Genomic DNA, 71,015 nt, shown 5'->3' on the forward strand with positions numbered 1-71,015 from the left:
AATGACAGTTTTAATATGTTCTGGCTGTAACGAAAATATGTGAATTATGAATTAATAATAGTAAACGTGCCGATATGATACGGACGATACTGTATTGAGACTTGCTTTGCTTTTATAGTCTTTATTATATTTTAATATGTGCATGTTATTATGGTTTACATCATTTGTTGTTTCATATTTTAGTAGTTCCTATACATGATTTACCTACAATAATAATAATTTTTTGGCTGGACGCTTTAGATATTCAGATGTTTTGTTTTTTATGTTTTAAATTAATACTAATATATGAAATATTTACATGAAAAAGTTGAGAGTATTGAGGCTGGTTAATGCACGATTCCTTAGAACTAAGGACCAATAACTACGAACTAAGAACTAAACCCAAGAATTCAGTAGCGTTTATGAACCCTTTTGTTAGTTCTTAGTGAAGGAAAGCGCACGTGCTCGAACTACTTTCTATTTGTTTTAAACATTGATGTTTGACATTGATATTGATTCTTAGTAACTTTCTAGTCATAGTAATTAGTGTTAATTCTTAGTCCTTAGGTAAAATACATAAACGCCTTCATTGATTGGTTAGCGTTCAATTCTTATTTCTTAGTTTTTTAGTCCTTAGTTCTTAGGAATGGTGCATAAACCAACCATATTACTTAATTCATACTATGTTTGAGTGTATAAATTTTGTATAATTTTCATTTTCGATATTAGTCTTTAATTTATGGAGGTTATGGTTACGCGAACAACATGAAAAAAAAAAGATTATTCTTTGTAGTCGGGTTGCAAAGCGACTGAGAATTTTTGAAGTAAATAATAATGATATGATTTTTACTGTGAAGCTACAGGGTATGAACATATAGTCACAGAGGCGTTAGCCTGAACGTGGTTGTCAAATAAACAGAAAACTAAAAAATACTCACCAGCACACGTTCTTCGTGTTTCTTTTCCAAATCTTCGATCTGGTATTCCAACGAAGAAATTTTTGAATTCAAACTTATATTTATCATTCTGGCTTTCTCATATTCCTCCTTATTATCAATAGAAGTTTGTTTGAGCACATTGATTTGTTGTTCAAGAGCATCGACCTGAAATCGAAAGGAAAATAATCTATGAAGGTGGCAATATTCAACTGTAAAATAATTTGATCATCTCATAGAATGGGGCTGTTTTTCATTAGTCAGAGGAATTAAGTAACAAATAAAAATGAATGTTTCTTTGGTCTTTGGTCATCACAGCACTTGAAGATCACAATATTTCTGCTCCCAATATGTACTGTGGGTAATTGCGTAATGAGGGAAGGGGTCTCCCTCCCCAAGATTTTCAAAATATAAAATTTTAGAAATCTCGTGAAAGTGAAGATCGAAAATTTCTCCATAAAATGAACCAATAATAATCATTTTACTTTCCTTTGAAATCAACACGTAGTAAAAAATCGGACCCCTTAACGATTTATGAGTTTATTATCGCCTTCAAGATGAGTACTTTTATTGTATTAGTAGCATAGACTTATGATAATTCAAAAAGAAATTCTGTTAATTGTTTCTTCTTGAGATTGAAATTGATAGCCAGTAAGGTTTTAAGGAAGTTAGGTGCGCTCAAACAGCTGCTTTTCCATTTGAGAGTTAATTTAAATAAAAAAAAAAATGAAGAGAAAATAGGAAGTATTATTTTAATAGAACTTAAATGACAGTGATTCTACTTCTACTTTGAATTATTATAGATAATCAATTGATAATATATTACAATTGTTTTGCTACATAATAGCTTCTAGATACTTCACATTTTTTGAATAACTCATTCAAAATATTCAACTTAATTTTGGCAATGAACTCACAAAGTTTCTTGCCAAGCCAGCACCACAATGCGCGACTCCTGTCAACAGCCTTTATTCACTTTCTTCTTCTAGAGACTGATCAAAGCTGGCCCTACTGGAAAGTGATGAAAGGCTTGTTTGTAGATCCTCGTTAGATTCTTCCAAGAGGAAATTCTTCTCCTTCAAACAACATAATTCTAAATATGCTCGTTGGATTTCTTCGTCATTTTGTATTTTTAAGATTTCTATTTCTGTCTGCATTTGTTCGATCATTTGTGTTTTCTCTTCATTTTTTTTAGAAACTCTGAAACATTACATCGAATTATACTAAATTATTCTTCATCGTGCTCGAAACATATTAACATTCTTATAATTCTGATGGTTAATGAAATTATTTCTGGTATTGTTTCGAGTAAAAACATTAAATGTTTCTATGAAATTTTTACTCGAAACAAAACAATTCAACCTTGCCTTAGCTCTGCTCCCTTCTGTCACGTCTTTTTTTGTCTTACTATCATAATATTTCGACCATATGTTAAAAAAACGTATAGGTAAATATTAAATAAATGAAAATAACATTTTTCTATTTATTCTTATTTATAAAAAAAAAACATTCGAAAAAACATTCTTCAATAGATGAGTTATAGGAGTTTCTATATTGAAATATTTTTCAGCAATGAAATGAATTAGAACCTTCTCTAGAAAAACTGTCACAAACAAGACCACATAATTATTTGGAGTCTACTGTTATGAAAAAAATCAACGGATTTTTGAACAATGTTGAAGTAGCGCGCTTGATGCAGTATAGACCAGTATCTCAAGAACCCGCTTAAACAATCGATATAAAAATAAAGATAAGAAATCACCATTCTCAATTTTTTTCAATAAAGCATGATAACAATTATGTTTACCTTTCAAGCTGTTCCTCATTTTTTCGGGCGTTAGTACATGTAGAGTACAACATAATGTTGAGTTCTTGCACTTCTTTTAATATTTTTTCTCGATCTTCTTTCATCTTTTCGATGATCATTTTCTGCATGCTAAGTTCCTTTTGATGCTCGGCATTCTTTTGTTTATAGTAGAATATCCTTCTATCAGCATCCGTCAATAACGATTGCTGTTCACACTTGAGTTTCTCAATTATTTCCTTGGTTTTAATATGTTCTGGCTGTAACGAAAATATGTGAATTATGAATTAATAATAGTAAACGTGCCGATATGATACGGACGATACTGTATTGAGACTTGCTTTGCTTTTATAGTCTTTATTATATTTTAATATGTGCATGTTATTATGGTTTACATCATTTGTTGTTTCATATTTTAGTAGTTCCTATACATGATTTACCTACAATAATAATAATTTTTTGGCTGGACGCTTTAGATATTCAGATGTTTTGTTTTTTATGTTTTAAATTAATACTAATATATGAAATATTTACATGAAAAAGTTGAGAGTATTGAGGCTGGTTAATGCACCATTCCTTAGAACTAAGGACTAATAACTACGAACTAAGAACTAAACCCAAGAATTCAGTAGCGTTTATAATCCCTTTTTTTAGTTCTTAGTGAAGGAAGAAAGCGCACGTGCTCGAACTACTTTCTATTTGTTTTAAACATTGATGTTTGACATTGATATTGATTCTTAGTAACTTTCTAGTCATAGTAATTAGTGTTAATTCTTAGTCCTTAGGTAAAATACATAAACGCCTTCATTGATTGGTTAGCGTTCAATTCTTATTTCTTAGTTTTTTAGTCCTTAGTTCTTAGGAATGGTGCATAAACCAACCATATTACTTAATTCATACTATGTTTGAGTGTATAAATTTTGTATAATTTTCATTTTCGATATTAGTCTTCAATTTATGGAGGTTGTGGTTACGCGAATAACATGAAAAAAAAAAAGATTATTCTTTGTAGTCGGGTTGCAAAGCGACTGAGAATTTTTGAAGTAAATAATAATGATATGATTTTTACTGTGAAGCTACAGGGTATGAACATATAGTCACAGAGGCGTTAGCCTGAACGTGGTTGTCAAATAAACAGAAAACTAAAAAATACTCACCAGCACACGTTCTTCGTGTTTCTTTTCCAAATCTTCGATCTGTTATTCCAACGAAGAAATTTTTGAATTCAAACTTATATTTATCATTCTGGCTTTCTCATATTCCTCCTTATTATCAATAGAAGTTTGTTTGAGCACATTGATTTGTTGTTCAAGAGCATCGACCTGAAATCGAAAGGAAAATAATCTATGAAGGTGGCAATATTCAACTGTAAAATAATTTGATCATCTCATAGAATGGGGCTGTTTTTCATTAGTCAGAGGAATTAAGTAACAAATAAAAATGAATGTTTCTTTGGCCTTTGGTCATCACAGCATTTGAAGATCACAATATTTTTGCTCCCAATATGTACTGTGGGTAATTGCGTTAAGAGGGAAGGGGTCTCCCTCCCCAAGATTTTCAAAATATAAAATTTTAGAAATCTCGTGAAAGTGAAGATCGAAAATTTCTCCATAAAATGAACCAATAATAATCATTTTACTTTCCTTTGAAATCAACACGTAGTAAAAAATCGGACCCCTTAACGATTTATGAGTTTATTATCGCCTTCAAGATGAGTACTTTTATTGTATTAGTAGCATAGACTTATGATAATTCAAAAAGAAATCCTTAAATTGTTTCTTCTTGAGATTGAAATTGATAGCCAGTAAGGTTTTAAGGAAGTTAGGTGCGCTCAAACAGCTGCTTTTCCATTTGAGAGTTAATTTAAATAAAAAAAAAAATGAAGAGAAAATAGGAAGTATTATTTTAATAGAACTTAAATGACAGTGATTCTACTTCTACTTTGAATTATTATAGATAATCAATTGATAATATATTACAATTGTTTTGCTACATAATAGCTTCTAGATACTTCACATTTTTTGAATAACTCATTCAAAATATTCAACTTAATTTTGGCAATGAACTCACAAAGTTTCTTGCCAAGCCAGCACCACAATGCGCGACTCCTGTCAACAGCCTTTATTCACTTTCTTCTTCTAGAGACTGATCAAAGCTGGCCCTACTGGAAAGTGATGAAAGGCTTGTTTGTAGATCCTCGTTAGATTCTTCCAAGAGGAAATTCTTCTCCTTCAAACAACATAATTCTAAATATGCTCGTTGGATTTCTTCGTCATTTTGTATTTTTAAGATTTCTATTTCTGTCTGCATTTGTTCGATCATTTGTGTTTTCTCTTCATTTTTTTTAGAAACTCTGAAACATTACATCGAATTATACTAAATTATTCTTCATCGTGCTCGAAACATATTAACATTCTTATAATTCTGATGGTTAATGAAATTATTTCTGGTATTGTTTCGAGTAAAAACATTAAATGTTTCTATGAAATTTTTACTCGAAACAAAACAATTCAACCTTGCCTTAGCTCTGCTCCCTTCTGTCACGTCTTTTTTTGTCTTACTATCATAATATTTCGACCATATGTTAAAAAAACGTATAGGTAAATATTAAATAAATGAAAATAACATTTTTCTATTTATTCTTATTTATAAAAAAAAAAACATTCGAAAAAACATTCTTCAATAGATGAGTTATAGGAGTTTCTATATGGAAATATTTTTCAGCAATGAAATGAATTAGAACCTTCTCTAGAAAAACTGTCACAAACAAGACCACATAATTATTTGGAGTCTACTGTTATGAAAAAAATCAACGGATTTTTGAACAATGTTGAAGTAGCGCGCTTGATGCAGTATAGATCAGTATCTCAAGAACCCGCATAAACAATCGATATAAAAATAAAGATAAGAAATCACCATTCTCAATTCTTTTCAATAAAGCATGATAACAATGATGTTTACCTTTCAAGCTGTTCCTCATTTTTTCGGGCGTTAGTACATGTAGAGTACAACATAATGTTGAGTTCTTGCACTTCTTTTAATATTTTTTCTCGATCTTCTTTCATCTTTTCGATGATCATTTTCTGCATGCTAAGTTCCTTTTGATGCTCGGCATTCTTTTGTTTATAGTAGAATATCCTTCTATCAGCATCCGTCAATAACGATTGCTGTTCACACTTGAGTTTCTCAATTATTTCCTTGGTTTTAATATGTTCTTGCTGTAACGAAAATATGTTTATGAATTAATAATAGTAAACGTGCCGATATGATACGGACGATACTGTATTGAGACTTGCTTTGCTTTTATAGTCTTTATTATATTTTAATATGTGCATGTTATTATGGTTTACATCATTTGTTGTTTCATATTTTAGTAGTTCCTATACATGATTTACCTACAATAATAATAATTTTTTGGCTGGACGCTTTAGATATTCAGATGTTTTGTTTTTTATGTTTTAAATTAATACTAATATATGAAATATTTACATGAAAAAGTTGAGAGTATTGAGGCTGGTTAATGCACCATTCCTTAGAACTAAGGACTAATAACTACGAACTAAGAACTAAACCCAAGAATTCAGTAGCGTTTATAATCCCTTTTTTTAGTTCTTAGTGAAGGAAAGCGCACGTGCTCGAACTACTTTCTATTTGTTTTAAACATTGATGTTTGACATTGATATTGATTCTTAGTAACTTTCTAGTCATAGTAATTAGTGTTTATTCTTAGTCCTTAGGTAAAATACATAAACGCCTTCATTGATTGGTTAGCGTTCAATTCTTATTTCTTAGTTTTTTAGTCCTTAGTTCTTAGGAATGGTGCATAAACCAACCATATTACTTAATTCATACTATGTTTGAGTGTATAAATTTTGTATAATTTTCATTTTCGATATTAGTCTTTAATTTATGGAGGTTATGGTTACGCGAACAACATGAAAAAAAAAAGATTATTCTTTGTAGTCGGGTTGCAAAGCGACTGAGAATTTTTGAAGTAAATAATAATGATATGATTTTTACTGTGATGCTACAGGGTATGAACATATAGTCACAGAGGCGTTAGCCTGAACGTGGTTGTCAAATAAACAGAAAACTAAAAAATACTCACCAGCACACGTTCTTCGTGTTTCTTTTCCAAATCTTCGATCTGGTATTCCAACGAAGAAATTTTTGAATTCAAACTTATATTTATCATTCTGGCTTTCTCATATCCCTCCTTATTATCAATAGAAGTTTGTTTGAGCACATTGATTTGTTGTTCAAGAGCATCGATCTGAAATCGAAAGGAAAATAATCTATGAAGGTGGCAATATTCAGCTGTAAAATAATTTGATCATCTTATAGAATGGGGCTGTTTTTCATTAGTCAGAGGAATTAAGTAACAAATAAAAATGAATGTTTCTTTGGCCTTTGGTCATCACAGCATTTGAAGATCACAATATTTTTGCTCCCAATATGTACTGTGGGTAATTGCGTAATGAGGGAAGGGGTCTCCCCCCCCCAAGATTTTCAAAATATAAAATTTTAGAAATCTCGTGAAAGCGAAGAACGAAAATTTCTCCATAAAATGAACCAATAATAATCATTTTACTTTCCTTTGAAATCAACACGTAGTAAAAAATCGGACCCCTTAACGATTTATGAATTTATTATCGCCTTCAAGATGAGTAGGTACTTTTATTGTATTAGTAGCATAGACTTATTATAATTCAAAATGATAATTCAAAAAAAAATTCTGTTAATTGATTCTTCTTGAGATTGAAATTGATAGCCAGTAAGGTTTTAAGGAAGTTAGGTGCGCTCAAACAGCTGCTTTTCCATTTGAGAGTTAATTTAAATAAAAAAAAAGAATGAAGAGAAAATAGGAAGTATTATTTTAATGGAACTTAAATGACAGTGATTCTACTTCTACTTTGAATTATTATAGATAATCAATTAATAATATATGTTCACGCCAAGTGAACGTTCTTTTTTTTGCAATTTAATTTTCTCAAAACTTTTCAATTTTCAAATTCAAGTTATTAAATTTCGAATGAATTTTAAAAGCGGTATTTATCGCAATTTATAAACAGCTGTGATCTCTGCCGCTTAGCGCACATGTTGAGATTCCCATATCAGTCAGTATCCTTCTTTACGTATCATACGAAAGATTGATTGTTTCAATTCTGCTTCCTAATATTAATGATTATTGTTCTAATTTACGTACACAAATTTCGGAAAATATCGCATTTTCAACGCATTGTTCGCTGACAATCGAAGTTGTGTACATCAGAAATACAGTGTTTCTGTTCCATAAACATTAAATCAAAAGACTCCGTTTGAGAAATAAAGTTGTCACCAGTGGCGTACTCTGTGACATTCCTAAGGATAAGTGGGGTCGAATTAATAATTTTCCAGCTTGTCAATCATAAAGGATCTACCACTTCTGGTTCAGTTTGTTGAGCTCAATCAATCTGCTTCTGGAAGCTGAGGACTGCTGCAAGATCCATAACTTAAGTTCACCCACTTCTAGGTAAGAATATTATTTTATTATTACTTTGGTTTCACTTGTCCTTTTCGTTTTTGTACTGTGTTGGGATAAGATTCAACTCTAAATACAGTCCACTAAAATTTTCTTTATAAATCCCCAACAATATATTACAATTGTTTTGCTACATAGTAGCTTCTAGATACTTTACATTTTTTGAATAACTTATTCAAAATATTCAACTTAATTTTGGCAATGAACTCACAAAGTTTCTTGACAAGCCAGCACCACAATGCGCGACTCCTGTCAACAGCCTTTATTCACTTTCTTCTTCTAGTGACTGATCAAAGCTGGCCCTACTGGAAAGTGATGAAAGGCTTGTTTGTAGATCCTCGTTAGATTCTTCCAAGAGGAAATTCTTCTCTTTCAAACAACATAATTCTAAATATGCTCGTTGGATTTCTTCGTCATTTTGTATTTTTAAGATTTCTATTTCTGTCTGCATTTGTTCGATCATTTGTGTTTTCTCTTCATTTTCTTTAGAAACTCTGAAACATTACATCGAATTATACTAAATTATTCTTCATCGTGCTCGAAACATATTAACATTCTTATAATTCTGATGGTTAATGAAATTATTTCTGGTATTGTTTCGAGTAAAAACATTAAATGTTTTTATGAAATTTTTACTCGAAACAAAACAATGCAACTTTGCCTTAGCTCTGCTCCCTTCTGTCACGTCTTTTTTCGTCCCACTATCATAATATTTCGACCATATGTTAAAAAAACGTATAGGTAAATATTAAATAAATGAAAATAACATTTTTCTATTTATTCTTATTTATAAAAAAAAACATTCGAAAAAACATTCTTCAATAGATGAGTTATAGGAGTTTCTATATGGAAATATTTTTCAGCAATGAAATGAATTAGAACCTTCTCTAGAAAAACTGTCACAAACAAGACCACATAATTATTTGGAGTCTACTGTTATGAAAAAAATCAACGGATTTTTGAACAATGTTGAAGTAGCGCGCTTGATGCAGTATAGACCAATATCTCAAGAACCCGCATAAACAATCGATATAAAAATAAAGATAAGAAATCACCATTCTCAATTTTTTTCAATAAAGCATGATAACAATGATGTTTACCTTTCAAGCTGTTCCTCATTTTTTCGGGCGTTAGTACATGTAGAGTACAACATAATGTTGAGTTCTTGCACTTCTTTTAATATTTTTTCTCGATCTTCTTTCATCTTTTCGATGATCATTTTCTGCATGCTAAGTTCCTTTTGATGCTCGGCATTCTTTTGTTTATAGTAGAATATCCTTCTATCAGCATCCGTCAATAACGATTGCTGTTCACACTTGAGTTTCTCAATTATTTCCTTGGTTTTAATATGTTCTTGCTGTAACGAAAATATGTTTATGAATTAATAATAGTAAACGTGCCGATATGATACGGACGATACTGTATTGAGACTTGCTTTGCTTTTATAGTCTTTATTATATTTTAATATGTGCATGTTATTATGGTTTACATCATTTGTTGTTTCATATTTTAATAGTTCCTATACATGATTTACCTACAATAATAATAATTTTTTGGCTGGACGCTTTAGATATTCAGATGTTTTGTTTTTTATGTTTTAAATTAATACTAATATATGAAGTATTTACATGAAAAAGTTGAGAGTATTGAGGCTGGTTAATGCACCATTCCTTAGAACTAAGGATAAATAACTACGAACTAAGAACTAAACCCAAGAATTCAGTAGCGTTTATGAACCCTTTTGTTAGTTCTTAGTGAAGGAAGAAAGCGCACGTGCTCGAACTACTTTCTATTTGTTTTAAACATTGATGTTTGACATTGATATTGATTCTTAGTAACTTTCTAGTCATAGTAATTAGTGTTAATTCTTAGTCCTTAGGTAAAATACATAAACGCCTTCATTGATTGGTTAGCGTTCAATTCTTATTTCTTAGTTTTTTAGTCCTTAGTTCTTAGGAATGGTACATAAACCAACCATATTACTTAATTCATACTATGTTTGAGTGTATAAATTTTGTATAATTTTCATTTTCGATATTAGTCTTTAATTTATGGAGGTTATGGTTACGCGAACAACATGAAAAAAAAAAAGATTATTCTTTGTAGTCGGGTTGCAAAGCGACCGAGAATTTTTGAAGTAAATAATAATGATATGATTTTTACTGTGAAGCTACAGGGTATGAACATATAGTCACAGAGGCGTTAGCCTGAACGTGGTTGTCAAATGAACAGAAAACTAAAAAATACTCACCAGCACACGTTCTTCGTGTTTCTTTTCCAAATCTTCGATCTGGTATTCCAACGAAGAAATTTTTGAATTCAAACTTATATTTATCATTCTGGCTTTCTCATATTCCTCCTTATTATCAATAGAAGTTTGTTTGAGCACATTGATTTGTTGTTCAAGAGCATCGACCTGAAATCGAAAAGAAAATAATCTATGAAGGTGGCAATATTCAACTGTAAAATAATTTTATCATCTCATAGAATGGGGCTGTTTTTCATTATTCAGAGGAATTAAGTAACAAATAAAAATGAATGTTTCTGTTTCAAAGATATGCTTTTCAATATTGATTATTATTACCAACTTGTATTATTGTAATTGTAATGACTAAAAAAATCATGACTTACTTGCTCCAAAATTGTCTTGAAGGAGGTGACAATTTCGACAAATTCTACACATTTCGACATCAAGTTAGTAATTCTTGTAGGGATGAAATAACGTGCTGCTCTAGCCGAACCATATATCATTTTTGGCACAAAAAACTTCACGATACTTACTGAGCTGCGTACCAGCCCAGAAGATACCCATAGAGCTGTTTCCATCTTGAAACTTCATCTAACACTGTCTTCTTCAAGCTACAGAATGAACACGAAACTGTCGGTTATTTCTAAGTATAGTGATCGTTTAATACGTTTCTGTTTAGTTATGTATAGACATCTCCTAACAATCATATAAGTATTCACGTACCGCCACTAATTTAAGAAATCAACATTCTTAAATTTTCGTCAGACGTTAATAAAACATAATAATAATAGATCGAATGTTGCTTACTTTTCAAGCAGTTCCTCATATTTTCGGGCTTTAGTAGATGTAGAAAATAATTCATTGTTGAGTTCTTGCACTTCTTTTAATAGTTTATCACGGTCTTCCTTAATTTTTTCGATGATCATTTTCTGCATGCAAAGTTCCTTTTTATGCTGTGCATTCTTTTGTTCACAGGAGAATATCCTGCTATCAGCTTCTTTCAATAACGTTTGCTGTTCATATTCAAGTTTCTCAACTATTTCCTTGGTTTTAATCTGTTCTTGCTGTAAAGGCAATACGTTTATGAATTAATAAGGATAGTAAATGTACCGATATGATACTATATTATATTACTCAATTCATACTATGAGTGTCTTCATCAAAGTTATATTGATATTTTCACAATTCATCTTTATTTATCTATTTATTAATACTCACTAGGATTCTTTCGTCGTTCTTTTCTTCCAACTCTTTGAGCTGGTGTTCCAATGTTGAAATTTTGGAACACAAATCATTATTGATTAGTTTCGCTTTCGCATATTCCTCCTCATTATCAATGGACGACTGTTTGAGTACCTTTATTTGATGGTCAAGAGCTTCAACCTGAAATCGAAAGGAGAATTATCATTGAAGGTGGCTATATTTTTCTGTAAAACAATTCAATCATCTCATAGAAAGGTCTGTTTTTTATTAGACAGAGGAATTAAATAACAAATAAAAATGAATGTTTCTCTTTCAAAGATATGCTTTTCAATATTGATTATTATTACCAACTTGTATTATTGTAATTGTAATGACTAAAAAAATCATGACTTACTTGCTCCAAAATTGTCTTGAAGGAGGTGACAATTTCGACAAATTCTACACATTTCGACATCAAGTTAGTAATTCTTGTAGGGATGAAATAACGTGCTGCTCTAGCCGAACCATATATCATTTTTGGCACAAAAAACTTCACGATACTTACTGAGCTGCGTACCAGCCCAGAAGATACCCATAGAGCTGTTTCCATCTTGAAACTTCATCTAACACTGTCTTCATCAAGCTACAGAATGAACACGAAACTGTCGGTTATTTCTAAGTATAGTGATCGTTCAATACGTTTCTGTTTAGTTATGTATAGACATCTCCTAACAATCATATAAGTATTCACGTACCGCCACTAATTTAAGAAATCAACATTCTTAAATTTTCGTCAGACGTTAATAAAACATAATAATAATAGATCGAATGTTGCTTACTTTTCAAGCTGTTCCTCATATTTTCGGGCTTTAGTAGATGTAGAAAATAATTCATTGTTGAGTTCTTGCACTTCTTTTAATAGTTTATCACGGTCTTCCTTAATTTTTTCGATGATCATTTTCTGCATGCAAAGTTCCTTTTTATGCTGTGCATTCTTTTGTTCACAGGAGAATATCCTGCTATCAGCTTCTTTCAATAACGTTTGCTGTTCATATTCAAGTTTCTCAACTATTTCCTTGGTTTTAATCTGTTCTTGCTGTAAAGGCAATACGTTTATGAATTAATAAGGATAGTAAATGTACCGATATGATACTATATTATATTACTCAATTCATACTATGAGTGTCTTCATCAAAGTTATATTGATGTTTTCACAATTCATCTTTATTTATCTATTTATTAATACTCACTAGGATTCTTTCGTCGTTCTTTTCTTCCAACTCTTTGAGCTGGTGTTCCAATGTTGAAATTTTGGAACACAAATCATTATTGATTAGTTTCGCTTTCGCATATTCCTCCTCATTATCAATGGACGACTGTTTGAGTACCTTTATTTGATGGTCAAGAGCTTCAACCTGAAATCGAAAGGAGAATTATCATTGAAGGTGGCTATATTTTTCTGTAAAACAATTCAATCATCTCATAGAAAGGTCTGTTTTTTATTAGACAGAGGAATTAAATAACAAATAAAAATGAATGTTTCTCTTTCAAAGATATGCTTTTCAATATTGATTATTATTACCAACTTGTATTATTGTAATTGTAATGACTAAAAAAATCATGACTTACTTGCTCCAAAATTGTCTTGAAGGAGGTGACAATTTCGACAAATTCTACACATTTCGACATCAAGTTAGTAATTCTTGTAGGGATGAAATAACGTGCTGCTCTAGCCGAACCATATATCATTTTTGGCACAAAAAACTTCACGATACTTACTGAGCTGCGTACCAGCCCAGAAGATACCCATAGAGCTGTTTCCATCTTGAAACTTCATCTAACACTGTCTTCATCAAGCTACAGAATGAACACGAAACTGTCGGTTATTTCTAAGTATAGTGATCGTTTAATACGTTTCTGTTTAATTATGTATAGACATCTCCTTACAATCATATAAGTATTCACGTACCGCCACTAATTTAAGAAATCAACATTCTTAAATTTTCGTCAGACGTTAATAAAACATAATAATAATAGATCGAATGTTGCTTACTTTTCAAGCTGTTCCTCATATTTTCGGGCTTTAGTAGATGTAGAAAATAATTCATTGTTGAGTTCTTGCACTTCTTTTAATAGTTTATCACGGTCTTCCTTAATTTTTTCGATGATCATTTTCTGCATGCAAAGTTCCTTTTTATGCTGTGCATTCTTTTGTTCACAGGAGAATATCCTGCTATCAGCTTCTTTCAATAACGTTTGCTGTTCATATTCAAGTTTCTCAACTATCTCCTTGGTTTTAATCTGTTCTTGCTGTAAAGGCAATACGTTTATGAATTAATAAGGATAGTAAATGTACCGATATGATACTATATTATATTACTCAATTCATACTATGAGTGTCTTCATCAAAGTTATATTGATATTTTCACAATTCATCTTTATTTATCTATTTATTAATACTCACTAGGATTCTTTCGTCGTTCTTTTCTTCCAACTCTTTGAGCTGGTGTTCCAATGTTGAAATTTTGGAACACAAATCATTATTGATTAGTTTCGCTTTCGCATATTCCTCCTCATTATCAATGGACGACTGTTTGAGTACCTTTATTTGATGGTCAAGAGCTTCAACCTGAAATCGAAAGGAGAATTATCATTGAAGGTGGCTATATTTTTCTGTAAAACAATTCAATCATCTCATAGAAAGGTCTGTTTTTTATTAGACAGAGGAATTAAATAACAAATAAAAATGAATGTTTCTGTTTCAAAGATATGCTTTTCAATATTGATTATTATTACCAACTTGTATTATTGTAATTGTAATGACTAAAAAAATCATGACTTACTTGCTCCAAAATTGTCTTGAAGGAGGTGACAATTTCGACAAATTCTACACATTTCGACATCAAGTTAGTAATTCTTGTAGGGATGAAATAACGTGCTGCTCTAGCCGAACCATATATCATTTTTGGCACAAAAAACTTCACGATACTTACTGAGCTGCGTACCAGCCCAGAAGATACCCATAGAGCTGTTTCCATCTTGAAACTTCATCTAACACTGTCTTCTTCAAGCTACAGAATGAACACGAAACTGTCGGTTATTTCTAAGTATAGTGATCGTTTAATACGTTTCTGTTTAGTTATGTATAGACATCTCCTAACAATCATATAAGTATTCACGTACCGCCACTAATTTAAGAAATCAACATTCTTAAATTTTCGTCAGACGTTAATAAAACATAATAATAATAGATCGAATGTTGCTTACTTTTCAAGCTGTTCCTCATATTTTCGGGCTTTAGTAGATGTAGAAAATAATTCATTGTTGAGTTCTTGCACTTCTTTTAATAGTTTATCACGGTCTTCCTTAATTTTTTCGATGATCATTTTCTGCATGCAAAGTTCCTTTTTATGCTGTGCATTCTTTTGTTCACAGGAGAATATCCTGCTATCAGCTTCTTTCAATAACGTTTGCTGTTCATATTCAAGTTTCTCAACTATTTCCTTGGTTTTAATCTGTTCTTGCTGTAAAGGCAATACGTTTATGAATTAATAAGGATAGTAAATGTACCGATATGATACTATATTATATTACTCAATTCATACTATGAGTGTCTTCATCAAAGTTATATTGATATTTTCACAATTCATCTTTATTTATCTATTTATTAATACTCACTAGGATTCTTTCGTCGTTCTTTTCTTCCAACTCTTTGAGCTGGTGTTCCAATGTTGAAATTTTGGAACACAAATCATTATTGATTAGTTTCGCTTTCGCATATTCCTCCTCATTATCAATGGACGACTGTTTGAGTACCTTTATTTGATGGTCAAGAGCTTCAACCTGAAATCGAAAGGAGAATTATCATTGAAGGTGGCTATATTTTTCTGTAAAACAATTCAATCATCTCATAGAAAGGTCTGTTTTTTATTAGACAGAGGAATTAAATAACAAATAAAAATGAATGTTTCTGTTTCAAAGATATGCTTTTCAATATTGATTATTATTACCAACTTGTATTATTGTAATTGTAATGACTAAAAAAATCATGACTTACTTGCTCCAAAATTGTCTTGAAGGAGGTGACAATTTCGACAAATTCTACACATTTCGACATCAAGTTAGTAATTCTTGTAGGGATGAAATAACGTGCTGCTCTAGCCGAACCATATATCATTTTTGGCACAAAAAACTTCACGATACTTACTGAGCTGCGTACCAGCCCAGAAGATACCCATAGAGCTGTTTCCATCTTGAAACTTCATCTAACACTGTCTTCTTCAAGCTACAGAATGAACACGAAACTGTCGGTTATTTCTAAGTATAGTGATCGTTTAATACGTTTCTGTTTAGTTATGTATAGACATCTCCTAACAATCATATAAGTATTCACGTACCGCCACTAATTTAAGAAATCAACATTCTTAAATTTTCGTCAGACGTTAATAAAACATAATAATAATAGATCGAATGTTGCTTACTTTTCAAGCAGTTCCTCATATTTTCGGGCTTTAGTAGATGTAGAAAATAATTCATTGTTGAGTTCTTGCACTTCTTTTAATAGTTTATCACGGTCTTCCTTAATTTTTTCGATGATCATTTTCTGCATGCAAAGTTCCTTTTTATGCTGTGCATTCTTTTGTTCACAGGAGAATATCCTGCTATCAGCTTCTTTCAATAACGTTTGCTGTTCATATTCAAGTTTCTCAACTATTTCCTTGGTTTTAATCTGTTCTTGCTGTAAAGGCAATACGTTTATGAATTAATAAGGATAGTAAATGTACCGATATGATACTATATTATATTACTCAATTCATACTATGAGTGTCTTCATCAAAGTTATATTGATATTTTCACAATTCATCTTTATTTATCTATTTATTAATACTCACTAGGATTCTTTCGTCGTTCTTTTCTTCCAACTCTTTGAGCTGGTGTTCCAATGTTGAAATTTTGGAACACAAATCATTATTGATTAGTTTCGCTTTCGCATATTCCTCCTCATTATCAATGGACGACTGTTTGAGTACCTTTATTTGATGGTCAAGAGCTTCAACCTGAAATCGAAAGGAGAATTATCATTGAAGGTGGCTATATTTTTCTGTAAAACAATTCAATCATCTCATAGAAAGGTCTGTTTTTTATTAGACAGAGGAATTAAATAACAAATAAAAATGAATGTTTCTGTTTCAAAGATATGCTTTTCAATATTGATTATTATTACCAACTTGTATTATTGTAATTGTAATGACTAAAAAAATCATGACTTACTTGCTCCAAAATTGTCTTGAAGGAGGTGACAATTTCGACAAATTCTACACATTTCGACATCAAGTTAGTAATTCTTGTAGGGATGAAATAACGTGCTGCTCTAGCCGAACCATATATCATTTTTGGCACAAAAAACTTCACGATACTTACTGAGCTGCGTACCAGCCCAGAAGATACCCATAGAGCTGTTTCCATCTTGAAACTTCATCTAACACTGTCTTCATCAAGCTACAGAATGAACACGAAACTGTCGGTTATTTCTAAGTATAGTGATCGTTCAATACGTTTCTGTTTAGTTATGTATAGACATCTCCTAACAATCATATAAGTATTCACGTACCGCCACTAATTTAAGAAATCAACATTCTTAAATTTTCGTCAGACGTTAATAAAACATAATAATAATAGATCGAATGTTGCTTACTTTTCAAGCTGTTCCTCATATTTTCGGGCTTTAGTAGATGTAGAAAATAATTCATTGTTGAGTTCTTGCACTTCTTTTAATAGTTTATCACGGTCTTCCTTAATTTTTTCGATGATCATTTTCTGCATGCAAAGTTCCTTTTTATGCTGTGCATTCTTTTGTTCACAGGAGAATATCCTGCTATCAGCTTCTTTCAATAACGTTTGCTGTTCATATTCAAGTTTCTCAACTATTTCCTTGGTTTTAATCTGTTCTTGCTGTAAAGGCAATACGTTTATGAATTAATAAGGATAGTAAATGTACCGATATGATACTATATTATATTACTCAATTCATACTATGAGTGTCTTCATCAAAGTTATATTGATGTTTTCACAATTCATCTTTATTTATCTATTTATTAATACTCACTAGGATTCTTTCGTCGTTCTTTTCTTCCAACTCTTTGAGCTGGTGTTCCAATGTTGAAATTTTGGAACACAAATCATTATTGATTAGTTTCGCTTTCGCATATTCCTCCTCATTATCAATGGACGACTGTTTGAGTACCTTTATTTGATGGTCAAGAGCTTCAACCTGAAATCGAAAGGAGAATTATCATTGAAGGTGGCTATATTTTTCTGTAAAACAATTCAATCATCTCATAGAAAGGTCTGTTTTTTATTAGACAGAGGAATTAAATAACAAATAAAAATGAATGTTTCTCTTTCAAAGATATGCTTTTCAATATTGATTATTATTACCAACTTGTATTATTGTAATTGTAATGACTAAAAAAATCATGACTTACTTGCTCCAAAATTGTCTTGAAGGAGGTGACAATTTCGACAAATTCTACACATTTCGACATCAAGTTAGTAATTCTTGTAGGGATGAAATAACGTGCTGCTCTAGCCGAACCATATATCATTTTTGGCACAAAAAACTTCACGATACTTACTGAGCTGCGTACCAGCCCAGAAGATACCCATAGAGCTGTTTCCATCTTGAAACTTCATCTAACACTGTCTTCATCAAGCTACAGAATGAACACGAAACTGTCGGTTATTTCTAAGTATAGTGATCGTTTAATACGTTTCTGTTTAATTATGTATAGACATCTCCTAACAATCATATAAGTATTCACGTACCGCCACTAATTTAAGAAATCAACATTCTTAAATTTTCGTCAGACGTTAATAAAACATAATAATAATAGATCGAATGTTGCTTACTTTTCAAGCTGTTCCTCATATTTTCGGGCTTTAGTAGATGTAGAAAATAATTCATTGTTGAGTTCTTGCACTTCTTTTAATAGTTTATCACGGTCTTCCTTAATTTTTTCGATGATCATTTTCTGCATGCAAAGTTCCTTTTTATGCTGTGCATTCTTTTGTTCACAGGAGAATATCCTGCTATCAGCTTCTTTCAATAACGTTTGCTGTTCATATTCAAGTTTCTCAACTATCTCCTTGGTTTTAATCTGTTCTTGCTGTAAAGGCAATACGTTTATGAATTAATAAGGATAGTAAATGTACCGATATGATACTATATTATATTACTCAATTCATACTATGAGTGTCTTCATCAAAGTTATATTGATATTTTCACAATTCATCTTTATTTATCTATTTATTAATACTCACTAGGATTCTTTCGTCGTTCTTTTCTTCCAACTCTTTGAGCTGGTGTTCCAATGTTGAAATTTTGGAACACAAATCATTATTGATTAGTTTCGCTTTCGCATATTCCTCCTCATTATCAATGGACGACTGTTTGAGTACCTTTATTTGATGGTCAAGAGCTTCAACCTGAAATCGAAAGGAGAATTATCATTGAAGGTGGCTATATTTTTCTGTAAAACAATTCAATCATCTCATAGAAAGGTCTGTTTTTTATTAGACAGAGGAATTAAATAACAAATAAAAATGAATGTTTCTGTTTCAAAGATATGCTTTTCAATATTGATTATTATTACCAACTTGTATTATTGTAATTGTAATGACTAAAAAAATCATGACTTACTTGCTCCAAAATTGTCTTGAAGGAGGTGACAATTTCGACAAATTCTACACATTTCGACATCAAGTTAGTAATTCTTGTAGGGATGAAATAACGTGCTGCTCTAGCCGAACCATATATCATTTTTGGCACAAAAAACTTCACGATACTTACTGAGCTGCGTACCAGCCCAGAAGATACCCATAGAGCTGTTTCCATCTTGAAACTTCATCTAACACTGTCTTCTTCAAGCTACAGAATGAACACGAAACTGTCGGTTATTTCTAAGTATAGTGATCGTTTAATACGTTTCTGTTTAGTTATGTATAGACATCTCCTAACAATCATATAAGTATTCACGTACCGCCACTAATTTAAGAAATCAACATTCTTAAATTTTCGTCAGACGTTAATAAAACATAATAATAATAGATCGAATGTTGCTTACTTTTCAAGCTGTTCCTCATATTTTCGGGCTTTAGTAGATGTAGAAAATAATTCATTGTTGAGTTCTTGCACTTCTTTTAATAGTTTATCACGGTCTTCCTTAATTTTTTCGATGATCATTTTCTGCATGCAAAGTTCCTTTTTATGCTGTGCATTCTTTTGTTCACAGGAGAATATCCTGCTATCAGCTTCTTTCAATAACGTTTGCTGTTCATATTCAAGTTTCTCAACTATTTCCTTGGTTTTAATCTGTTCTTGCTGTAAAGGCAATACGTTTATGAATTAATAAGGATAGTAAATGTACCGATATGATACTATATTATATTACTCAATTCATACTATGAGTGTCTTCATCAAAGTTATATTGATATTTTCACAATTCATCTTTATTTATCTATTTATTAATACTCACTAGGATTCTTTCGTCGTTCTTTTCTTCCAACTCTTTGAGCTGGTGTTCCAATGTTGAAATTTTGGAACACAAATCATTATTGATTAGTTTCGCTTTCGCATATTCCTCCTCATTATCAATGGACGACTGTTTGAGTACCTTTATTTGATGGTCAAGAGCTTCAACCTGAAATCGAAAGGAGAATTATCATTGAAGGTGGCTATATTTTTCTGTAAAACAATTCAATCATCTCATAGAAAGGTCTGTTTTTTATTAGACAGAGGAATTAAATAACAAATAAAAATGAATGTTTCTGTTTCAAGGATATGCTTTTCAATATTGATTATTACCAACTTAAATTATTGGAGGTTGAATAACTAAAAAATCATGACTTACTTGCTCCAAAATTGTCATAAAAGATGTGACAATTTCGACAATTTCTACACACTTGGACGTTTAGTTAACGATTCTTCTGGGTATAAAATAACAAGCTACTCTGGCCGAACCATATATCATTTTAGGCACAAAAAACTTCACGATACTTATTGCTGAGCTTCGTACCAGCCCAGAAGATACCCATAGAGCTGTTTCCATCTTGATACTCTATCCAACACGATCTTCTTCAAGCTACAGAATGAACTGTCGGTTATTTCTAGCAAATTATTTCAGACAAAATTTATGGAAAGAGGGGTGCTAATATTTTGTAATCCTTATAATAGAGGTCATACCCAAAATTTCCAACCGTCACCGTCAGGGATTAGTTGCTTGAGAACTGTCATAAAGTTAACCGACTTTCAGGTATTTCTCATGAACATAAAATTATTACAAAAATATGAAAACATCACTGGTTCCAAAAATTAAATTCTTTTGGGAACAAAATCGTGATGCAGACTGAGGAAATACGCTCTATTAGTGTGACGTCACACACCGCCATTTTTGGTTCTCCTGTCAGTATTCGGAACCCAAACAAATAAATTGTCATTCAAATTAGTACGGTGTCGTTGAAGGAATTGGCTTATTTTCATAAATAAGAATATTCGAGGAACGATTTCAGTATTAATTGATAGACTGAAGGAACGAGGTTGATACCAGTAAGTTTGAATCCTGTATCATTCCCCAGATTTTGTAAAAAGCCGTGTTTATTAGTTGAACTTCAAGTTAGCACTTACTTTCATTAATCTCGTGCCTTCTGTCTATCAATTAATAGTAAAATCGTTCCTTAAATAATCTCATTTATCAAAATAAGCCAATTTCTTCAACGACAACGTACTAATTTGAATGACAATTTGTTTGTTTGAATTCCGAACACTGACAAAAGAACTAAAATGGCGGTGTGTGACGTCATGACTAATAGAGCGTATAGCTGAAAATGGGGCCATAATATTTTCATTTTATTTTACTTATAATACGTTTCCCTTGATAAAACGGATAAATCATATATATATATATATATATATATATATATATATATATATGCCAAATGTTTTCAGTGGAACTCATGTTTGTAATCCTAATTACTTTTCGAAGCAATATTGAACCTTTGCATGCTCTACCGCCCTTCGTATCTTGTGGTATGATGGGTCATCATTCTTCTATTGTACGCAGTGTCATGTGTAAGTTGGATTTTTATGTTTACAATATACTATATGTATTTCGATATTTTTGACTTATGTTTATGTATTTGTTCTATTTTGACGTTGTATTTGATACAAAAATCTTGGAAAAAATTGGTGTAATATTATACATATATTGAAACATTTAAATTTTCTTCATTCACTAGAATTTAAGTGCACACGATTCCTAGATTCTTTATAGAACGAAGAAAGTTCGAATCTGTATTATCAACAGCAGGTGCTTTTTTTTTGCGTGTGGTTATGAGGGAGGTAATGTTGTTGTTGTTGATGCTTTTTCAGCAGTAGCGTCGCAAAATTCTTTGCTTCAGGCGCCAAAATCACTCACGCTGACCGCAGGAACAACTTAAATAAAAAACCGAAATATGTTACCGCATTCTCAGCATGAATATGTCATTGCCTGCGCTTCCCTATTTTCATAAACTTTTTACTATTTTTCCCAACTTGCCGGCATTCTATTTAAAGTCACCAGATGATGGGTTTATTGTCGGCTTCTTCAATGTAGATGTGAACTTTTTCAAGCGGCTTTTCTGATTTAACTAATAAAGAATGTTAAGCGTTACTTAATGAGCACACACAAAACTATTGTATTTTTGTCCATCCTGTACCAATTGGAATCGACATGTGATACCTTTTTGGAATCAGCTCAACTAGAGTAATCGGAAAATTGAGACAAAATGGGGGTGTTCCATTTAAAAAAAATGACGGTGACGTCATTACTCGAAAGTAATTCGTATTAGCTTTTGAGCGTCCATTCATTTTCAAGTGTGAATTGAACACTTGGAGAACACATGAATGTATACATATTATAAGTCTATATAGTCTCCAAGGGTGCAATTTGGCATGAATGAACGAGCGCTTAAAAATTTAAGACTCAAGTCAGTGCTCTCTTTTTTTGCAATATTCTGTTAAAATTTTCTATAGTTCTGATAATGCTATTTGCATCAAATTTTGCACGAAGCGCAAAATTGTTATTCTACACCAGCAAAATAGGGGGAACTTATAAAATCTCATCGAAGATTGTTTTTTTCTTCTCTTGAACCCTTGGCTAATTTTACCATTTTGATTATAGTTCAACCTCTTGGAACATAACTGATCCAATGCCATCCTCAGATATCTTGTTTTTTTATTATAAACAGGGGTCAACAAAAAAAAAATGAGAAGTAATCATTCAGAACAACCTGTGTAGTGAATCGTGAACAGACGAAAAAATTTTCGAACACTTAGATGCTGCCTCATTTTTTTAGAACATAGCTTTTCTTTAGAAATGGTGATATCTTAATTTTGGGAGAAATTACACTTTGAAAGGTATCAGTACACTGATAAAAATTTGGTCATTGAAAAAAAATGTTAGTGAATTTTTGAATCGACTGATGGCAAATCAGAAAAGCAGAAGAATCCTTGCCACGGGCGGCAAATTTAGGTGTCGACAAATTCAAGCTTGGCGCGCGTACAAATACAATAGGTACTTAGGCCCAGTTTCACCAAACAGCACTTGATCCCAGATTGATTAAACTCCGCTTGTTACTAAAGCAGGCTTAACAGTGTTTTCTGTTCCACCATGCATCAACCCGTCCGAAGATGATCGCGATTAACCAAATCGCGATTAAATAGTCAAACCATTTGGCAACGTTGTGAACAAAAAGTTATAGAGTGTTCTGTATCGTATTAGCAGTGATGACCACCATTGGCGCTAGGTGTCAGGTGTCATTCATTCATAACTCATAACATTTCAAAACATTTGTCATCTTGTAAACAAAAAACAAAGTTAATTTTTGCCGAAAATGTCGAGTGATGTGCTTCGAAATGTCGGAAACTTGCAGAAGTTAAAAAGAAATTATCCCATTTCACAAAACCACATATTCTGGAAAAAAAACTATATAAGTAATTTTATTAACTTATTTATTTTCATTAACAAGTTTAACTGCTTCTCAAATAATATTTCAATCAAACATATCAATAAATTATTCTTTGCAATAAATTTCATAAAACACAAAAACAAAGTTTACGTGTATTTTAAATGGGAAATATTGAGCCTATACATATAGTCATATTTTGATAAAATTGACCCAAAACTTAGAAATTTCCGGAAAAATAATTACATAGACAAGAGTTCCATACTGATAAATAATTATTAATCTCAACTTGAAAGGTTGTAATCCTCCAAAAATGGCCGATTAGTGCTAAATCGCGATTGGTCGATTAAATGGCGCTTTGGAATGTGGTGAAACGCTACATTACATTAATCGTGATCTAAGGCCTCACTTAAGAGCCAAGTCAAGATCAAAGCATTTGGTGAAACTGGGCCTTAGTAGGTTTAGGGTACTCAACTAGGATTATAAACACTTAGCACTTAAAGCATCTAAATATGAATATAAGATAAAACGCCTGTCATAAAACCTTCCCGCAATAGCCTAACGCCTTAGTACGGTATTTCAAGAATTTCTGAACTCCAACCAATTGGGGTTATTCCGAACGCATTCCTTTATGACCCTTATGTTATAACGGGTGTTTTTTTTCGAGGTATATAACTTTAAGTTGGCATTACTGTTCAAGATGGCGACCGATTTAACAGCTGTCAAGTGATTTATTCTCAGTTTGGTTTTGTAATTCATCATGAATAGACTCACGCCTGAACAACGCTTGCAAATAGTACAATTTTATTTCGAAAATAATGGTTCTGTGCGGAATACGTATTGCGCTCTACGTCCATTTTATTTTGTTTAGCGATCATGTGCACTTCTGGTTGAATGGCTACGTCAACAAACAAAACTGCCGCATTTGGAGTGAAGCTTATCCTCAAGTGTATGTCGAAACCCGTTACATCCAGAAAAACTAACTGTTTGGTGCGCTTTATGGGCTGGTGGAATCATTGGTCCGTACTTCTTCAAAAACGAACGTTACATTCAATGGTGATTACTAACTTTTCATTCCTGAATTGAACAACCATGATGTCCAGGAGCTGTGGTTCCAACAAGACTCCGCAACATGTCACACAGCTCGTGCCACAATCGATTTATTGAAAGACACGTTTGGTGACCGCCTAATTTCACGTTTTGGACCTGTGAATTGGCCTCCAAGATCTTGTGATTCAACACCGCTAGACTACTTTCTGTGGGGCTATGTAAAGTCATTGGTCTATGCGGATAAGCCACAAACCCTTGACCATTTGGAAGACAACATTCGCCGTGTTTTTGCCGATATACGGCCACAAATGTTGGCAAAAGTCATCGAAAATTGGACGTCCAGATTGGACTACATCGGAGCCAGCCGTGGCGGTCATATGCCAGAAATCATATTTAAAATGTAATGTCACAAGATTATCTTGCGGATAAATGAAATTCATGTCAATCGAATAATCCATCGTTGTTTCATTGCAATTTAAAGTTCTACAGCTCTAAAAAAAACACCCTTTAGAATTAGTGGTATGTACCAATGTACCTGATTTCAACACAATCATGCATCACTTTTGAGGAACAATTTTCTTCGACAAAGAAAAACCATTGACGCGAGTACTGTCCCCTTGGAGGCCGCTAATTGGTCTCCAAGAGCGCAATTGGCACCTGAATGAACGAGCGCTGAAAGCTCCCTGACTTCAAGTTAGTTCTTCCCTATTCTTTTATTATTAGCTTTTGAGCGTCCGTTCATTTTCAAGTGTGAATTGAACCCTTGGAGACCACATAAATGTATACATATAAGTATATGTGGTATCCAAGGGCGCAAGTGGGCATGAATGAACGAGCGCTTGAAAATTTAAGACTCGAGTCAGTGCTTTCTTTTTTTGCAATATTCTGCTGAAATTTTCTATAGTTTTGATGAACGTATAAAATCTGAAGAAGATTTTTTTTATTTTCTCTTGAACCCTTTGGCTAATTTTACCATTTTAATTATAGTTCAACTTATTGGAACATAACCGATCCAATACCATCTTCAGATATATTGTTTTTTATTATAGAAAGGGTCAACAAAAAAAATGAGAAGTAAGCTTTCATTCAGAATAACATGTGTAGTGAATCGTGGACAGACGAGAAAATTTATGAACACTTTTGGATGTTGCCTCATCTTTTTGAATATAGCTTTTCTCTAGTAATGGTGATATCTTAATTTTGAGAGAAATTACACTTCGAAAGGTACTATCAGTACACTGACGAAAATTTGGTCATTGAGAATTTTTAAATCGACTGATGGCAAATCAGAAAAGCAGAAGAATCCTTGCCTCGGGCGGCAAATTTAGGTGTCGACAAATTCAAGCTTGGCGCGCGTACAAATACACTAAGTACTCAGTAGGTTTATGGTACTCAACTAGGATTATAAACACTTAGCACTTAAAGCATTCAAATATGAATATAAAGTAAAACGCCTGTCATAAAACTGTCCCACAATAACCTTAGTACGGTATTCCAAGAATTTCTAAACTTCAACAAATCGGGGTTATTCCGAACGCATTCGTTTATGACCCTTATGTTATATAAGCATCAGATCAGTAAAAGTGAATTGAAAATTGGAAGCAACTCTGAAAATTTACGAATATGCAGTACAGAATTTTGAAATAACCCAATATGTGTATTTTTCGATATTATTGGGATTTCAAAGTAGGGTTGTTTCGGATCACTTTTGGGACATAAATAGACATAGATTCTGTTTTGGCGTTTGGCTTAATCTGACTATGAAACATTGAGAATTAGATTGGACACCGGAGATAATCGATGCTTTGTTCATCAAGAATAATTTGCTCCTTTTGAAGTCGCTGGGTACAAATAATGTTTAAAATTTAATAAAATTCATTTTATTTTTCGTAAATTCTACATTATTTCGAACAATAAATCTAAATTACCTATAAGATATCTTACAATCCCAAATCCCTAAATGTGTAGAATACAAACCAAACAGATCAAGAACTTCCACCAAAAGTGAATAGTTAGGAAAAACAATAACAATAAACAAAACTTTATTCTCAGAAGTCAGAATCATTGATTAACAAGTAAATGAGGATGCGTCAAACAAAACATAGGGAAAAAACTTATTAGAATTACAATCTGTAAATTTAAAAAGAACAATTTAAGAATTCTGAAATAGAATAAGGTTCGATTTTTATAATTAACTCAGTAAGTTTTCGTTTGAATTGTTTGAAATTTATTATTTTTAGGATAGATTTAGGAAGTTCATTATAAATTTTTAAACACATATACTGTGTATTTTTCTCTGTTAATGTACAATGTATAAGGTAGAATGGATCTTCTTGCGTGTCCTGTTTGTATTTCAAAAAAAGTATTACGGATTTTGTCTGAACTTGCCTCTATAGGACTCCCGATAGGACTTCAGAGTGCAGACACAGCATAGTCCTCAAAGCGGATTTTTGGAGTATCAGAACAACTCCCCCAAATGACAATCGCATATCTCATGAGAGATTCGTCTAGTGTGTACTTCACAATGATACAAATTTTCAGCGAAAAACATTTTCAATATCATTTTTCACAATAAAATAATACAAGTATATGTACCTACATTATAAAATATGGCAAAACAAATTTACAAATAAATACATCAATATCCTGATGCAAATAAAAAATCTACCAATGGGTTATTTTCTCCTATTCTGGAGAATATTCGTAATCCACTGATTTTGGGGTAAATAGAAACTCTCCGGAATCGTACCAGTGTAGTTTCAGAGTTACTGGAATAGCGACTAGATCATTAGAACGTGTTTACGAACCTTTAAGTAAAAGTAATGTTTTATATTCATAGACGACTATTGAAAAATTCGTAGCTTCAAAACTATTGGAGGATTGGACCTAAAACTTTGATGTGAAAACAATCATAGCAACAAGCGTACTAACAGGATTTCTCAGAAAGGCTGCCCATAAACTACGTCTCTGTCTTTAGCCAATGCCTCTAGGCGGGTGACCCTACTGGAAAGTGATAAAAGGCTCATTTGTAGACCCTCCTTAGATTCTTCCGAGGATTCTTCCAAGAGGAAATTCTTCTCTTTCAATCTACATAATTCTGAATATGCTTGTTGGATTTCTTGCTCATTTTGTATTTTCAATTTATCTAGCTCTGTCCCTATATTTTCGATCATTTGTGTTTTCTCCTCACATTCTTCAGAAACCCTAGAACATCAATATAATATTATTTTTCTTCACCTATTTATTTCAATTTCATGTGATGGTTATTAGCTATATTTAATTTCCAGACACAAAAAAATTTCCAAAATGACCAGAAGGTTACAGTATACATAAGAAGACAAAAAAAATGCCGTGTCCGCCGGAAAAAATAAATCATCATCAATTTTCAATAGAAAAAGCATTCATGAAGAGAATATCTGGAGAAGAAAATATCTCCTTTCCTTTCAAGAATGCTTTGTTCTGACTTTCTTCAGAAATACAAACAACTACCAGAAATAACCGAAAACAAAAGAAAAAATTGAATGCAACTGCATTCAATGTTAATGTACCTATATCACACAAAAAAAGAAACTGTGCAGAAAAAAAGAGACTGTGCAGAAAAAAAGAGACTGTGCAGAAAAAAAAAGAAGACAAAAACTAAAAATACACAGAAATCTAGAAATGAGGAAGAGATTGAGAAAGAAAATCAGTCTTTTTCGGAAACTGACCAATAAGATATAGTATGACTAAGTATAGTGATCGTTTAATACGTTTCTGTTTAGTTATGTATAGACATCTCCTAACAATCATATAAGTATTCACGTACCGCCACTAATTTAAGAAATCAAAATTCTTAAATTTTCGTCCGACGTTAATAAAACATAATAATAATAGATCGAATGTTGCTTACTTTTCAAGCTGTTCCTCATATTTTCGGGCTTTAGTAGATGTAGAAAATAATTCATTGTTGAGTTCTTGCACTTCTTTTAATAGTTTATCACGGTCTTCCTTAATTTTTTCGATGATCATTTTCTGTATGCAAAGTTCCTTTTTATGCTGTTCATTCTTTTGTTCACAGGAGAATATCCTGCTATCAGCTTCTTTCGATAACGTTTGCTGTTCATATTCAAGTTTCTCAACTATTTCCTTGGTTTTAATCTGTTCTTGCTGTAAAGGCAATACGTTTATGAATTAATAAGGATAGTAAATGTACCGATATGATTCTATATTATATTACTCAATTCATAACATGAGTGTCTTCATCAAAGTTATATTGATATTTTCACAATTCATCTTTATTTATCTATTTATTAATACTCACTAGGATTCTTTCGTCGTTCTTTTCTTCCAACTCTTTGAGCTGGTGTTCCAATGTTGAAATTTTGGAACACAAATCATTATTGATTAGTTTCGCTTTCGCATATTCCTCCTCATTATCAATGGACGACTGTTTGAGTACCTTTATTTGATGGTCAAGAGCTTCAACCTGAAATCGAAAGGAGAATTATCATTGAAGGTGGCTATATTTTTCTCTAAAACAATTCAATCATCTCATAGAAGGGTCTGTTTTTTATTAGACAGAGGAATTAAATAACAAATAAAAATGAATGTTTCTGTTTCAAGGATATGCTTTTCAATATTGATTATTACCAACTTAAATTATTGGAGGTTGAATAACTAAAAAATCATGACTTAATTGCTCCAAAATTGTCATAAAAGATGTGACAATTTCTACACACTTGGACGTTAAATGCAACTGCATTCAATGTTAATGTACCTATATCACACAAAAAAAGAGACTGTGCAGAAAAAAAAAGAACACAAAAACTAAAAATACACAGAAATCTAGAAATGAGGAAGAGATTGAGAAAGAAAATCAGTCTTTTTCGGAAACTGACCAATAAGATATAGTATGACTAAGTATAGTGATCGTTTAATACGTTTCTGTTTAGTTATGTATAGACATCTCCTAACAATCATATAAGTATTCACGTACCGCCACTAATTTAAGGAATCAAAATTCTTAAATTTTCGTCAGACGTTAATAAAACATAATAATAATAGATCGAATGTTGCTTACTTTTCAAGCTGTTCCTCATATTTTCGGGCTTTAGTAGATGTAGAAAATAATTCATTGTTGAGTTCTTGCACTTCTTTTAATAGTTTATCACGGTCTTCCTTAATTTTTTCGATGATCATTTTCTGCATGCAAAGTTCCTTTTTAATGCTGTTCATTCTTTTGTTCACAGGAGAATATCCTGCTATCAGCTTCTTTCAATAACGTTTGCTGTTCATATTCAAGTTTCTCAACTATTTCCTTGGTTTTAATCTGTTCTTGCTGTAAAGGCAATACGTTTATGAATTAATAAGGATAGTAAATGTACCGATATGATACTATATTATATTACTCAATTCATACTATGAGTGTCTTCATCAAAGTTATATTGATATTTTCACAATTCATCTTTATTTATCTATTTATTAATACTCACTAGGATTCTTTCGTCGTTCTTTTCTTCCAACTCTTTGAGCTGGTGTTCCAATGTTGAAATTTTGGAACACAAATCATTATTGATTAGTTTCGCTTTCGCATATTCCTCCTCATTATCAATGGACGACTGTTTGAGTACCTTTATTTGATGGTCAAGAGCTTCAACCTGAAATCGAAAGGAGAATTATCATTGAAGGTGGCTATATTTTTCTGTAAAACAATTCAATCATCTCATAGAAAGGTCTGTTTTTTATTAGACAGAGGAATTAAATAACAAATAAAAATGAATGTTTCTGTTTCAAAGATATGCTTTTCAATATTGATTATTATTACCAACTTGTATTATTGTAATTGTAATGACTAAAAAAATCATGACTTACTTGCTCCAAAATTGTCATAAAAGATGTGACAATTTCGACAATTTCTACACACTTGGACGTTAAATGCAACTGCATTCAATGTTAATGTACCTATATCACACAAAAAAATAGACTGTGCAGAAAAAAAGAGACTGTGCAGAAAAAAAAGAAGACAAAAACTAAAAATACACAGAAATCTAGAAATGAGGAAGAGATTGAGAAAGAAAATCAGTCTTTTTCGGAAACTGACCTATAAGATATAGTATGACTAAGTATAGTGATCGTTTAATACGTTTCTGTTTAGTTATGTATAGACATCTCCTAACAATCATATAAGTATTCACGTACCGCCACCAATTTAAGGAATCAAAATTCTTAAATTTTCGTCAGACGTTAATAAAACATAATAATAATAGATCGAATGTTGCTTACTTTTCAAGCTGTTCCTCATATTTTCGGGCTTTAGTAGATGTAGAAAATAATTCATTGTTGAGTTCTTGCACTTCTTATAATAGTTTATCACGGTCTTCCTTAATTTTTTCGATGATCATTTTCTGCATGCAAAGTTCGTTTTTATGCTGTTCATTCTTTTGTTCACAGGAGAATATCCTGCTATCAGCTTCTTTCAATAACGTTTGCTGTTCATATTCAAGTTTCTCAACTATTTCCTTGGTTTTAATCAATATTGATTATTACCAACTTAAATTATTGGAGGTTGAATAACTAAAAAATCATGACTTACTTGCTCCAAAATTGTCATAAAAGATGTGACAATTTCGACAATTTCTACACACTTGGACGTTAAGTTAACGATTCTTCTGGGTATAAAATAACGAGCTACTCTGGCCGAACCATATATCATTTTTAGGCACAAAAAACTTCACGATACTTATTGCTGAGCTTCGTACCAGCCCAGAAGATACCCATAGAGCTGTTTCCATCTTGATACTCTATCCAACACTATCTTCTTCAAGCTACAGAATGAACTGTCGGTTATTTCTGCCAAATCATTCCAGACAAAATTTATGGAAATTGGGGTGCAAGTATTTTGTAATCCTTATAATAGAAGTCAAACCCAAAACTTCTAACTGTTATCACTGACACCTTCGGGGATTATCTGCCTGAGAACTGTCATAAAGTTAACTGACTTTCAGGTATTTCTTGTAAACACAAAATAAGTCCAGGAATACAAAAAACACTGGTTCTATTAAAGTGAAATTGTACGAAAAACTTGACGATACTTGGTCAGCTTCGTACCAATCCAGAAGATACCCATAGAGCAGTTTTCATCTTGAAACTTAATTCAACATTGTCTTCTTCAAACTTCAGAATGAATTCGCAACTGTCGGTTATTTCTGTCCAACGTGCAAATAATTTTTAATCCTTATAATAGAAGTCTTTCCCAAAATTCACAACCATTAACACCTTCTGGCATTACTTGCCTGAGAACTGTCAAGAAGTTAACCGACTTTCAGATCTCTCCCATAGACACAAAATAATTCCTGAAATACAAAAACACCCCTGGTTCTTGAGGTGAAACCGTTTTGAAAAAATTTCTTAAAATATTTTCTTTATTATTAACGAGGCGATCATATACATGAAAACCAAGTTGTGATTTTTCGTATTATTTCACCTGGCGCTTCAAGATTTATTTCTCTTGATATTTTTGGACGCCCCTGTGGACCTTGCGCCCGTGACAAGTGCCACCTTTGCCCTAGATACGGCTCTGCCCCTAAATCTTTAATATGATCAACATCTCTGAGATCTTCGTAATCAATAACTTATTCGCGCCTGTTCAAACTTCTATTCACAAATTTTGCATGAAACTTACATTTATTTAATTCAGTCTTCTGAATTCAAAGTTGAAGTCAAAATATTAGAATATAAATTATTAAATCAACCTGCCAGATCACATTTCATTAGAGATTCACAGCTTGACTTTATATTTAAGCTACTTGACTGGACTTGAAATCAAGTCAAGTAGTAGCTTTTCAATGTCAAGTCAAGTTGTCAAGTATTTATTTATCAATCATAGACTAACTAAACGGAAATTAGATGAGACACTAGTAGAACAAGCTTCAACGCCATCTGTTTTTGTACAACATTACTAGTTCGTGAACAAAGCTCAATTGAAAAAGGAATCTGTATCGTAAAGCTGCCTCAAAAAGAATTCTGTAGTGCACCTTTTGAATAGGTAGGTACACCCATATACAAGAGGCAAAAAGTTTTTTGAAATTCAAATTCCAAAAGGAAATCAGAAATGGATTCGTGCAAGTTATCGATGAGTGAGGAAATTTATTTTCATGAAAATAATACCTGCAACGAACTTTCATCTGATTTTTTTTTGGAATCGAGAAATGAGGATCAATAATCAAATTCTGGATAGAATAAAAATTTATTAACTGAAATATCACCAATTGAAAATACAGATTTATTTCATAAATATCTAATCAATAAACTAATAATTGCATTGAAAACATTCTCAAAAACTAAAAATAATGAATTCAATAATACAAAATATGAGTATTTATACCTACTAAACTTATTCAATACATGAAAAATCCTAAATTCTTATAGGTAACAGAACTAATTAACTCATAATAGGGAAATAATTAATAATATAAACTATCTAGATTCTAGAATATAATATAAAATTTATGAACCAAAAATAATCAATTCATTTCTTCTTCCTATTGCCGATGATAGTGATCGCATATCTACGAAAATAAAATAAATATATTCTTTTTATAGGTACTGCAAATCTTGTGTTGACGTTAAAAAGTTTTCAATTGGGTTTTGAATTCATATTTTATAATTACCTTTTTGCATCTCGATTTTCACATCCAATAACATAGCACGTCTTCACTCTTGCAGGCATATCGAAATTTATTATATTTCAAAAAGAACGTGTCAAACCACTCCTTGTGTCAGTTGACATTTCAAAGGTTTTTTGATAATACATTATACTTACTATTTTCATACATCTCCCCACACAAGCTGCATATAAACCTGGAGACTTTCTTCCCAATAGACCGTAACGTGTATGGGAGCCATTATTCACGAGTGATCTCCATGAATGCAACGACATCTAACTATCAAATTGAAAATAATTTTTTCGTGTATTAGTATCCTCCTCCGACAGATGGCGCGGAATATACGAGTGGCCATAGACTTATTATCCTGATACGTCTATGATTACGAGCATGTCTTTGTCCGAGGTTTATTATTTTCCTTTATCTATCCGCTTTTTCAGCACCGCCGCTTATTTGCCATCTGTGATTTTTGCATTCGTCATCCGTATACACTTACCCGTTGTTTTCAGTTTTTTGTACCATTTTCGTCACAAAATTTCACTATATAGTAATACACATCGCAAAATTGTCTGTGCTGTTTTGTACAATTCATTGTGTTTCTTTCAAATTGCAATTATTTGTGCAGACATCAGTTTTGAATTGACTTTATCTACAGGATGTTCCTAAATTGGAGGTAAAAATGAAAATGACTGATTTCTCGGACCATTTTAAGAGAAAAAGTTCTATAACAAACGGCTTTGTTTTTGAGATACAGGTTTTAAATTTCAAGTTTTTCTTTTATAGCACCTTCCCTTCACAAGATATTCAACTTGAATTGGCATACATATTCCAATTTAAAGTTTTCATCATGAGATATCCTAATTTCGAATGAAAATCTACAACGTGCATTTTTTTCGGGAAGGGTGTCCGCTTCTTTTCCCCAGAATTATTTTTTGAGAACCTCTGGTAGTTCAGAAGAATTTGAAAAATAACTCTGGTTCTGTACTACACTTTTTGGTTTGTTGTAGTTTTGTCGTATCTGCAATAGATTTCGAGAAAAATATTTGAACAACTCTATAGTAATTCTTAGAAAAATCCAAATTATTATAAGGATCCAGTTAGGCAGCTGTGATAAATAAATTAATTATTAGTTCTGGTACTTATTTATCAACTCTGTAGGGAAGATTAATCAAGATTCGATAAACATCACAAAAAAGTGGGACTACCAGAAACACCCTGTATCTCGAAAACAAAGCGTTTGCGGGGGCTCATGTTTAGGGGTCATTTTATTTTTAAAATTACCCGAAGAATCTCTCATTTTCCTTCGTAACTCCAATTCAGGAACACCCAGTATAAGATAAGAATTATCGAATTGGTAATAAAACAAATTATTTTGAGTGATTTGGTTCAAAGTTCATCCTCAAACCTCTTTTTCTCACATTATTAATATGAGTAAACAATGTCATCAAACATTTTTTTTTCGATTTTATTCTTGAAATATCAAATTTAGTTATCGAAACATCGAATTTAAGTACCTTTCTGTGTTTTCCGGAAGACCCAGACTACGGCATACAGTTAGAAATTTCGGTTTTTCCTCATTTAAAGTTCTTTCTCGATAACTCTTAGAGTATTAGATATTTTTTTAGGTATAGGGTTTGCTTAAGTAATCCCCACTCTTTTTATACGCTAAATCGACTGAAATAATTGAGAATATAGGTTCTAATTTGAAAATCTTGAGTGTTGATGAATTTGGATTGTCCAAGTTACACACATCATAATATGACTGGCATTCTCTCTTTCTCTCCCTCTTCCGCCTAAAATTTCAATAATTGATGATTATTCATAAATTACAATCAATCAATCTTATTCCTATTATTTGGAGTTCCTTCTGAATAAGGGGGAACTTAAAAAAAAACACTTTTCATTGCTCAATATTTTTTTCTGAATGAATTTTACAATCACTAAATAGTTGCTGTACACCATGATCTTCCCTACACACGAAAACGCATATTGTAGAGTTCGCAGACTATGCTTGACTCGACAGACTCCCGATTCACTTGTGAATGAATGGAGAATGCGAAGAAAAAGAAAAAGGTTAGTTACCACTTCTACGCAGGTCGCAGACTCTATATTGATTTTCTGTGCGGGGCAGGTTAGGTTTGTTTTGCTAAGTTTCCCTCGGAAGTCGGAACTCGGTTTCCTCTCAACATTACTTTTTAAATGAAAAGAACTTGAAAGTTGTACCTTAACGCAGTGTAATCGATATGAAAAATAACCAAATATTGCTAATGGTCACAACTAAACACTACACAAATTATAAGGTATTAAGTCATCAGCTGAGCCCAGTTGCTGGTTGAAATGGTTAAATGCTTGCTATAAACATGAATGATAATGTAAACAAGAGCTAGGTGGAGATATATTGAATGTAAGTATACTTATGAATAATTGTTTGCTAGACTCTAAAGGAAACGGACCACCTTCGTTGGATATCGTTTTTATATATTATCAGTTTTCGAAGTCTCACTCCAATGAATTAGGAAGCTATCACAGTATAGAAACAGAGTGGTTTCCAGAATGGTTTCTATATTGTGCTAATAATATAAATTGAAATAGTGAGCGACTGATAATGTGAGTTGTGAATAGTTATACATATTAAAATTCGGTTTTCATCCTTTTTAGCTCAAGCAAGACATGATTATTATGTGTAGTTCAATCATTTTGCTAGTATTAAAACCATCAACACTGAATTAAGTACTCAACATTAAAAGCTCAGCAAGTATAGTATTGTATAAGAATATATTCGGAATGAAGTTACCGATCAGTGGTTTCTTGGAATCTACTGAAAGAATCAATATTAATAAAATAATTGATACTGAAAGCTTTCCACATTATTCAAATGAAATATGAAGATCATCAATAATGGAATGATAAGCATTATATACCTGACATTTTTTTTATGGAATTTCCACAAAGATATGATTACTTCTAAATATTAGATAATATAATTACTTCAAATTACTGGTTCAGACACTTTATGAATGCATGTGACCTCTTAGAATTTGCACATTCACTCTTTTTGATGCAATGCACAACTTACTATAGAATAGAGATATCAGTGCAAAACCACTGGATTGTGTCGCAAGAAAGAATTGGAAAAGGTGTTCCGCTGTGAAACCATCAGTCACAACGGTTAAAAGGAAAAATGAAAAATGTATTATTCAATAATTTAATTACATGAATAAACTATTAATGATTCAATTCTTCAATGAATAAAAATCTGGTGTTCACAATGAAAAATTTATTATTCAATATGATTACATGAATAAACTATTAATGATTCAATTCTTCAATGAATTATAATCTGGTGTTCACATCAATGCAAAGAGGGGAATAAATTTTTTTCAAATTCATATTTTGCGTGGAATTACATATTTACTAAAGGTATCTTTCGAGTCCTTACATCTTCTCGGCTTACTTGTTTTAGGTGAATAATTTGGATCCTCTTCCTACTTCTAAGCAGAAACTTTTTCTTTAGATTTGTATGTTTCTGATATGGTATCCAGTGAATTATAGCATGAAATGCAATTCCTTAAGTTGCATTGAGTTGGAACTTCACAAGATATTTCTTCGACTGCTTAATTTATCATCTTCCTCAGATTATCGGGATCTATATGCACTAGAGCCCTAGTCTTCTGAGCTATGTTTGCTCTGATGCTGTATGCATTGCAGGTGCTACTAAAACAAATCTCTTCAAATACCAAAAATTTTATATTTTGTGATGGGTCGGGAAAGTAAGGTATGTTAATGAGGTATAAATGAGGTAAGGTATGAAATGAGAAATTATACTAGAAAATATTTCTTACATCAACTCAATTATTTATAACATATATGGATTTATAAAATACTTGTTTGTATAGCGGGATGTTTGAACTCATGATAATATGAACTGTCTGCGATTATGTATTTTAAAGGATACAAATAAAATAGTAACTATGACTGAAATCAAAGGTTCACAATACATTGGAATGGTTATTGAGATAACTCATGTAGATTGATTTAAGTTGTCCATATAAATGAAATTTACTGGCTTAGATCGAGGGTGCACTGATTTACATATCTTTATGCATGGTAAGATTAGGGTCTCTAGTGTGCATGAAGTTTTATGGGATTAAAATATCTAGTGCTATGAGGAAAGTATAGGCGTAGTCAACAAGGGCTCTACGGACATTATATCTTTTCTTTTTTACAGAAAAATGGTTTCAGAAATTATGACATTACAATTAACAATTAGTAGGTGAACATACTAAATGCTCATTTTTTTTCAGTTTGCGCGGTACTAGGTTTTCATTGGTTTTTGTTTACTAACTTATTTCTTTCGTTGTGGATTGCTTTTTGTTATCACAAATTACCCATTTCAACCCATGTAAGTTTTGGAAGACAAGAATCTATGAATTTCAAGTTGATAAATAATACCCCATATTTCGGAAGCAAGATTGCTTAATCGAAAAGATTGGAATCTATCCGATGCAAATTAATTTTTGTGGTCTTATTTGTAGCATGTACCTATCTAAACTATTCAATGGACAATAAGTGGATCAAAATCAAATTTTGGCAAAATAAAAATTTGTCGGCTTCTTTTGTCAGGATTTGTGATTGAATATAAAATGTCAGGTCTTGTCAAGACAGCAAGATACATGAGGCTTCTTATTGCCCTTTGATATGGAATATTTGCATTACAAGTATAATCAGATTTAAATTTACTTAAATCTATATTACAATCCATTGGTGTACTGATCGATTTATATTCTGACATATTGAAACGTTTCAATGTAATCTTTCTGATCCAAGTATATACACTTTTTTTTATGATCTCTTGTTATCCTTACTCCTAAACAATTTTTCGCTTCTCCTAAATCCTTTATTTCAAATTTGGAACTTAATTTCTCTTTTAATATTCCAGTTTCATAATCATTATTTGAAAGAATAAAAAAGTCATCAACATATAATGCGACAATTACTAATGACTTGTTTTCTCTTTTTGTGAATAAGCAAGTTTCATGTTCAGATTTTTTATATCCGAGAGACAACATGAATTCATCTACTCTAGAATACTGGCTTGTTTAGGACCATAAACTGCCCTTCTCAACCTATACACTTTACTTTCTAAACCTTTCCTAACAAAGCCATCAGGTTGTTGCATATAAACTGTTTCATTTGAATATCCGTTGAGGAACGCAGTTTTGACATCTAACTTCTCACTACTGGTGAAAAAGTTTCGGTATAGTCCACATCTTTCTTCTGGGTATAACCCTTCGCCACTAGTCGCGCACGCCCAACGAGCAAAGTTGTCTTATAAATCGAATGTTTGGTGACTATTTTATTTTAAAGGTATCTTATAAATGCTTTCAATAATAGCAATTTATTATATTAAGCCTACATAAATACTTTTTTGTTGCGAATAGCTGAAGAATTTTATAGAGTTATCGTGACAACGTTAGTAAAGCGAAATTATAAAATATCTTATGAAACAGTTGCCTAGTTATCATTTAAGTGTGTCGATACCTAGCTTATAAAATAATACAATCTATAAAACTGATTTGTTGCTTAGTGGTTTTTTAATTTATTATGGTGATAAGGCAGATAGTGTTACAAATATCTTAAAGAAATACTCTTAAGTTGCTTTTCGTCCACTTAAAAAATTGTTATATTGTTGTACCTTTAGCAACGATTTCGTTTCGATGAGTAAATAGTTGTTTTGGTAACCACTTGATAACTATTTTGTTGTATCGTATTTCTACGACAATAATAAAACAATATACCTATAAATTTTAAGTTAGGTTACCTATTTTGAAAATAATTCTTCATTATGTGCGATATAAGTCAGTGGAAAAAAATCAAAAAAAGTGGTGCATTTCGAAGACGAATGAAAATGTGTTATGAAAATATGATGAAGAATACAAGTACATATAGTGCTGGGAATCAGGAGACACTACAGAAAGATGTTGAATCAATAGACTGTACACAATCTGCAGATGCTGAAATCTCAATGAGCGAAAATACGTCTGCTATCTCGATTACCAAAGCCACAGCAACTGAGAACCCACAAACAGTGGTGGACCTGTCGAATAATAATACTGACATAGTCACAAGTGATGATGAAGTAAGAGGTAATTGGTTGATAGAATTAGAGTCAAATGAAGATTGCGACTCTGTACTGGAACTTGAGCAAAATGCAGAATTTAGGAATCGTTTAAGGCAATGGGCAGTTTCATTTAATATTTCACACTCATTCCGTGTTCGATCGCGATACCGAACACACGTATGTTATCAGGTTTTTATAGTGCAGCCAATAAATAAATCAGCGTCAAAATTCCGCGCCCAAATTTTACGGCTAAAGAGGCGGAATTCGAGGCGTTCTTTTCATCTGAAATGTCCCAAAACAGCGAAAAATCGCAAGCTTCCGTCGATGATTCAGAAGACGATACGAATTATCAAACAGTGGAAAGTAAGAAGAAACGAAAAAAGGGAAACACAAGATTACAACGCAACAAAAAATTAGACGATAAACGATCTCCCGAACCGCAGCATGCAGATTTAACACACATGGAGCCAATCTTTCCGACGACAACAAGACATACTATTACGCCACAGAAATCCACCGAAAATATGGAAACTGACACGATAAACAATAAACAACCATCAACCACTCTAAAGGCTCCCATACATCGCAAGATTTATAAAAATCTTTATTTTGTTGCAACAAAAACGAATACAACAAGAGTCCAACTCGCAGATATTTGGACCGCTACTTTCCCTAGTAGCCAGGATATTATCATCCAAACAACACAGGGATTTCTCATAAAATCAGACAACACCAAAACAAACTTATTAAAGGGATTGGAATACCTTAAAACCAATAAGAAAATTGAAACATACACAGAAACCACAATGAACACAATAGAAGAAAAACACACAAAAAAAGCAGAGTCCTATTCTGCTGTAATCTCTTATGTAGAGACAGAAATAAATGACACCGAAATAAGTCAACTGCTTAACAACCTCAACATTCTTCATCGTTACTGCAAGCGTATTATTTCGAGGAAAACTAACCAACCTTCATTATTTGTCAGAATAATAACTGGAGATATTCATGCTTATGAAAGATTAATAAATGAGGGCATATACTTCAAGTGCAAACATTACAAGGCAAACCCAAGCCATCCACCGGAACCACTACCTATTCCTTGCAACAGGTGTTCCCAATTCACCCACAGAACTGAAGACTGTACTTCACCCATTAAATGCACGAAATGTAATGAAGAGCATAGAGACCAGGAATGCAAGACAAGTCTTCCACCAAAATGTGCTGCTTGTGGCTCAACAGAACATGTCCCATGGTCATTAAAATGTCCCAAACGACCCACCAAACCTATAGAAGGAATACCAAATGTTAAAATACGATCAATAAATAAGAAGAGTGCAGAAATTGATATAAAGAAGACCAAAAACAGCAGAATCCACACAAACTTCACAGTACATGATCATATTATAGAAACATTCATCAATAAGCTCAATAAACCCAAAAACACAGATAGGCAGCAATTAATACTGAAATTACAAAAACGATTTATTGATCTTTATCAAATAAGCACCATCCCCACATTCATAGGTAACCGGCTCTACATCTTAATGTTTGATCTAGAACTAGAAACTAAAACAGTGGATACAGAACCTTCGGAGGGGGTACAATTAGAAAGACAAGTCCATGATTAAATGTTTGTATGCCAATATCAACAGCCTAAACAATAAAAAAGAATTAGTTAGGCACTATGTGGAGAAGAATGGCGTCCAATGCTTGATGATGGTTGAAACAAAAACAAAAGAAAACCAAAGTGTGAAATATAGGAACTGGGATATGATAATCAGACACGGCAATATTTTAAATGAAAATACAAGAGGAGGGAGCATGGTCCAGGCCAGGAGAGAGGTCTCAATAGGAAAATCAAACCCACCACATCTCAATAATCCATGGAATGAAGTGTTACACTTTACAATATCTTTTAAAAATGAAAAAATACATATATTTCTGGTATACATGCATCACTCAAGTACCTACATTGAAGAAAATCTATTGGTGAAGGCATCCCAATTCAAGTACTCAATAATAATAGGAGATTTAAACATGACTAACCGGAAGAAAAAGCAACTGAATAACTTTACCAAAAACTCTGACTTTGTTGAAATAAGAATTCCACCTACCTTTTTAATGGAAAATAACCCAGACAGTACTCCAGATAGGATTATTTGCACCAAGAATATTTTAAATAATATAAAAAACATTGAATTAACTCCAGACTTGGGTTCCGACCACCTGGCAGTAGAATTCTCCCTGGACCTGGAATGTAGCCCTATGACATACCCCATGGAAACAAAATATAACTTCTCAGCTTGTAAAATCAAGAAGGTAAATGAAAAAATGCGCGGAATGATAAAACCAGAAACACCTATAACTCCAGATTATATTTCATGGTTCACAGAACAACTGTCAGACACAATCCTAGCACAAACTCCAAAAATCACAGTCGGATATCACAACCAGAAAATTCCACCATATATTTTGAGGCTTATAAAGATCAAAAAACAATTATATAGAGAAATTCGCGAAAACAGCGACCCCAACCTAAAAAGAAAATTTAATGCCCTAAATAAAGATATCCATAAACTCATAGGCAACTATCGATCTCATAAATATTTGGAGGCATGTAAGGAAATTGAATACCAGAAGGGAAGAACTTACTGGAGATCAATAAAAAAACTTTCAAAGTATAACTCGCACAAAATCACGGAACCAATTGAAGTTAATGGAAAACCAGTTACCAAAGATCAGGAAATCGCCGATGCCTTCTCAACCTACTTCCAGAAAATTTTTGAAGTATGTGAAGATCCGACATTCGAGGTCAACCACAGGGAACAAATTGAGGATTGGTACAAAAATATTTTTCCTACCCTAAGAATTGATGATGATATCACACCTATAGATCAAAATGAATACTTCGAAGCCCTAAATCATGGTAAAAACACTGCTCCAGGATATGACAATATTCCCAGAACCATCCTAAAAAGGCTAGATCTATCAATACATCTTGAAATAATCCGAATCTACAACTATTGTATTCAGGAGTCTTGTTTCCACAAAATTTGGAAAAGGGGACTATTAATCACAATCTCTAAATCAAAGGCAGACACCAGGAGGCTCGAAAACTACAGACCAATAACCCTACTCCCAGTAATTGGAAAGAACCTTGAGAAAATAATCAAATCTAGGATGATGAAAATACTAAGCCACAAGATTCCCAATTTCCAATTTGGTTTCAAACAGAAAACATCGACTATCCACCCATTGATCATACTTACTCAAAATGTTCAGAGCAAGAGAAAACAGGGTCATCATTCTGCGGCAATATTTATGGACATACAAAAAGCTTTCGACAGCACTTGGCACTCAGGACTCATATACAAACTCCATAAGCTTGGATGCCCAGTATATATGCTGAGAATAATAAACGACTTCCTTAGCAATAGGTCTATACAAGTTAAAATAAAAAACGCATTGTCCAACGAATTCTCCCCAAAGCAAGGACTTCCGCAAGGCTCTCCACTGTCACCATACCTGTATAATTTATATTGCTCAGATATCAACGACACAGAACGCGCGACCAGGATGAGTTCATATATTTTACAGTTTGCCGATGATACCACCCTAATTGCACACGGTAAAACTATATCGGACACGATGAAAAGACTGGAAGAGATCAAGGAGAAGATGACCCAATGGATGAACAAGTGGAGAATAAAAACAAACCCCAAGAAGACAAAATTTATTCTATTTTATCACAAGATCCACCATAACTCGCCCACAATTACTCTGGAAAATACTACATTGAAGCCTGTAACAAACTGTAGATACCTCGGCATGATAATTGATAGTAAACTCAACTTTAAGATGCACATCAACTCCACCAAACAAAACACTATCACGAGAGCCAGTCACTTCAGGTCACTCACTTATAAAGATCAAGGCATAGATACAAAAACAGCGTCAAACATCTACAAAATGATCTGCAGACCTCTTCTTGAATATGGCCATCAGATTCTAGGTTCATGCAACAAAACTACCATGAGAATTATTGAGGTGGCGGAACGAAACAGTCTACGGAAAATAACCAAGTTGAGACATCCCAACAATCCACTCCACAATCCGTCCAACCAGTACTTATATCAAAAAACCCAAATAGAACCAATAGCCGACAGGATACATAGACTGAATAAGAAATTTATTAAACAACAACACAACCTAAATATAATTGAGCCACTTGTACATCAGATGTCCCCCCTGCAGGTCTCCAAAAGAAAACTACCTGAACTACCTCTATTCGAACACTTGCTGAACCAAAGATGAAGAACGCACATTCTCTTTTAATATACATACAATGAATTCACTCACCTCAAAAACTAAATTCTTTTTTTTTTTTTTTTTTTGGTTTACATTTTTATACTTTGTAAAATAAGACTTTGTATATGGGCAGGAAGACCTAGGTCGCTAGCCCTTTGAAACATTGTTTCAATAAAGTTTTTCTTCTCTCTTCTCTCTATTTCACACTCAGCATTAAGAGTGCTCTTTCGATACCTGAATGGAAGGATGCCGAACATTCTACCTCATGATCCCAGAACACTTTTGAAAACATATCACACTATTGTTATGGTTAAAATTGGAGAGAATGGCCATTATTGGCACCATGGATTACAATTTTCTTTACAGAAAATGTTGACATCAATTCAAAATCTTCCAAAGAAAATTTCGTTGAATATTAGTATGGATGGTCTTCCCATATACAAAAGCAGTAGAAGTGAATTCTGGCCTATACTTTTCAACATTCATGAACTTCCTGAAATTAAACCCATGATAATAGGTATATATTGTGGTAAGGGAAAACCTTCAAATTTGGCAGAATATTTGACACCATTTGTTGAAGAAGCCAAACCAATACTTTCGGAAGGATTGATAATCAACGGAAACAACACTACTGTTAAAATAAGATGCTTTGTATGTGACTCACCGGCTAGAGCATTCATCAAAGGTAATTATTATAATTGACCATCAATGGCCAAGATAGGTATATAACTTAAAGGGTGAATGATTATTTTCTTTATCTTTCAGGAGTAACGAACTTCAATAGTAAACATGGATGCCTCAAGTGTACTACAGTTGGAGAATATTCACACATTTCCCATACAGTCTACTTTCCTACGATAGTTTGTGAAAAAAGAACTAATGCTGGATTTCATGCAAAATTATATGGCTCCCATCATAAACAAGATACCCCTCTAAGTTTACTGCCCATCGATATGGTTGAAGATTTTCCGGTCAGTGATTCTCTTCATCTGATCGATCTGGGTGTCATGAAAAGGTGTTTATTGGGATGGAGAGATGGAAGTTTTGGTACTTATAAAACTAAATGGTGTGCGAAAGATATTACTGACGTTTCACATTTTCTTGAGAAATGTAAGCTACCATCTGAAGTTCATAGAGCTGTACGAGGCTTAAATGTTTTATGCCATTGGAAAGGTTCCGAATATCATACTTTTTTACATTATTTAAGTATAGTAATACTTAAGGATGTATTGCCTCTTGATGTGTACCAACATTTTCTTAATTTTTTTTGTGCTATAACTATATGCTCAACTAAATATTATGTGCATTTTCTCCATTTGGCTGAAGCATTACTCAATAATTATGTTGAATATTATCGAGATTTTTATGGAGAGGATTATATTACCAGTAATGTTCATAATCTCACTCATTTAGTTGATGAAGTAAGAAGGTATGGACCTTTGACGACTTTCAATGCATACCCTTTCGAAAGTCGACTTTATCAAATAAAAAATTTATTACGAAATGGAAATTCCCCACTGGCTCAGGTTGCAAAAAGGATGAGTGAAATTATACAATGTGAAAATGAATCTAAAAAATATTGCACATCTTTTCCTGTTTTAAAAAGCAAGAACGACTCAGGATTTTTTTCAAAAATAGAATTGAAACAGTTCTCATTATCGGCAGACAATCGTAATAAATGGTTTCTTACTCACAATGATGATATTGTAGCAATGGAGTATGCCATATTGATAAATAACACTCCTCTCATTTGTGGACATGCTGTAGGTGATAATTTACAAGAAGTTTTTGAAATTCCAATAAAATCATCATTCTTAAATATTTTCAAAACTAATAATAATAATCAAAAGCCATTAAAACTTTATTCAACTACGGATGTTAAGTGCAAAATGGTAGCAACTAAATATAGAGATGAATTTTTTTTTATTCCTTTATTGCACACTTTACATGAAAATAAATAATTTTCATCTTGTAAACTAAAAATCAACAAAATATTCAAATAAAATAAGTTAATAATTTATAATCTGCACTCATTCATTTTCACTATCCTCTCCATTCACCTGTTCCATCTCTTCTAATGTTACTCCTGTAGAATCCTCATTTCCAACCAGAACCTACAAAGTTGAAAAGAAAGAAAATTGAAGAAACTCCCAAAGTTTGATTATATAACTCACATAACTACTTAGAAAGTTCTCCTCGTTGATGATTAATTCATTTAGTTCCATAACATTACTTTCTTCAATCTTTGGGTTCTTAATCTGAAATGAAGAATGTATTGTATATGCATAGAATGATGTCAGATTGCATTATGTTCAGACAAAGAATGAGCCCTATATTGATGTCAGTACTCTACTCACATGTGAATTCATTCATAAATCAGTTCTCCACAAAAATATAGCCAAGAAAAAAGTTCTCTCATTACCTTGTAAGAAAGACTTTTGGGCCTCCTTTTGCTCCTTGATGTTCGTGTCATGCTACTCTCATTCCTTTTCGTTGAGTTTCTGATGACAGCCTTGAAAAACTCTTCGCAATTTTTCAAGGTAAAATCTTCATCGGAGAGTCTCACAACACGAAAAAATAATCCGATAACATTTTTGAAAAATTTGAATGGAATTTTCTCTTTTCCAGGATCTTTAGCACCTCCAGCCCAAGAACATAGAGTCATGAATTTTCTAGAGAATATTTTGTCCACCAAAATATAGCAGTTATTGGTTCCATTTCCACATCCCTTTCTTCCACATACATAACTAAACTTTTGTATTAAGTCTTCCATTTCCTTCTTATTAGCCAATTTGGCCTCCAGTTTCTCAAGTACCGCTAAAGAGTCTATTGGCTCGAAAAAGATATCATCAATATTATTATTATTCTGAGTTGCAGTGTTACATGTACAGTTATTGTTAATTGAATGACTAGCCATAACATCTATACTGGTTTGTAATTTGGCAAGGAGTTGCATTATATTTTCTAGATAAGATAAATGACCTTCTCTTTCCAGAATTAGTTTCTGGTTATTCATAATTATGTCTTGATTAATTATCAAGCTCTCAAATTTTTCCATCAATTCTGCATCTAGAGAGGATTTTTCTGTTCTTAATCCATCTGGTATAATTTGCTGGATTGTTTTTTGGGGTAGGAGTACTTCAGTATCCAACTCTGTTTTTGAAGATTTCACCCTAGAATATTCCAAAGAAGCAGTCAACTGCAATACAAGAAGACATTTGTTAATTCAACTATAAATATTGAATAGAAGTGGATTATGATTAGAATCATTGATACACAATAGTCGAATATAAGCAAATAACCGGAACAGATCGGTTAAGACCAATATATTGCTATACATAACCAATCGGTTTTGATAGCAAGGGATCGGTCTTAACCCCTCTGATGTTCCTGTTACTCGCTTGAATTTGTCTAATAAGAATTAATAACTCACCATACATTTATTGGCCAATTCATTAAAATTATGTTCGCTAGATATGGACTTTGGCAGCTTCACGCTCGGTCTCTTTTTAGTCTGGACCTCTAAAATATCCTCTTGTTCAGTATCGTCATTTTCCAACATTCGATTTAGTTCCTCTTCAGCAATTTCATAGTTAAATAAGTGGTTCCTTTTTAATTTGCAAGCCATTGTGAACCAGTTTGCTTCTGGTAAGGAATTAGCAGTCCTGATCAGCTTCTCAGCCCCTAATTTTGGCCAATGAAGCTGATTATTATACTCCCATCCCGAAGGAACAATTGTTAGCTGTTTCAAGCCCCTTTCGATAGTTTGGACGATCTTGAACATGTCTAAAAGAAGTTCAGTAATATAGAAAGAATGTAGGTAACAAACTCTAAGATATCATTTTCATATCAAAAAGCACAAATATGTTATGCACTCATTCATTTACCATAGTGTATTTTACAGTGAATCATTATTGAAGATTCGGTAAATTAAATTAAGGACATTCCATGTCTGTGCTTTACCTAGTTATCGATTGAATCACTGGTGCAAATCTCTCAATCAACTTACCTTGCATTTTCTTTTCTAACTTAAACAGGTCACTCGTCACAGTCGGCACTCAGATTTGCCAAGCAGTTCAGAACAAATTTGATTTTAGGTTATGTTAAATTAAGTTTACGCGGTATATTTATTCCAGAATAATCTATGGATTTCACCTCCTCTCCTCAGTAGCGCCAAATTGCTGCGACCCAATCACTATCACGAGAGACAATAGACTATTTCTCTAAGACTATCACTACAATAAGAAGTTTAACTATCACATAATCATAATTATATTTCTTATTCCATGAGGACTTGCTTTATAAGGCCGTAAAAAGATCGTCAATTAGCCAAACAGTAGTCAATAATGCTCTATAAGTGATCTAAGCAACCTTATTATTTTAATATTTGGATCAACTGGAACTCACAACTGTTTCGCTGAAATCTGAAATCCTTAGGACAGGACCGTATTCTATTGATCGACATACTCGACAGTTTTAATAGGAATTACTCCGAAGCTTTAATGAAAAGTTGTTAAGAGCAGCTTCGGAGTAAGCTTTCCCACATTTTGTATTTTTGGCGCAATTGTTCATCGGAACAGCTGAGTGCTTATCAATTTGCCTAAATGTCTGTAATTTTCGAATATTTGGTTGAATATGGTATAAAACGTTTTGGTTCGACTCGCTATCAGGAATCCGTGGTCAAAATCCATTCTGTCCGGCCGATCGTCCTTGAACAGGATAACTGTCGAACGGAATGACAGTTTAAATTTTCAGAGTAGATTTGGAAGATAAATATCTCGGATAAGTTCGATATTGGGCAAAATCGACCAAAATCGGTGTTCTCGGAGTAACGAAAACAAACATATTGTTTATAGAGCTTTGTTTCAAACTGAAGCATATTCGAATCATTTCAAATTTCGAAAACAGAATGATTAACATTCCAAGAATTCAAAACTGAAAGAACAGACAGAGCATCATTGTAAGGGCGGCCTTATACAGCCGGAATGGCTCTCTGAATTCATACTCTCAATTCATAATATTAGTTAAGAAAACACATAATTCCATACTAATCCACTATTCACCTCACAAATTCTGATTTTTTCGGAGTATTAATATCTAGAATTTGCAAGCTTCCAGAATTCAGATTATGAATTGAGAATATGAATTCAGAGAGACATTCCGGCAGCATAAGTCCGGCCTTAGTCTATTCTAAAATGACATATACTTCAATAAGCGGACATGCCATAGAATCATAATTTAATATTCCCACTTATTTCTACTCTCTCTGATTCATAGTGCCAGCAATTAATATCTATGAACTTAGTTTGGCATGTCTCTATCTGTATCACACATAGACCATGTCTATATGGTATCACAGAACATACGTTAAATTTCGACGTGAAAACATATATGAAGTACGATGAATTATTGAAAATTCGAAAAATCATATCTGTATTAGCTTGCTAGATTAGAAAATGATATTAATAGATTCTTATGATGAAACTGTTACGAAACCAGTATGCCGATTTTCATCATTAACGAACTTAACCGAGATATCTATATGCCGAACATACTCTGAAAATTTCAACCGTCTAGCTCATTCCGTTCGACAGTTATCGGATACACGGTCGGCCGGACAGAATCAATTTCGACCACGGATTCTTGATCAGTGAGTCAAACCATATCGTTTAAGATCATTATTTTCAGCCAAAAATTCGAAAATTAGAGATAGCAACCGGTTTTTAGCAAACAATCAGAAATGAGTTATGAAATAGAAGGTATAGTCCTTTCTCGGAATCGAAAATACTCATACGTATAAGGTATGTTGTAGAAAAACTGATTCGGAAGCAGTTCGGTCCTGTCTCACCATAGAGGTAGTGCTGAAGTAAATAATATCAGAATGTTTTATAGTAACTATATAATAGCTAAGTTATCTTAAAAAGCTTGCCGATGATGCAGAATTATTTTATAAGAAGACGCCATTGAAAAATTACATCATTTGTGGTGGTAGGAAATGGCGAGGAATTAAAATGATGAAAATCATTGATATGTGAAGATTACAACCGCCCAAGTACGAAAACTCACTCAAATTGATGCGTAGATCAAATATAGATATGTTTCATTTACAAAAAAGATCATCAGATTCACTAACCTAATTTTTTGATAATTTTTTTTATTATTTTTTTACTGAAAACATTTGTGAATAGGTGGCGCGTTAATAATCTATTATTTTTATGCTCGATTTCACGATAAAATTTCATTTGCATCATAAGTTCATTTCGGTCATCATGAAATATGTCTCAAACTTCATAACTAAGTATGATTCGAATATAATCTCTAGTGAGAAAACCCAACCGACATTCCAGTATTATGTCTTCTCATTCCTAAAGAATTATATTAATATATACTTATTGAAACTGTAGGCATCAATTACAAAATATTTTGATTTTATAGATGGCAATGCATGTCGTTTTTTCACTTCAGAACGTTTAATGAAGTCAGTTATACAGCTCTTATAAAACAGTTTTTAGTTGATTCCCAAATATTAGGTATATAACCATTACATTTTATACTGTATTATGCAAATATTCATTGAAACTGTTTTATAATGTCGTTAATGAATTTTTTAGCAGCAGCCAGAATGTTTATAAAATTGTTTCGTAACGTTACTAGAAGGCTTTATGAAATTCCTACGGAGACAAATGTATTTTATAAAATGGTGCCAATTTTACGCTAGTAGCTGTTGTATACAAGCATTGAAAACATTTCCGAGACCAAGGATATTTTATAACATTACCATTCAAAACGTTTTGGCAACAGTTACAAAATATGAAATTGCTAGTTGGGCGGTAATTGGCTGCTTCATTATCACTATCACTTTTGATTTTATAGACCCACTTGCACTTCACTACAGTACCTTCCTTGGGTAAATCTACCAATTCCCATTTTTCGTTCTTTTCGAAGGAATTAATCTCACTTAACATTGCATCCATCCACGAATGAGAATCTCCTCTGAAAACAGCTTCAGAAAAAGTTTGTGATACATCTTCTTCAATGTTTATATTATTACTTTCGATGTTTGAACCAAAATACGTAACGAACTCGTTGAAAGATCTGGGTTTTCTGGGACGCTGGGATCTTCTCAAATCCCCCACTGGTTCTAAATTCACTTCTTCATCAGGAACATATTCATCATCTATTTCCACTTGATATGAGATATCTGATTCGGAATTTACCATGGTGTCTTCGGTAACATCCCCCACTGAAACCAAGTCTTCATCGATATTTTGTTCTTCTAAAAATATCACACCATTCTCACATTTTTCATCGATGACAACATCTCTGCTTGTGATAATCTTATTGTCAGTTGGATCGTATAGTCTAAAACCCTTGATGTTTTCACTAAATCCAACTTTTAACATTTTATTTCCTTTTTGTCCCACTTACGTCTCTTTTCTTCAGGTATGTGAACCATTACTTCACTACCAAAAATGGGTATATGGCTTACGTCTGGTTTGCGATGATACCACATTTCAAATGGAGTTTTATCATCTAGAACTTTCGAAATGGGTCCATTTCTAAGGTACACTGCTGTGTTTACAGCTTCTGCCCAAAACTGTTTGTCAAGTTTTGCATCGAATATAGTAGGGGAGCCCACGATGCTAAATGGGGATTTACTCGAGCGTCATAGAGACTTATTAGGTTGCAAAGCTTAGATGATAAAAAGAAAAAATGAAAATATTTAACAATATTTTTTTTATCAATAACGTGTTTTTTTTTAATTATTGGAGAAAAGAAATACCTGATTCTGGAGTATCCTCAAGAATATCAGGTGTTATGACTACATCTTCGTACGCTTTCGGCAATTGATAACCTACAAACCAGATCATTTTGAATTTTCCGTCGACAACTTTCCATCCATAGTCCGTTGGTAAAAGATCAGTAATTTTTGAATTATGGGCATTACTCCACAAGCATGCAATGAATCTTGTGCGTAACACTGCGGAGTAACTCCGATTCACAGGGTGGCAAGTTGCACGTATCGTAATTCCGGACACTCAAGGAGAAAGCTTATGATTTGTCTTTTATCTTGTACGTCCTATTGAAGATGACCATCCTGGCTTGATTGACATCGTCTAACTTTTTCAACCCATACAAGTGGCAAGTAAAAGACTGTATGATGTTAAAAGAATCCTGCACATTATGTTCCTTTGATCCCAAATCCAGAAATGCTTCTTGGAAAATTTCTGAATTCATCAGATATTGCAAAGGTTTCTTTTTTCCTCGTCGGTACGATGCTGGGTTGAAATCGCAACCAGTGAACGCATGCACAGCTGGAAGCGCCTTCGAAACGCATTAAACTTTATCGACGATTTTTTAATATTTCGGCTTGCGGAAATCGTCAGATTATATATTTTTCGTTATCCTTCAATTATTTCCTTCAAAATAAAAAAAAATTGGCTACCCTCGAGAATGTCGAGATGATGTTTTTTTTTACAACTTTGCTGCCCTCCCCTTTCTTTACGTCACTCTCAAATTGTCAGATTAGTGGAATATACACTTTTTAGCATGTAATTAACTCACCCTACCTCAATCTGACGCGCTTGAGAAATTCTTATGATCATTTTTTTTTACTAATCCTTTATCCTTCACGGGCGGCCTTATATATCCTCCTGAGTCCCGACAGAATATTAAAGGTGATATTTGGGATTTCGGTTCATTTAACACTGAAAACGTCACATTTTTTTGGAAAATTTTATTCAAGGGGAAGTACAAAAAAAATAATGTCCAATGAGATGGACATCAGGACGATATCATTATAGATTATTATGCAAATGAAAATTTCTGAAGCAATTATTGCTACCTGTGAAGCACAAAAATAGGGTACATTTCTCACATTTAAAATTTCCAAAATCACCCTGTATCTCTTGAACGGAAACAGTTATGCAAAATCTGATTAGACCAACTTGAGTTTCACGAAAAAGTAGGACAGGAACGTGAAAACCGCAAGGCTCTATCTTAAATAACAAGCGAGAAACCTTGCAGTCTCACCCAAAATGGGATGCACTGTACAAGCAGTCGAGCGTTTTTTCTTGAGGTGTGACATTGTTATCGATCACTACTTTCAGATTATTCCTAATCAAGAAATATCGATCCCTGGTCATTGCAGTAGCTATTGCACTAACTTTAGTTGTTTTTGCCCAGTACATTCTTACTTGGGGACATCAAAATTGTAATAGCTATAACCTTTTTAATTTCTGGTAATATCAGATTCATTGATTTTCCCTTCTCTTCCAAAAATTTCACATTCGTGCAATCACAAATATTCTGGAGAATCTCATCATCCAGATACATTTTTAAATAGTCCTGAACTTTCCAATCTCTGCGAGATTCGACGTTGTCAACAGGTTCTTCAAACACGAAGTTTGGTGGAATAAAGTTTTTCAATATTTTCCAATTCATGCGGTTTCTGTTATAAACCCGTTCAGTAGTTATCCTTTCTATAATCACACTTAGCGGCTCGTCATCAGAATCTTCTTCAGACAAAATGTCCTCAGGAGCGTCCTCAATTTCCTGGATATCTTGCTGAATCTCGAAATCAACTTCATCATTAGAAAAATCATCTAATTCTAAGCCTGAACAGTCGGCATCCAGAAGTTGTTCGATTTTTTTATCGTCTACTCCAAATCTCAGTCGTTTTTTCGTCCCGAAAATCGCTGAAAGAGAAAGTATCGTTATGTGGAAAAAGTTTGAGTATGACCTACTGTCCAACTGGATGGACAGGTACAAAAATAGTCATTTTTTGTTCAATAACACTTGTAGTAAAAAAAAAATGATTTGATTACATTCTTAGAATACTAATGCAGTGACACAAACAAACATCACACATAACATAGGAAAAAATCAATACTTACAGTCAATAGTTGTAGGACGAAAGGCGGCCATCATGAACAAAATTTTCATAAACAAATAACAGCGCACTGTGGCATATCAGCAAAACAGCTGCAACGCGTTCGTAAATTCATCCAATACGTTGGACCGAAGGATTTACTGTCGTAAATTCACTACAATATTAATAATACGCTTGAATCTGGATGTCCAACATATTGGACATCGGGACTCTAGAGGATATGGAGCTTATATTTGGTGGAGGTACTTAACCAGATGCAAGGTATCGTCCTGTATATTAATCTGCCGCGCGTTACTAATAAAAGGCATCGTCATTTCTCTATGATAGTGCGATTCATCCTTTCACACATACTATTTGGTTGGGGACAATATGGATTAGTCTTCTGGTGCACTATTTCATTCTGCAAAACTACAAAATTCACCACCTCCATCAGATCTAAAGGTTTCTTATTTTAGACCCTGTTTGGTTTTCCACTAAATCTTTAAATTTTTTGAATTGTTCAATTGTCTCACTTTTGCATTTCAAAAAATAAACAAACACCATTCGTGTAAAATCATCTTCAAACAAAAGGAAATATCTTGTTCTCCTAGTGAGTATTTTTCCATAGGCCCACAGAGATCAGCATGTATTATTTGCAGCATTTCAGTTGCTCTATGTCCTTGTTTCGGGAATGCATTTTTACTTTGCTTTCCTTCACAACAGTTTGACATATTGGGTTACCTACTTTTCCTTTAACTTTCAAACCTTCCACTGCTCCTTCACTCATTAATTTCAGGGAATTATAACCAGGATGACCTAGTCTTCTGTGCCAAACTTTATCTGTAGCAGCAACTCCCAATACTGCACTTTCAGGTTTCTCAAAGTTCAATTTGTAAACATTGTTTATTAATTCAGCTCTGGCAACTAACATACCTTGGTCGTTTGATATATCACATCCATTTTCATAGAAAGATAATTTGTTTCCATTTTTCATCAATTGACCCACCGACAGGAGATTTGTTGTGAGTCCTTGAACATCTTTCACTTTTATATTAAACTTTTCAGACCCTACATTAGTTTTCATACTTATTTCACCTGAACAAATCACTGGAATCTTTTCTTTATTTGCCACTGCGATTTCTTTCACATTGTTTTCTAGCCAATCTTTTCGAGCTGTCAGATGTAAACTAGCTCCTGAATCGATGTAGAAATCATCTGTGTTGAAATTTCCAATTATAATTATGAAGTTATAAAATTGGACTTAGTAGGACAGAAATGTGCAACATACTGGATTTGTCGTTCATCAAATTCAATGATAATAAAAAAGATCTTCTCTAATATTTTTTCTTCAACATTTTCTGAATTTTATTTTCCGGAAAACTCTTTAAGTAGCGTGGGTTCATCTAACGATGTCAAGATTGTTAAGGGAAATAAGGAAACGGAAGCAAGAACAGTAGGAAAGGAGTTGTCAAAAGTCACCAAAAAAAAGTTTATTCATTTAATAGTATACATAATATGTAATACATAGAAAAAATGTCGAAATAGATTCAATTATGGCTTATAGCCATTATTACATTTGCAGTAGTCAAGATACTCCTGTACCTACATTATACGGTTCACAGTTTATGATGAATGAAAACAAATTTTCAATAAAAGCGTTCTCATAGGTTATTCCACGAAAATGTTTTGGTAGAGTATTAAATAATTTAATGCACAATACATTGCATTATTCTCTGTAAGTGAGAGATTATGTAAGAGATACAGATATTGATCCACCTGCCTAGTTGTAGTATTCTTGTTTGGAATGTTTGTGATATAATTTAGAAATGAGTCTTGAAAAGTTTTGAAATGATATTTGATTGAAAGACCCAGAAGCGGGATAAACTTTCTAGTGGCAGTAGTGTGTGACAGTAGTCCTTTGCACACATATACCATTGAGAGACTTTTCTGACAATCTATTTTTCTCTCTTTTGTGACAATGGAAATGTGCGTTTTGCATGAATGCGGTAATACCAAAAGCACATTTGCAAGCTGTGATAAATTGGGAAATACCAGGGTATCATCAAAGCGTTTTTTTGCATAATTCTCTAACCGCATTAGGTCTATTTCTAATGATTTCACTTTGGTAATCTCAGCATCATCAAAATAATCACAAAAGTTCCTCCACTCAATTTAAAGGAATTCATATTTAAATTTTCACTTTTTCCGATAGTTATTGCAGTAGTAGATTCTGTTGCTGAACTAGTTAGTCTTTGGTGGATGGATACTCAAACCTATTTCCATTGCTCCTTCAACAACTGCAGTATAGTCATCTGAAATATAAAAATTTAGTCATTAAAAGAGAATAATTTAGATTCAGATCACACTTACAGGTTTTGGTACGCTTTTCTTTGAATGTTTTGGGGTATCCAATATTTCTGGTTTTGCATCAAGTTTCGAAATTTTTCTTTTATATATATATATTCTTTTGAGAAAGAGCAATACAAAATATTAATTTCAAACAATCAAGCATATGTGTCGATGAATCTCAGTATTAGCAGAGGAAATGTAACGGGGCATCATACATTTCAACGTATGATACAAGAGAACAGATAAAAACCTCAGCAAAAACTCTGTCTCCCCGTATCGGTGTAGTGACTGGTTTGTGTAAACGTTTACAGAATAAGCTGACATAATTTATTTTGAAGGACTTCCTCTTCAACCAAAACAAAATTTCCTTTATCCTCTCTTTTCGGTTGACGACTCTATAATTTCCAATTGGATCCTAAAACAAAAAGAAAAGAAGCAGAAAGGAGTACTAAATATTAGTTTTCATTATATCGATTTGAAGTTAACTACCCATTCTAAAAAAGAATCTGAAACTGAATGGATAGCTTGGAAACCATCATGAAATTTATAAATCGGACAATCATTCACCAAGTGGTCAATGGTCTCTTCTACACCACACTCACATAGTGGGCTATCAATAGAACGCCATTTGAAGAGGGTACTATTACAACGACCATGACCAGTTCTAAGTCTATTCAAAATACACCAAATTTTCCTAGGAATATTGAAACCTAGAACTTTTTCTGAGGGATCGACAATAAGACTTTTGTTGAAAACGTTAGAAGAAGTCCATCCCGAACGCCAAATTTCCTTGTCGCTTTCATTGAATTCAAGGAAGGTGTTAGTCCATAAAGGTTTGCGTGATTTCAATCTAGCAGTTCTAGAATCTGGGAAATAGGATAAAATAGGAAATGAGTTCGGATAGAAATGAAATTTATCCCAAGATTTCTTGACTGCAACCTGTCTACGAATATGAGGTGGAACTATATGTGATAGCACCGGTAACCAAACTAAAGGAGTAGATCTAATAGTCCCACTAGCATGATGTATAATCTTAAGATAGACAATGTTGTATTTCACTTCCTACAGACTGCTCCAATGTTTTAAAATTTTTGGGTGTTTGAAAGGAACCTTAAAATAATTGAAAACAGTAAGCTTTTGAATTTACAAATAAAAAATTGTTACAGCGAAAATATTTTCTAATTAACTCACGAGTGGAAAGCCACAGGCTTATTTCTTGCAAATTTCGGCATTCATAAGCAGCACAGCATACAACCGTTGTTAAATCAACTTTCGTTTCTCATTATCTATATTTTTTTAAATTTTTCTCAGAAACCAAAAACCAGCAGTATTATTGCGTGTAGTTTATATTACTAAACACAAACACAATGTTTTTCCTTCTTCCCTCCGAACTATTTTCATCTCTGTTGTCTCCATTATTTGCCGTGTTCTTGAAGTCTCAGGTCTGGTTTCCACCGTATAGATGAGAATTGTCCTTATTGCAGTTTAATAAATTCTGGCCTTTGTTTCTATTCGAAGGTGTTTATTTCGGAAAATGGTGTCATTCAATTCAGCAGCTGTTCTTGTTGCTTTCATTGCCTGTTCTCGCACTTCTGATTCCACGACACCATAGCTTGATATTTTTATACTTGGGTAGGTAAATTTCATTTCCTGGTGTATTATTATGTCGTCTAACATCCGTTTGGTTCTTAGAGGTTTTTTAGATGTAGTCATACATTTAGTTTTGGCTGCGGATATTGTTATACCTAGTGTACCATCGGCAAAAAGATGCATCTGGTTTAGATTTGTGTTGAGTTAATTTATATTTGCGTAACCATTTTTATACAGTTTGTCGTTAATAAGCCCCCAGGAAAAAATCTAACGGTGACAAATCAGGTGAACGAGCCGGTCATCTTATGGGCCCTTAGCTTTTTTATCCATTTATTCCCGAAGTTGATCCATAATATTTCAATGATATTTCTACTTTTGTGAAATGGGGCACCATCTTATTGGAAAAAAAAATATTTCCTCTCTCGATGAGAGGTTAATTCAAATTCAAATTTATTCATCACCATATATAATATACAATATTCTTAAATACGTAAGTATCCGATCAGAAATGTATTACCTAAGTTAACTATAACGCAATAAGAACACAATATTGATGCCTTAAAATACAAAGAAAAATGCAGAGAAAGAGTAAATGAGCAGTACGCTAAAAGAAACTTTTCCCTTCGCCGTTCAAGATCAAATCTGAAGGTACCAATGTATTTACTTGTATCCCCAGCCACTTTCTCATTCCAACGACTTCAACATCCTTCCCTGATAGAGCCTTCATAACTTCATCTTTCTTTTCCCTTAGAGCAGACCTCAACGTGAAAGAGTCTTTGGAGTATTGGGTCCCTGAATTACCAGTATTTAAATAGTCCTTCATCCTCTGAGTTATTGTCCGCACCCTGCGATTTCATTTGATGTGTCGATGTCTACTATTATGGTGCCTTTCTCCTCATCACTTCTTCCTAATGCCTCCGATTGTAAATCCCCAGTGAGTTTCTTAGCTATTGCTTCGTACATACCAAATAAGTTCTCTAGTTCATAATCCCGAGATAATTGCTTCCTGACCTGTTCTTCATCTAACCCTTCAATGCTAGTAGAGTTGTCCCCCTGAGTATAGAATATTGTTGCTGCATCCATATTTTATCGTTTTTATTATCTGTCTGTTTCTGCTTGTTTGGAAGTAAAGCTTGTATTTCAACAATGTGCTGATCAATTATTTTTTCATAGCGTTAACTGTTTAAATTACCATCGTAAATGCTATAGGCCAACATACGATTTTTGATAATAGCACACAAAACATCAAACCCAAATATGATGAAGAACAACTAAAGTAATATGTGAATCAATGTCTGACCAAAATTGTGTCTATTGAATAATCGTATCCGAGCGTTACTTATGTCAACTTCGTCCGATCATTTAACTTTCTCAAAAAACAAGAACTTGTTCGGTGTGGTCCTAGACAATTGTGACATATTTTGCTTTGAATTATGTAGTCTAGTCTTCCTTCTTTCACGGTCATTGCTAAGTAGTTCTGGTGGGCTCGCAGTGCATGACCTGCTTGGCATAATGGGCATTTGGTTGTAGGTGAGCTGTGTTAGCTGACCATGACTTTCTTGATTCGAAAGGATATGGTGCTTTCTAATCGGTTCCCATTTTTTAGCTGGTGTTTTGCCTCCTTCTAACGCTTGGAATCGTCGTTCTATGAAAGACAGTACATCTTCTAGCTTCTGTATTTTCTTTGGTTCCTTTAAGGTGGTCTCATACACACGGCGGAATTCAGGGTCCATTTTGGATTCTAGGAGATGCGTTATCATCGGACCCCATTCTTGAACGTTGATTCCCATGTTTTCGATTGCGTTCAGATTTTCCTTTGTCACGTCGTGAAGTAACTTTAGTCCTTGTACTGATTCCTGCTGGAGGGTGGGCTGGGATAATATGGCATCCATGCATTTGCGAAATAAAATTCTTTCGTTTTCATATCGCTCCTGAATTATTGACCATGCTCCTGCATAGTTCGCCGCAGTGTTCGAAATATGTTGAATTAATTTACCGGCTTCACCTTGAACGTTGGATTTCAGATGTTGGATTTTCTCAGCATCCCCAATTGATTTATTATAGTGTATGAGTTGCAGGAATATGTTCCTGAATTCTGGCCATGCTTCGTAGTTCCCATAAAATATTGGTATTGATACTGTAGGCAATGTTGGAAGATTGGGACGTCCTTGTAATGAAGTTCTGTCTGGTTGTTCATCGTCTTCGAATTTCTTCATAATTTCCTCGTATTCGTCATGTACAGTTGAATAAGTTTCTTGAAACAGAGGATCTTGGCTCATGTCAATATTATTTAATTGGATTTCTTGAAAGGACTCCGAGATGATTTTCCATTGAGTCTGGACTGCTTCTCTATGAAAGCGGTAGGGTTTTTGATTGGCTTCGTACTGGGTCCAAATCTTGGTTAGTTGCTTATGAAATTCCGCAATTTGAAGTTCTAGTTTGTTTCGTATCGTGACGGCTTTTCCCGGGGGTGTTTATGTTGTTATTTCCAAGCGACATTTGTTCAGATGTTCCATGGCATCATTGTGTATTGCAGCGGCTTGATCGTAAAATTTCTTGACATGGTATTCGTGTGTTTCTGGTAGGCCCTCTAGTAATTCATCGTGGTTTGCTTCGAATGTGTTCCTCTATTTCCTCGGACTTCCTTTTTAAGTACTCTGGCGTTTTCCTTTTCTTGGAATCCTTCTTCATGTTGGAGTGCATTTTCTTGATCTGCTCTGGGATCTGGATTTGTTGGCTCAGGACTGCTTCCATGATTATTCTGATATTTCTTCTCAGTAGGGCTGGACGTAACGATTTGATTGTGTGTGTTGTGGACCTGTGTCTATCCCTGGGCTGGTTTTGCTTTGAAGGCTCGAAGGACCATGTATCTTTGTAGGTTATCCTCTAAAGATATGTTTCTACTTTCTTAACGGTTCGTAACTCCGTTGAAGTAGCAGTGAGTGAGTTGTGGTGAGTAGAGGGTTGTAAATCCACTACAAACCCAGTAAAACTCGCGGTGGAGTTATAATAATTTATTTACGTCGAAACTTGAACAAAAAAAAATGTTGTTGAGAATTAAATGAGTACAGCTTTTATATTATTTGTGACGACACACAGTTTTCGTCATGAGCCGCCTTCCGGAGTTGCTGGAATCTGCAAAATTCGCATATTATTTGGTCTAGATATGGTATATTGAATGCATGAGGTCGATAACTGCTTCCTGGTAATTTTCAATGGAATTTGAATTCTTGATATTTAAATGTGATTTCTTCTGGATATTCCTTAATGTTTAATTCACATTAAACAGGTAGGAACAATATTTAGGGAGGTGATCTGTTCAGTGTTCTCAATAGCTTTGACAAGTGTTGAGTCCATGTTGGATATAATTTAAAAGCGAGTTTAAGTGCGTAGTTTATTAATTTTAGAAAACGGAGCGTGAATTGCTTCGAAAAACTATTCTATATGATCGGAAAAGAGGTCAATCATTGTTGCTGGAATATTTTCTTCGGTTTTAACCTTTATAGAATTCATTATGAAACTAACATTTTCCGATTTCATATTGAAAAAATGTTTATAAGTTCGGAAACATTTTTCAAATTAATTTGTAAAATTGAATTACAAACTTCGAAGCTTTCGTCAGAGCACCAAATGTTTTCCTCATTTGCAATTTGGAAATAATATCCCCACTTTCAATAATGCTCAGCCATTGTGAGCAGCTGATAAATTTCAAATTTTTTACCACAAATCCAGCGGTATATACAATGACATCCTCACAATATAAGGTTAAATCCCACAAATTTGAATTTGTATAATATTCATCCAAATCACCTGAAGCAGACCGAGTTGCTACATCCTCAACTTGAATTGGTGAAGCACTTGAACAATGTAAAATGGCCGTGCTATCGAGAGCTATAGCATTAGCACTTTCACTCTCAGTAATTTCAGAATGAATCAATAATTTATTTATTACACTTTGAAATTGCAGGGATGTCAGAGCTCAATGGCCAATTTTTTCGCCGTCCAAACTGTTTTTTCTTGTTTGAATAGCATACCATACATCGGTTTTTATTGTGCTCCTGCAATTTATGTAGATCATTCGCATCTTTCACACGTGCAGTTTTTTGTTTTCAAGAGTGTTTGAGCAAGGATTTCCTGAACTCAGTAATAGTTAGCTTGCTCTGTTTGATTTCTTTGAAAATCAAATATGCATTCACCAATGCAGAACCCAAAATGAGCTCAATGGCCAATTTTCTATACCATTTACAGCTCCTTCTAAGACCATGTGAGTATGCTTTCAGCTGATATATATATATATATATATATATATATATATATATATATATATTGAGAAACAGCAATACAAATTATTAATTTCAAACAATGAAGCATATGTGTCTATGAATCTCAGTATTAGCAGAGGAAATGTTACAGGGCATCATACATTTCAACGTATGATTCAAGAGAACAGATAAAAACCTCAGCAAAAACTCTGTCTCCCCGTATAGGTGTGGTGATTGGTTTATGTGTTTGTTTACAATAATAAGCTGACACATCTATATTGAAGGGCTTCTTCTTCATTAAAATAAAATCCTTTCATCCTTCCTCTTTACCAGAAGTTGACAACGCATATATTGTAATTAAATCTGAAAACAAAAAAGAAAAGAACCAGATCATGTCTTCCCGCGACCGTCTGGTGTCATGGTGTTCCGGCGCGGACAGGTTTAGTGCAGTGGTCTTATCATCAGCCTCACGAATGGACAGGAACAGAGGTGAGTTTTCTTTGAGGAAGTAATTCCTCAGTGAGATTAGATTGCCTTCGTGAACATTTTCTAGGTTCATGAGGCCTCTGCCTCCCTGCCTCCCTATATATATATATATATATATATATATATATATATAAATATGTATATTTTTTTAATAAGTTCACACATATTCGTCGGTTTCCTGTGACTACCCGGACTTGCCGTCAAGGGTAGCCCCGTGGTGCCGCTAATGAGGGTACAAGATCTTCCTTATTATGTTCACGGTTCCAAGTATAACCGCCTCTGCATCCACAAAATGGTGTTTTGCGGCAACCCCAACTCAAGCAGATGTTGGGTGGTTTTTCTGTGGACAAGACCGTTGGATGAGATTATCAGTGGCATTATTGTAGCGTTTTTTAACCTCCACATATCTTTGATTTGCTGTGCCAGTGCCTCATATTTTGCTATTTTCTCGGCGTATGTTTTCGCCAAGTTCTGGTCCAGTGGCACAGCAAAGTCTACGATAGTTGCTGTTTTATTGACTTTGTCAAATATTACCATGTCGGGTCGATTATGTTCGACACTTCTGTCGGTTAGCACGGTCAACTCTCAGTATACTTTGAATTGATCGTTTTCTTGTAATGTTTGTGGTGTGTATACATGGTGTGGGGTAAAATGTGGGATCAATTCTTTTTGTATGCATATTAGTTGGTGCACAACTTTCCCCATGTTGTTTTGTCGGGAGAGATATTTCGTACCCGCTATTGTTGTGCAGCCTGAGGAGAGGTGTTGGACTGTTTCCTCAGCGTGGTTACACATTCTGCACTTGGTTTTTTGCACCTGTTGTTGTAGTATGTGTTTCAGGTAAATTCTGGTTGGAACAACCTGGTCTTGGATGGCCATGTTTTTTCAGTTTTTTATTCAGTACATCTTGTGCATTCAGTTTTCTGTTGGCTCTTACGGTTCCTATGAGATGTGTTTGTCTTGTGAGCAATCGGCTAGCCAACGAAACGCTAGTGTAATAATTATCTGTGTAGACCTTTCGCCCAGTATCTAGGAGATTATTCAGCAAGGAGAACACAATATTAGCAGTAGCATTGCCATTTCCTTGAGAATCATTCCCACAGTACACCCGCAAATCATATGTGTATCCACCAGTGGTACACAATTCGTAAACCTTTATTCCAAACTTATGCTTTTTGTTTTTTATGTATTGCCTGAATTTCAGGCGACCGCGAAATGGAACGAGTGTTTCGTCTATGCATACACAAGTGTCGGGAGTAAAAACTTTTTGAAATCTTTCTGTTTGTTAGTTTATTGATCAATGGTGTGAGTTTTCGGAGCCGATCATTCAAAAAATCTGCGTCTTCATTATTATTGAAGTGCCACATCTGCCAAAGTTGTTCGAATCGATTTCTTGGCAACATGTTTTTCACTCGATTCACATATAATATTATAGTACTCCAGTGGGCTTTTAATCGTGGTAGTTTCATCAGTCCCATCCATATAATGATGCCTAGAAATTTTTCCATGTCTTCATTGTCGGTGGGAATCCATCCCTTGACATGACCTTTGGGTTTTTGTTTTCCTCGCAGAACAAGAATAACATTTTTTCCTTTCCTCGGTATATATGAAACTAAAGTCGTCCCGTTATTGAAACCAAATAAACTGCTGTGTTGTGTTCTCTCCTTCAAATCGATAAAAGAGTAGGGTAAATGTCTCTTATTTTTTCTGACTGTGCCAACATATGACAACATTTGCGTTTTCAATTCATGGATGAGGTTGAAATCAGTGAACCAGTTGTCTGCAGTTATGTTGCGACCTGATCCAAATAATGGAGCTGCTAATCTTTTTACTACGTCAACAGGCTTATTGCTCACACGAAAGGGACCTTCCGTCTGTGTTCCAGCATATATTTCCATGTTAAATGTATAAAACATTTTGGCATCGACTAAAGCAAAAATTTTTGTTCCATATTTGTTTGGTTTTGAAGGTATATATTGGCGAAATGAGCACCTGCCTCTGAAGCCTGGTAGCATCTCGTCAATGATGACATTCCCAGCAGGAAAATATGAATTTTGACAATTTATGATGAATTTGTCGAAAACTTCACGAATTGGAGCAAGGCGGTCCAATGTTTTCCGTTGGTTTCTAGTAGATCGATCATCAAAACGCAAGCAACGAATAAGGAACTTGAAACGTTTTATATTCATTACTAGTCCAAATTTTTCAATACCGTCACCTTCCTGTCCCCAGAGTTCCTCCAGATATTGACGATTGGATTTATAAGCCCCTGCTAGATATAACAAACCAATGAAAGCATGTATTTCAATCATGTCAGTGTGTCTAGCATCTCTATCCCTAGAAAATTTAGAATCCATTTTGAAGAGGCGTGTATTCAAGGCACTGATTTTTATAACATTAACAACTTTTATGGCCATTTGCAGTTTATCATTGAGGCACACAGGAAGAGTTTTAGAAGCTAATGCCTGGCGATGTATGATACAGTGCGTTGGTATTATCTTCGGATTTTTCTTTTTTATTTATGTCGCCAGCCCGAAACGTGATCCCAACATTACCGGAGCACCATCAGTACAGATGCCAACGAGTTTATCCCACATAAGCTTATATTTCTCAAAATATTCTGATATTGAGTTCATGACGTCGATACCGTTTGATGTTGTTGCCAGTTCCTGTTAAATCAATAATTCTTCTTTAATTATGTTGTCATTGTCTAACAATCGAACAATTATAAGAAGTTGACAACAATTCGATCGAATATCGGTCGATTCATCCCACTGCAAGGCGAAAAATAGCGGTAGTCCTTAGTGGTGTACAAGGAAAGAAGATGGCGTGCCGGATATAAAATGAAAAACTGTATACCATTCGCGGACCATATTTTGGCTTCTGCGGACCACTGGTGGTCCGCACTACCTACCTAACCTAACCTAACCAAAATATAGAGATAGGAAGGAACTAAAATAAAACTAAAACAAAATCAACTCAAATGAGGATGATAACGGAAAATATGCCGCTTTCATGATGATTAAATTTTATTTTGTAAGCACCCAAATGAGAAGACTTTACCAAGATCTCATTTGAAGATCAGGGAGAAGCTGCTGGACAAGGAGGACTTAATTTATCTGCAATTGAGTCGCAACTTCAAGACTCCCACCACATCCTGGAAGTGATGTCACAATCGTGAGTCGAAATCGGTATTACAGACAATATCTTGCTCAAAGTCAAAATCGAGAAGACCAGTGGTCTTCGTGGGTGAAAAAGCAAGGGCTTAGTACACATTCAACTAAAATGACATTGTTTGCTGGAATTGCACCTTTCAATAAAAATTTCAGCTTCCTCCACATCTTGAACGTGTTCTCTGTTCACATGAAGTAGCAAATTTTTGATGTCTCTCGTCACATGGTCCATTTCCTTATTACGCCATCGCAACTTCAATAATATAAGAGGGAGTGTGTCATCTTCATCATCGGAGTCTGGCGTTTTCTCTAAAGGCGATAGTATTTTATTCGAACATTTCTCGATAACATCCGGTTTCAATAAATTCCATGCTATAATTAAATTAACAATTGCATCTTTCAAAGAGAGAGAGAGAGAGAGAGAGAGAGAGAGAGAGAGAGAGAGAGAGAGATTTTAATGACATTTATGATGCAAAAAACTCTTACGGTAGAATAGTTTTGTTAGCCTTATCACATTCTGATCCATGGGCTGTATCAGAGGTGTTATATTGGGTGGCACTTTTTAGCTCCTCCTCTGGCGAATGACTTGGCGCATTGTCCAGCAAAAGGATTGCTTCAACAGGAAGTTTTATGTCATTTAAGAATTCTTGAACCTAGGAACATGAATCCAGCTCAATACCCTTGAAAAAAAATATGATGGCAACTCACCTCTAGAATATACATCTTGAAAAACCATTCCTTGAATATGAATCTAGTCGTCTAAGCTGCTTTGGAATTCCTGTAATGTACTGGACAATTGAAATTACGGGACGATCCAGGATTTCTTGCTTTCCCAAGACTAATGGCTTCAGCTTATGATGCCGCATTTGCATAGGCTAGAAAGGTAACTCTTTGCTTTTCTGTTTTTCTTCCTGGAGTTGTCTTTTCCTCAGAACCAACATATGTTCTGTCCGGAAGCAATTTCCAGTAAGTACATGGAAGATTCATCAGCATTATAAATCTGCTCCTTCAACAATTGAAGTTCATCCACTTTTTCAAGTAAAGTCTCTTTAAATGGATTGACCGTCTCAATTGCAGATGACAGTTTTCCAGAGATTTTAAGATATCGAATTCCAAAACGTTTTCTATAACTTTTTCAGTCATCGGCTGCTCGTATTGAATTATGGAGTCTCTTTGTATTCTTGGTGCAATTTTTTTGCTTTCTCTTTAACCCATTGGGGCCTGACTTTTTGTCATGAATTTAAAAGATTTTTTGACACTAAAATCAGATGGGAAATTGATCATTCAGAGGGATCAAAAGTAATATAATAGAAAAAAGAGAAAATTATTGGTCATAATTATGCACAAAGTGTCTTGATGCATGTGAATAAAATTCATGGAAACTACACAATGATTAGGCTTATTTCTATGGAATACAACAAAACAGTTCCTCTCCTTCTTTATGCAAAGATGAACTTTGCATTTGTCGCAAAAAAAATGGGGTTTTTTGTTGCATGAAGGATATTTGCCAAACCACAATATACATATATACTTTTTCATCTAGAAATACAATTCTGAATCGACAAAATATTAAAAACGAACCAAAAGAATAACAACGATATTATAATTTTCATAAAAATTTTAAATTGCTTTCATGTAATAAACTCATTCGACCTTTATAATTCATGAAAAATAACTTACAATTCTTTCAATACCTTGGTTGCTGAATTCCTATGTCATAGCTCCTGTAATATCTTCTTTTTTATGTTCCACCAGTTGTTTTGTTGGAAAGGGTTGGCCTGACCTAATGTAACCTACCAGCCATTGATGGTATTCGCTATCATTGATATCTTGATTAGAAACGAATTAAAATCTACATACCCTATATTCGGTTCCAATGCGTACTACGAATCCCTGAAAAAAAAACACATTAACGTATAATGTGCCAATTTTGTTTGATTCAATTCCAATTTGAATATGAAGAACTTGACACTTTTAAACAAACCTTATTCGTTCTAGTTCTTCCTATCATGTACACCTTGGTTGTTTCACATACATCTAATATTTGCGTAGCTGCCTAAATCGCCTCATGTTCGTATTGGCCAACTCCAATTTTAATAATACAGCCAGTTGCTATTTTATCAAAAGATGGCATATCAATTATTTTAAACTTCTTTATTGGTATCCAAGTGGGGCATATGATCGATCTTATCATGCTACACCTCTGGAAAATGTGCCAATTTGGTTTGATTCAATTCCAATTTGAATATGAAGAACTTGACACTTTTAAACATACCTTATTCGTTCTAGTTCTTCCTATCATGTACACCTTGGTTGTTTCACATACATCCAATATTTGCGTAGCTGCCTAAATCGCCTCATGTCCGTATTGGCCAACTCCAATTTTAATAATACAGCCAGTTGCTATTTTATCAAAAGATGGCATATCAATTATTTTAATAAAAAAAATACTGATCATTATGTACTTACGATGATTTCTACATTGTACGGTGGTAAATTTATTGAAGTTTGTCTCATTACTCTAGAAGTAATAAGACCAGATCGTACAGTTATGTTGTACTACACATGACCAGCTTTTTTCAAAGCTTGGCCTTTTTCCTCATTTCTTCTGGAGAAATGATCAATCGTGATCTGTGCAAATCCAAAAGATTTTTCTACATCGATTATTCCTTTGAATAATATTCTTCACAAAATGAATATAAAAAACGACAAAATTCAGCTACAAGCCACTATGCCACTAGAAAAAATGTCAATGTTTTAATAACATTTTTTCCGAAGGTCACCACCAGATGTCTCAATTTCCGAATTATGCATTCCGCCTATAATCAGCTATAGGATCGAGCGGTCTTGATTCTTGGGGTAAATCCCAGATAGGAATTAATTGAAGTTTTGTTGTCTAAAAGTTTTCTCGAATGAAAGTGTGATTCGAGTTTAACAGGAGGTAACTCAAATATTGATTTTACATATGTACGAATGATTGAGCTTTTGTTTTCATACCGTCCTTTAAATAGTGACCATGCTATAGAATAATTATCAGAAGTGACATCTATTGATCGTATTAACTCTGCAGCTTCAGCTTTCAAACAAGATTTCAGATAATAGAATTTTTGAACATCAGAAAGTTCAAAGTTCGAATGAATTAATGAATTTAAGGTATCGTAAAAGTTAACCATTGCGTATAAAAACCCTGGAAATCTGGTAAGGTTAAATGAGGTAGCTCTACTGAACTTATTGGATTGTTCGAATAAACAGAACCGTTTTCTGAAGGACATGTTTCAAGAGAAAGTTAAGAGATAAATTCAAGTGCCTGTGCTTCAAAGTCAAAAAATTTTTCCTCAAAATATGCTCGCTCGTCATCTTATATCTTTCCGGTTTCTAACTCAATACTGCCTTGTATTTGATCGGAAGTGTCGTAAAGTGTTTTCAGTTTTTCTAATCTACTGTTGATTTTGTGAATGTCCATTTTACAACTTTCATCCGAGAGACTTCTTAGGAGTTGGCTGAATCGCTTTAATTGACCTTTAACCCATTAGGTTAGAAGGAAACTGAAGACTACATTTTTTTTTTGGGATATATGTATTGAAGGCAACGTAAATAACAATAGAAAAATACGAACAATAATGAAAATTCAAAATTTTCGAAAAAAAATTGAGTCCCTTTTAGGGGACGTTGTAATAAACTGGCCTGTAGTTAGGTGTTAATGTTTAAAAAGGAACTTATTAGAAGAGCGGCTTTCTATAGTTCCGGCCTTTCGTGCGTCCGATTCATGCCCTATGATAAGTCTTATATTTGATCTTTTTCTAGGAGGTGTTTGACTGACTGAGACCAAGTATTCTTGAATAACAAAGTTTAATAATTGATCAGAATAATTAATGAGAAAATACAGTCAATAAAATTCGCACATTACTAGCCTATGGCAAACACCTTAGAGTAAATAAGAAAAATAATAACACTCAACAATCTTGGACTATTTGGTAAATATTTTATTATTTCGCGGAAAAAATCAAACAACAATATATATATAAAACATAAATTAAATATCCTTACCCTGGATATCACAATCACTTCCAAACTGTTCGAATAAAACTCTCAACAAATTCTCATATTTAAACTTTTCCTGAAACCGTTCCCGAAAACCGATTCGAACTGAATTCAACTTAGGACCGAACTTGAACTCAGAGCCGAATTCCCCTTTTGGTCCCACCTTCGAACCGAACCCGAACTTGCTACTGAATTGAAAACTATTGTTTTTATAGTTGAATAATCGTCACCCTACTTCTATCAAATTTTTCCTAGGGTCTATCTTCTTTTTTCTTTTGTCGAATCAGAGTGATTGTCCTTATCTACGGGAGAGGGGGGGACATTGGGGCGCTACAAATATAATTAGCTCTGTATAGCTTGGTTTTCAATATATTGATCTAATAATGTTGTATTGTTGACATTAATAAGTGTACAATCTATCACCATAGGCTTAGCGCTTATCCACTAATAGATTAATCAAATTTTGATATTTTCCTGAAGTATCCAAATAGTCCCGATGTGCCCCTTGGCTGGGGTAGATTAGGACAGTGTAGGGGCAGATGTGGACAAAAACAAATTTCTTTATTCAAACAGTTTTAGTCATATTCATTTGGTACATAAAGGTGGTACGATCTAACATAAATCTTATAAACAGTAAAAAAAAATAAAAATACATAATACATAACATTTTCATTTAATTTAGTTGACATTATAGGCACGGAAGTCAACTTGAAATCGCTTTATTGAACTAGACCTTGCAGTTGTTTGGGACGATTATGGCTTAGGTAGTTTTAATTCCACTTGTTCAAATTCTATCAGATCCTTATCAGGTACTTGGTGTAAGATAAATCCAGTTCCTTTCTTTCTGAAAAAATTTATCAAATATTTTCCGTCGACCATTTCTTCTACTTCTCCAATATAATATTTTTGGGTTTTCTTCGTGCAATACTTAACCAGCAAAAAGTCACCGATTTTAATATTTGGCATCCCAGATTCAGGATTTATGATAGAGTCTACATCTTGCATGAATTCTTCATCGGAATTTTCACGGTCCATTTCACTTAAACAGTCAGACTCATCATCAGCGTAACTCACTTTCTCCCCGGAATCATCTGAATCATTCGCTTGTTGCTCTACATTATCAAACAGGTTATGTTTAACTTGCTTCTTTTTTGTTTTGTTATTGTTTTTTCTTCTAGTCTATCTTTTTCTGGCGTCTCTGTTAGAATTCGTGATTTTCCAGGCTGTCTTCCTTTTAAATTTGATTTTTTTTCTGTGCTTTTGGGTAGGGCCGTATTATGTCTGGAGATATAACATCCGACTGTAATGAAGTTGATGAAGTGCTACTGACCAACGCAGATGTTGATGGTGCGTCTGTTGGTACTGGATCCCTGGAATCTGTTACAGATGCAGCAGCGAAATCATCTTCCTTAAAAATACCTCTATCAAAAGGCACAATACCGATTTTTCT

The 71,015-nt window shown here is 33.5% G+C and overlaps 7 protein-coding genes and 1 long non-coding RNA gene across 17 annotated transcripts; 1 reads left to right on the plus strand and 7 right to left on the minus strand.

Moving 5' to 3' along the window:
• Positions 1 to 5,658: 5,658 nt before the first annotated feature.
• Positions 5,659 to 6,923, minus strand: LOC123671637. The gene is made up of 2 exons (XM_045605607.1): positions 6,827 to 6,923; positions 5,659 to 5,936 (listed from the first exon to the last, which is right to left on the minus strand). Exons 1-2 carry the CDS (start codon positions 6,911 to 6,913, stop codon positions 5,676 to 5,678), a joined length of 348 nt encoding a protein of 115 aa, XP_045461563.1. The 5' UTR covers positions 6,914 to 6,923; the 3' UTR covers positions 5,659 to 5,675.
• A 1,576-nt stretch (positions 6,924 to 8,499) lies between these two features.
• Positions 8,500 to 11,280, minus strand: LOC123671629 (protein Daple-like). Its single transcript, XM_045605595.1, has 4 exons — positions 10,871 to 11,280; positions 10,491 to 10,655; positions 9,340 to 9,596; positions 8,500 to 8,733 (listed from the first exon to the last, which is right to left on the minus strand). Exons 1-4 carry the CDS (start codon positions 11,063 to 11,065, stop codon positions 8,502 to 8,504), a joined length of 849 nt encoding a protein of 282 aa, XP_045461551.1. The 5' UTR covers positions 11,066 to 11,280; the 3' UTR covers positions 8,500 to 8,501.
• Positions 11,281 to 11,316: 36 nt separating this feature from the next.
• On the minus strand, positions 11,317 to 13,526 carry LOC123671634. The gene is made up of 5 exons (XM_045605604.1): positions 13,299 to 13,526; positions 12,920 to 13,084; positions 12,509 to 12,765; positions 11,706 to 11,870; positions 11,317 to 11,551 (listed from the first exon to the last, which is right to left on the minus strand). The coding sequence occupies exons 1-4, from the start codon at positions 13,491 to 13,493 to the stop codon at positions 11,846 to 11,848; spliced, it is 642 nt and encodes a 213-aa protein (XP_045461560.1). The 5' UTR covers positions 13,494 to 13,526; the 3' UTR covers positions 11,317 to 11,551; positions 11,706 to 11,845.
• Positions 13,527 to 13,647: 121 nt separating this feature from the next.
• LOC123671630 lies at positions 13,648 to 16,136 on the minus strand. 2 transcript variants are annotated; one of them, XM_045605596.1, is made up of 5 exons: positions 15,727 to 16,136; positions 15,348 to 15,512; positions 14,937 to 15,193; positions 14,134 to 14,740; positions 13,648 to 13,979 (listed from the first exon to the last, which is right to left on the minus strand). In XM_045605596.1, exons 1-4 carry the CDS (start codon positions 15,919 to 15,921, stop codon positions 14,659 to 14,661), a joined length of 699 nt encoding a protein of 232 aa, XP_045461552.1. In that variant the 5' UTR covers positions 15,922 to 16,136; the 3' UTR covers positions 13,648 to 13,979; positions 14,134 to 14,658. The 2 variants fall into 2 exon arrangements, with proteins under 2 accessions (XP_045461552.1, XP_045461553.1); XM_045605597.1 differs by having other exon boundaries at positions 14,134 to 14,298; positions 14,513 to 15,193; positions 15,348 to 16,136.
• Positions 16,137 to 16,172: 36 nt separating this feature from the next.
• LOC123671633 lies at positions 16,173 to 29,915 on the minus strand. Of its 7 annotated transcripts, none has more exons than XR_006746138.1 (9): positions 29,779 to 29,915; positions 29,020 to 29,184; positions 28,609 to 28,865; positions 20,204 to 20,368; positions 18,990 to 20,049; positions 17,776 to 18,835; positions 17,365 to 17,621; positions 16,562 to 16,726; positions 16,173 to 16,407 (listed from the first exon to the last, which is right to left on the minus strand). XR_006746138.1 is itself a non-coding variant. In XM_045605599.1 (9 exons), the coding sequence occupies exons 5-8, from the start codon at positions 18,347 to 18,349 to the stop codon at positions 16,702 to 16,704; spliced, it is 642 nt and encodes a 213-aa protein (XP_045461555.1). In that variant the 5' UTR covers positions 18,350 to 18,835; positions 18,990 to 20,049; positions 20,204 to 20,368; positions 28,609 to 28,865; positions 29,020 to 29,910; the 3' UTR covers positions 16,173 to 16,407; positions 16,562 to 16,701. The 7 variants fall into 7 exon arrangements, 4 of the variants coding, with proteins under 4 accessions (XP_045461555.1, XP_045461558.1, XP_045461556.1 ...); XR_006746139.1 differs by having other exon boundaries at positions 18,990 to 19,154; positions 19,793 to 20,049; positions 29,020 to 29,910; XR_006746137.1 differs by having other exon boundaries at positions 18,990 to 19,596; positions 19,793 to 20,049; positions 29,020 to 29,910.
• A 9-nt stretch (positions 29,916 to 29,924) lies between these two features.
• Positions 29,925 to 35,061, minus strand: LOC123671642. Its single transcript, XR_006746144.1, has 4 exons — positions 33,368 to 35,061; positions 30,981 to 33,265; positions 30,191 to 30,355; positions 29,925 to 30,036 (listed from the first exon to the last, which is right to left on the minus strand). It is a non-coding gene; the product is annotated as an uncharacterized LOC123671642 (long non-coding RNA).
• An 8,935-nt stretch (positions 35,062 to 43,996) lies between these two features.
• Positions 43,997 to 45,816, plus strand: LOC123671624. Its single transcript, XM_045605589.1, has 2 exons — positions 43,997 to 44,478; positions 44,559 to 45,816. Exons 1-2 carry the CDS (start codon positions 44,040 to 44,042, stop codon positions 45,752 to 45,754), a joined length of 1,635 nt encoding a protein of 544 aa, XP_045461545.1. The 5' UTR covers positions 43,997 to 44,039; the 3' UTR covers positions 45,755 to 45,816.
• LOC123671626 lies at positions 45,706 to 50,628 on the minus strand. 3 transcript variants are annotated; one of them, XM_045605591.1, is made up of 5 exons: positions 47,803 to 50,628; positions 47,227 to 47,579; positions 46,216 to 46,992; positions 45,968 to 46,051; positions 45,706 to 45,907 (listed from the first exon to the last, which is right to left on the minus strand). In XM_045605591.1, exons 1-5 carry the CDS (start codon positions 47,807 to 47,809, stop codon positions 45,824 to 45,826), a joined length of 1,305 nt encoding a protein of 434 aa, XP_045461547.1. In that variant the 5' UTR covers positions 47,810 to 50,628; the 3' UTR covers positions 45,706 to 45,823. The 3 variants fall into 3 exon arrangements, 2 of the variants coding, with proteins under 2 accessions (XP_045461547.1, XP_045461548.1); XR_006746136.1 differs by having other exon boundaries at positions 45,852 to 45,907; positions 46,151 to 46,992; XM_045605592.1 differs by lacking the exon at positions 45,706 to 45,907 and having other exon boundaries at positions 45,954 to 46,051; positions 46,151 to 46,992.
• Positions 50,629 to 71,015: the final 20,387 nt, after the last annotated feature.

This window comes from Harmonia axyridis, chromosome 1 (assembly GCF_914767665.1).
Source record: "Harmonia axyridis chromosome 1, icHarAxyr1.1, whole genome shotgun sequence".
Classification (NCBI taxonomy): Eukaryota; Metazoa; Arthropoda; class Insecta; order Coleoptera; family Coccinellidae; genus Harmonia; species Harmonia axyridis.

Bases quoted from the DNA above. Each gene is read 5' to 3' on its own strand.
- LOC123671626 (XM_045605591.1), bottom strand. The intron at 46,993-47,226 runs GTGAGTTATTAA...CTTGTATTGCAG, and splicing joins AATTGGCCAATAAATGTATG to TTGACTGCTTCTTTGGAATA. The intron at 45,908-45,967 runs GTGAGTTATATA...TCAACTTTGTAG, and splicing joins AGAACTTTCTAAGTAGTTAT to GTTCTGGTTGGAAATGAGGA.
- LOC123671633 (XM_045605599.1), bottom strand. From the start codon at position 18,349: ATGGAAACAGCTCTATGGGTATCTTCTGGGCTGGTACGCAGCTCAGTA. The intron at 17,941-18,154 runs GTAAGTCATGAT...TTTCGATTTCAG, and splicing joins TCAAGACAATTTTGGAGCAA to GTTGAAGCTCTTGACCATCA. The intron at 17,622-17,775 runs GTGAGTATTAAT...TTGCCTTTACAG, and splicing joins AGAACGACGAAAGAATCCTA to CAAGAACAGATTAAAACCAA.
- LOC123671637 (XM_045605607.1), bottom strand. From the start codon at position 6,913: ATGATAAATATAAGTTTGAATTCAAAAATTTCTTCGTTGGAATACCAG. The intron at 5,937-6,826 runs GTGAGTATTTTT...TTTTCGTTACAG, and splicing joins AACACGAAGAACGTGTGCTG to CAAGAACATATTAAAACCAA.
- LOC123671629 (XM_045605595.1), bottom strand. From the start codon at position 11,065: ATGGAAACAGCTCTATGGGTATCTTCTGGGCTGGTACGCAGCTCAGTA. The intron at 10,656-10,870 runs GTAAGTCATGAT...TTTCGATTTCAG, and splicing joins TCAAGACAATTTTGGAGCAA to GTCGATGCTCTTGAACAACA. The intron at 9,597-10,490 runs GTGAGTATTTTT...TTTTCGTTACAG, and splicing joins AACACGAAGAACGTGTGCTG to CAAGAACATATTAAAACCAA.
- LOC123671634 (XM_045605604.1), bottom strand. From the start codon at position 13,493: ATGGAAACAGCTCTATGGGTATCTTCTGGGCTGGTACGCAGCTCAGTA. The intron at 13,085-13,298 runs GTAAGTCATGAT...TTTCGATTTCAG, and splicing joins TCAAGACAATTTTGGAGCAA to GTTGAAGCTCTTGACCATCA. The intron at 12,766-12,919 runs GTGAGTATTAAT...TTGCCTTTACAG, and splicing joins AGAACGACGAAAGAATCCTA to CAAGAACAGATTAAAACCAA.
- LOC123671630 (XM_045605596.1), bottom strand. From the start codon at position 15,921: ATGGAAACAGCTCTATGGGTATCTTCTGGGCTGGTACGCAGCTCAGTA. The intron at 15,194-15,347 runs GTGAGTATTAAT...TTGCCTTTACAG, and splicing joins AGAACGACGAAAGAATCCTA to CAAGAACAGATTAAAACCAA. The intron at 14,741-14,936 runs GTAAGCAACATT...TTCATTCTGTAG, and splicing joins TATGAGGAACAGCTTGAAAA to CTTGAAGAAGACAGTGTTAG.
- LOC123671624 (XM_045605589.1), top strand. From the start codon at position 44,040: ATGCCGAACATTCTACCTCATGATCCCAGAACACTTTTGAAAACATAT. The intron at 44,479-44,558 runs GTAATTATTATA...TTTATCTTTCAG, and splicing joins GGCTAGAGCATTCATCAAAG to GAGTAACGAACTTCAATAGT.